This window comes from Phalacrocorax aristotelis, chromosome W (genome assembly GCF_949628215.1).
Source record: "Phalacrocorax aristotelis chromosome W, bGulAri2.1, whole genome shotgun sequence".
In the NCBI taxonomy this organism is placed as follows: domain Eukaryota; kingdom Metazoa; phylum Chordata; class Aves; order Suliformes; family Phalacrocoracidae; genus Phalacrocorax; species Phalacrocorax aristotelis.
In genome coordinates, this window is record NC_134310.1 from 7198357 (window position 1) to 7268183 (window position 69827).

Here is a 69827-nt window from a genome sequence, read left to right on the forward strand (position 1 = left end):
GGCACTGGTACCGGTACCCAGTGGTACCCGGTGGTGCCCAGCAGGGTGGTGAACTGCTGCCAGGAGGCATCTTGATCTGTGCCTCAGTTTCTGTGTCTTGTGCAGAGGCAGTAAGAGTGACCTGGAGGTGGAAGGAGGGTTGATTCCAGGGCACTCTTTGGGCTCCTGGTGCTGCCAGAGTGACAGGCAAAGGTCTTTCTTCCTGCAGCAATGTTCCTCATCCCAAGGAGAGGGAGCAGAAGAGCCCCAAGAATGGGCTGAAGCCCAGGGAAGGGCACAGGCCCCCTGGGAGGGGGTGACACTGTGGGGCAGGATGGCCCATAGCTTCAGTATGAGATGGGGAAGGAGGCCCGCGATGAAACTCATCCTTGATGCTTGACCCACCACCATGGGCAGCATGGAGATGGGGACATGGCTGTCAGAGCAGCGGGGGCTTGGGCAGGCAGGGTGGCCGTGCCAGGGCATCGTGGGCTGCCCAGGCGGCCGAGAACCGGAGCTGCCCATCTGTGCAGGCATGGGCTTTAGCCGATGTTGCTCTGTGCCCTGTGGCCACAAGGACCAGCCAAGGGCTCGCCACGCGTCCACCCTGAGCTCTCAGAACCACCTGTCACCAGACTGTCAGCACCTCCCATGCGGGCAGCCTGGTCCCCGGCTGCAGCACTGCAGTCTCCCCTGCCCAAACACCCTGCCCCGGCCATGCAGGCCTGCTGCCGATGAATCCCCGGGCTGTGCCGCACTCTCCAGCTCAAAGCTCGTCCTTCTGGGATGAGTCCCGGGGACCGGCAATGCCAAGCCTCTTCTGGGGTGTCACAAGCCCCCCGTTTTCCCTGGGGGTGGTGCACTTGCTGTCACTCCCGTACCACCTCCTGCCACTCTCTGCTGGTTGGGAAGCGTGTGACGGTGAGATGGTGGGTGGAAGAGAATGTCCTGGGGTGAGAGGTGGCCTGCTTGGCAGGGGAGCTGCCAACAGCCACGGTCCCTGAAGGGTGGTGGCACTTGGTGGCAGGGGACAACGAGGGCACACCTCACCTGAACTTGCAAAGGGTGGCAGGACACTACAGGGCCGAACTCCACCCCCCCCACAACCACGTTGCCTCTAGACTGGAAGTACCTGCTGCTGCCAACCAGCCTTTGCCCACGCGCGGGCACGGCCTGTCCCTGGCAGGCAGCAAGGGGCCGCGCAGGCAGCCCCGCTTCCCCCGCCCTTCGCTGGGGTCCCATTGCCGAGCCCGGCAGCTCCCCGGCCTGCCAGCCCAGCCCCGCAGCAACGCTCACGCCGGAGTCTCTGCAGGGATTTGCCCCCCGGGGAGGGGCGATGGAGCCAGCAGCGAGCCGAACGGGGCCGGGGGCGCCTTCTAACGGCAGCAGTCTGAGCTGCGCTTCGCTTTCCACCTGCAGCCGGGTACGCTCGGGGTCAGGAGGGGCTGCTCTGCTCCCCAGGGGGAAATAAGGCCCTCGTTCCCGCCCTGAGAGCTGGTATCCGAAGGAAGGTTCAGGCTGGTCCAGCCGTCCCCGCAAGATGGGATAATCCAGAGGGGGAGTGAAGCGAGCAAGGACACAGAGGGAGAGGTTGACGGTAAAGCTTCCCCTTCCCAAGGGGTGAGAGCAGGAATGACCTGTCAGCCGGCACACCCCTGTCTCGCTGCTCCCATCCTCCACACCTAGTCTGGAAGCATAATTAGAAAATGCTTCTTGTGGCCCTGTGCAGAGCAGCAGCCTGACCTTTCAGACGCTTCTCCCCTCCGTGAACTTTGGTGAAACGGGCATATTACCCCTTGTGCTGGTTTAGGCTGAGAAGGGGTTAATTCTCTCACTGTGGGGGGTCGGCTACCCTTCCAGCTTTCTGAGCTCTGCCTCATGGCGGGGGACTGGGAGGGGCAGGGCCATGGTGGGGGTGGCTGACCCCGACTGGCCAACGGCATGTTCATGCCATACCATGTGACACCAGGAGCAGTATATGAAGGGGGAGCAGTTGGCGGCTCAGGAGCGGCGCGGCGTTGGGTCGGTGGGCGGTGAGCAGCTGCGGCACGTGCGGTTCGTTTGAGCGGTTCGTTCCCCCTCTCCCCTCCCTTCCCCCCTCCCCCGGGGTGTTGCGCCTCTCGTTGTTCTCCTTTACATTGCATTTCTGTTCTTGTTTCTTTGAATTTTCATTATTAAACTGCTCTTATCCCAACCCACGAGTGTTACCCTTCTGATTCTCTCCCCCATCTACCGGTGGGGGAGTGAGCGAGCGACTGTGTGGGGTTGAGCTGCCGGCTAAACCACGACACCCCTGCAAACCGGCCGCTGTGCTGTGGTGAATCTGCCTCCCTGCAGACACCGGATCCCTGGCCAAAAGTGCTTTAACTGGACTGCAGTGGGCAGATCCTGCACCTCCCCCGGACACTGTGAGGCTGCAGCATCTGCCTGACACCTCCTTTCAATGACTAAAGAAGAAATGGGACCACAACAATTATTGTACAGGCCTGAGCATTTGATACGTGTTTATTGCTCTTCCCAGCTAAAGCTGGGAATTCTGTGCATGTCGGGTTTAGGTGGTTATCCAAGCTCCTTGCACGGTGCTGCAGAGCTCCATAGCATCTCGTTTGCCCGTCCGTGGTAAGCAGAAGGTCACCGGGTTCGGTCGGTAGCGGCTGCAAAGAAGAGCCAATGCGCCAGCTGAAGTTAAGATCACGCTCAGTGGGAGCAGGGGAGTTTAAGGCTTGATTGCTCCGTTGTTTTTTTAGACCATCTAATCTCAACGGCAGGATCTGAAGTGCAGACTCTGACCCAGGGTGTATTCCTAGTCGTTATTTACAGATAAAACCAGCTTTCTCACTTGTCTCCTGCTGCTTCGATATGAGACATTTACAGACAAACATCACCCCGACGGACAACAGCACGGGACAGTAAGGGGGAAAGATGTGCCACTACACACACCTTCTTTTCACTTTCCACTAGCAATATTTTTCCAAGTGTCACAGCTACCTTAGTACCATTTGGAACGAGTAAATAATATCTTTGGATAGAATATGCTCTGCTATGCAAATGTACACGAGGCCCCTGGAAAAGCTCACATCAAATACTTCATCATTAGAAACAATAATCATAATAATAATAATCATAATAATAAAAGCTATTTATGACACGGCCTTTATTCACAGAAAGATTTGTCGCAGGGCTTTGTTTTTGCAGTTTGGCTCGGTGACAGATACCCCCCCACCCCTCTGCCCTGTAGTCCGCATCAGCCCACACCCCCAGGGCACAGAAAGGGAGAATAAAGCCCTGCTGGGGCAGAAGCTCCACCAGCTCAGCCCCGTCGGAGCCGCCACCTCAACGACCCTGCAGGAGAAGGCGATGCAATACAGCAAGGGGAAACGCCACCGTAGTGTTGAGCATACCCGGGGCCCGCGAGAGCCCCTCGCTGCTACATGGGATGGGCTGGTTTATTTCATCCGAGTCTGCGCAACAGGCACGGCTGTGCCGGCTGGCCCCGAGCGGGGGGGAAGCGGGCACGCCGGCCCACCCTAAGGCACTGCAGTCGCACACCCTCACCCACCTCCGGGCGCAGCCCCGCAGGCCGCTGCACCCTACCTTTAGCAGGACATCAAGCAAGAATTTGACAAAACCCAGGACGCAGGACCAGTTCCCCTCTGCCTGGCTATCCTGGTGAGGGTGGGGGTTGCCCGGGCAATTGCCCAAGGGCATCAGAGCGCAGGGGTGCAACAAACACGCTTTGCGACCAGCCGCCGCTTCCTCGGAGCGCTTTGGTACCTTGTGTTGGCCTGACGGTGTCCCAGGAGCATTTGTGGTTCGGCAACAAAAAAACCCAGCGGGGGAGACACAGGAGCAGGTGGGAACACTGGTCCCGTAGTCCCAGAGCGAGCACGTGTCAGTCCCAGAGCACGTACGTGTCAGTCCCGAAGCGTGCGCGTGCACCACTGCGCTGGGACCAGAGGGATGTGCAGCCCGGAGCCCTCTCCCAGGCGGGTACAAGAGAGACCAACTGTCCCGTGCTCCCTGGCATGAGTGCTCTGGCAAAGTCAGAGCCAGGACAGCTTGTCTTGAAGGGCTGGAGGAGAAGGGTCAGGTATTTTTCCTTCTTCTTGGGCACTGATTGGTTCAAGTTTGTATCACAGTGAAGTCTGAGCAGTGGGGAAGAAACCCAAACCACCTTCCCTGAGAGAGAAAGCGTTGATTGCCCGCCTCGCTCAGGCTGGAGAGGACAGCCGCTCACAGCCAGGCACGTCCGATCCGCTGCTGACCACGGAGACGTCCATCGCTCGGTAGCAGACTCTGGACCTTTGCCGTCCAGCCAGCAGTCATGCCACAGGAAAGCAGGCGGACAAACCAGCCCCGTCCCACCGCCCGCCCGCGACACCACCAGAGCCCATCCCCAAACACAAGTAAACAGAAGGAGAAACTAAGAGGCACTAATAACGCAGATATGGGGAGACTCAGGCTTGCAACCATCAAGCCTGGCTCCAGACGACTTCGTCCAGCTGGAGAAAAGCCGAGTCCCTGTTTCAGATCTCCTGCAGCGAGTAGCCAGGGTCGCTGCGTTCCCGTTTCACCAGCGGCTCCCCCATGCTCCGGGATTCTGTGTCCACCTCGCTGCCCAGGTCACTCATGTCATCTGTAAGGGACAGGTCTCGGCATGAGAACGGCGACCGGAGGGGAAGAGGTCCTTTCTCCTAACAGAGCAGGGTGGAGGGGCCAGCACGAGGTTCCCCCTCCCACAGTGATTCAACCCTGACCCAGCAGGATTCCCCTTGAGGGAGAGGAGGTACCTTTGTCCAGCGGTGTTGGAGACAGAGGTGTGAGGTCACCAAACTGAAAGACAAAGGCATTACAAGGTGAGTGAGGCTTATGGAGACCAGACCTGAAGTTGGCATCTATTTCCAAGCAATTTTAACAAGCAGCCTAAGTGCTCCAGAGGAAGCACGAGCATCAGCAGTGCCGGCGGTGAAAAGCAGAAAGCAAAACCAACCACATATTTTGGGGAAAAGTCTGCCGCTGGCATTGAAGCCTCTGGGCAAACGCCACACGCAACAATCCAAGGCAGGATGGAGTTGTGGAACGAAGGGAGAAATGTTTCTGTCTGCCATGTCAGGGCCAAGTGCTGCCACAGACTGAAGGATGGTGCCTTTTCTCCAGCCCTCTGCATCTCTCGGGCAGCTGCTCAGGCATGCCAGCTATTCCCCTCTCCTGGGGCTCTACCATCGCTCCACCCTGCGCAACTCTGTGCAAAGCCTTCGCATTCGCGTCACGGAAGTGCTTTGCCTTGCAAGGCCGCCGTGTCAAGTGTAACCAGAGAGCTGGGGATATATTGGGTTCTGGAGACGTGTTGTCTCCCTCTATGACGAGGTCTGAAACACTAAATTGCTATAACAGTAGTGTTGAAAAGTCATGCAAAGTTGGGCAGCGGAAGGCACTGAGGAGAGCAGGAGTTTAAAAGTGAGCGATGGAAATGGAAGGACACGATTCATCCTCTCTTGCTGGGAAGATCCAGCCTCCTCCTGGAGAACAGAAATATTGCAAGAGTTGAAAGAAGGCAAAACCTGACGGATGAAAGCCTGCCACAGCTGGGTCTTGCTGGAAGCCACTCTCTGCCTTTCATGTTCCTTGAATACCAATAAAGACAGAGGTTTTGCAGGGAATAGCAGGAACTTACAGCGCTGCTGACTTGGGGCAACAGCATGGGCCTAAAGGGGGTGGGGGGGAAGGGACAGGCAGGCAGTTGATTTGCCTGGCTCCCCTACATGAGCTCTAGGGAAGGAAGAAAACAGGTATGAGCTTCAAGGAGCAAATGAGATCAGTTTCAAACTAACAGTAGTTGCTATATTGCTATCACAAGTTGATGAGGGCCTTTTAAATCTAGGCATTTTTCAGAGGGAAAGAGCAGAAGTGACCTCAGCTAGGCAGGACAGGACCTGCCTGCAAGCCAGGCACCGGATTTACTGGCTGATTGGTTAAAAGAAAACTCCAATCCCCACACACCCCCCAACACAAACAACCCACCGTTTCTCTTCTTCAAGTCAAAGACAGAGAGAGGGGCTGACTGTGCGTGTAACTGGAGCTTGCAGAGGCCTGAGCAAGTTCCGTGAACAGTACCACCGAAAGCTGCAGGGAAAGTACCTTTTGAACCTTTCTTTGCTTGGTTTAGTTTTTTTGATGGGTCTTTGCCCTGGCAGGAATCCCGCCATCAGGGTTGGTGCCCACAGGTAACGGAGAGAAGTAGGGAGATCCTTTTCCTCCCTCCTCCAGGCCGCCAAAGGCCAGCTGATGCTCAACTGCCCCCAAACCCACCAGCTCAGCTATTAGCAAGCCAGGATGGAAGGGGCTCAAGGAGCTGGATTCTTGTGACAGGCACTCAAAAAGCTCATACCTGCTTTGGCAATGATGGCTACAAAAACACATTCAGGGCACAGCGCTGTTTGTGAAACACACGAGTTCCAACCTCTTAAAGAGCTGCGTAGTATGGGTTTGTTTCTAGGGAATTAACAATTCTCACCTCTCCCATTACAGCAGTCGGCCTCTCCCCTGTTGCCTGGGCAACACGATGCTCTACCAGATAAAACATATATTCATCATAGAGCAGGCGAATCAGGTGGAAGGAACCAAAGCTGGCAGCACTGCGCAAGGTGAGGTCCCGGATAACCATGGAGCTGGAACACGGCCGGGAAACAAAATATTTGCATTGTGTTTTATACGTGCATCACGGCTGATGTGAATTCTGGACCCTGAAGGCACTGTGGGACACAGTGCTCTGTTCCTACCTCGAACCCAAGAGTATCAAAGCACTTTCAGAAATTAGTCCTATCCCCATCCTGAAAGGATGCAGGAGACACAACGCTCTGTTCAGATACCAGAGCAGAGCAATAATTAACCAGAGTTGCACGGGAATAAAGAACTTGTCCTTGGCTTTCCAAGGAGCTATTGACGTGCCCTGAGCCCGATGCAGAAATATCTCCAAAGTGAGAAAGAAAATGTACCTATAGAAAGACCATCTCAGCAAGACCTGTCTGGCTGCTTTGGGGAAGCTGGGAGTGCCCTCGTGATGCTTCAGGACTTGAGTAACAACATTATCCAGCCAGCTAGCCCACTGGTCCAGAGAACTCTGCTGCTGCAGAGTGAGCTTGAAATCCCGCTCCAGCTTCTGTACCATGCCTTCCTCGCACTGGCACACCCACGAGGCTTGCTCCTGCTCGGGAAGAAGGGCTGACAGTTACTCACGCCAAGCCTGCACGGTTGGTCCATCCCAACCTAGGAATTCAGCTGCATTTCTAGTAGACAAGGACCCCAGACCAGCTCTGAATCATGTCTCCTCCGAGCTGCCCTGACCACAATATTATTATGAGAACTATATTATTGTTGGTAGCACTGCTTCTTACAGAAGCTCCTTAGTACCTTCTCCACTACTCACAGTGAGATGGCAGACTTACCCGGGAAAGTAACACCCAAACCATTTAATTGTCCATTTAATTGCCTTTTAGTACTGGCAATAAGATGCTGGTTACCAGCAGACAACCTCATTAGAGACTCCCAGTTCTAGACAACACGACCGAGGAGCAGATACCGTAAGTTACCTGCACGTTGGTGAAGTCGACCCGATTGAGATCGCCGAGCATCTGGTTTATCTGGGAAGTGTTCTGCAGCACCGCACGGGCGGCCTGAGCCAGGCGGTTCAGCGATGCGTAGCTCCGTAACGTCTGCGCAAAGGCACTCACTACCCCCACCTGCAACACAGCAACGCAGGGCTCCGCGAGCAGGAGGCCACGGGGCTGGAAGGCAAACTCTTCTCAATGCTGAGCTCAAGCACACGGTGCGCATCAGCTGGGATCACCTGCACAGTCCCACCCACGCTGCTGCCCAAAGCATACCCGAGTGCTCCAGAGCACCACTTTTGCACCACCTATCGTGTCTCGCAAAGCAGCCTCTGCATTTCTTTTCTTTAAACTAAGAGGTTTCCTCACTCTGCCTCTAGCAGTGACCGGCAAGGTGAGAACCGGCTGCAAGAATCCATGGCTTCAGGAGAGGGGCAGTAGGAGCCTGAGGTCCAATCTCTGCAATGCCATTCAGTCCATGGGGTGTCCTGCAATTTTTAGTAGGACAGCTTCATGCCATGCAGAGATTTTCTTCCAGAAATCTTATCTGCAATCCCGGGACATGGGAACGGCTCAACGGACAGAGCACCATCAGCCTCTGGTACAAAGGGATTGCCCTGCCTGTCCTCCCACTCCTTGCCGATTTGCATGGATAATTATTCATTATATGGTGCTAGTCTGGAGTACATGTGGCCAAACCCCAGCAGTGATTTCCAGTCCCTGCGGAAAACTGCAACGCGCACACACTCAGTTCCTACCCCGGACCTGCCCCGTGCTCCCTCTGCTTACCTTGGCCCGGACAATCTCGGGGGGAAGTTCACTCATTGCGTTCATCAGCCACCCTTCCAAACTCTTGGCAAAATTACCAACTGCTTGTGTAAGCGTGCCTGCAAAGAAGTCTGCAGAGTTAGAAAAGCTGCTCCATGTCGTCTTGGGACACCACTTTCTAGCTGAGAGCTGCTGTGGAAAGCACAGCCGCTGATCTGGGTAGCTGTGAGCTCAACTTAGCGTCAGGGAAACCAGCTGCGTCCTGAGATGCACTCAAACTTTTCTTCTTATTCTCTAATGTTGTAACTCAAACTTTTCTTACCCTTACTCTTCTGCTCATTTTTATTCTTACTCTGACTCTCATTTTCTTAGTCATCTTCTTTCTTATCCTTTTCTTATCCATAGTCCTTCTGAGTGTTTTCCAAGGGTGAAATATGCTCTGTAAAGATACCCATGTCCCCCAGCATGGAGACTGACAGCAGCAGCCCAGAGGGACGTGGCTTTCCAGAGCTATTGTGGAGGCCTCGGGGAGGCTGACGCACGCGCTTTGCTGAGGAGGAGCCCAATCAGACAGAAAACCCTCAGTATCCCATCGCTAATCTCCCAAACAAAAGTTGACCCCAGATTTCCAGGAGGTGCAGTAGGGGACAGGATGGTTCTACACAAACAAAGGTACGATCTCCAAGGAAACACCTCGCAAGGATTAGCCGCGCTTCACTGTGCATTAAGCTTATGCCTTTACCTTGACTCCGAGCCAACGTCAGAAGTGATACGCAATCAACCAAACTTTAAAAAGCATGGAATTTCTAGGGGTCACAAAGTACCATCGACGTAGAGCAACGCGGCAGGAGAACTTCTGCTGTTGCCGTCATATTTTAGCCTGCATTCAAATCAAAACCCTCTACTTCAGCTTTTACAATGGAAACCCTCGTGGCAAGCGGTAGCCAGACCGAGTGAGTCACGGATCGCTGCTTCTCACACGCAACATCCCGTGACTCAGCCCAGCGAGGAGCAGGAGCCGAGCCGAGGTTGGGACCACCCGTGTCCTCCCAGCCACGCCGCAGGGTACTCACTGGGCACCGGCCTGAGCACGTCTGGGATGAGAATCTCCACCAGGGCCTGGTACAGGATGTGATCACAGTCTCTCATCCGTTTGAGGATGGGTTCGTATTTGCACAGAGTGATCAGCTGATCTCCTGGGAGGGTCCCTTTGTGTTCTTCGTCGCTGTGGGAGGATGAGGAGGGAGGCAGCGTTAGCAGCAGGTTTGCCTTCAGGGCATTCACCCTTCCTCTTGATTTCTAACCCTGGTTTTCAGCAGAAGAAAATCAGCTCGTCATGTTTCTTTCAAAAGGAAACGTTTGATCGCTTGTACAAGTCTCTGCCGACTCTGCAGCGCCTCTCTGTCCACGGGGTCAGAGCCCTGACCACAGCTTTCCCTCAAATCCCTAGCAACCAGTGCTTGGCCTTCGCTCCTTCCAGCTTTAGCTTGAGTTGCCTTTCACACACTCACGTTCATGTGCACCTGGGCATTGTACTTCACTAGAGTCGTTTCAGCAAGCAAAGGCTTAGCTGGTTCTTCCTCACGGACCCAGCTCTTTCCAAAACCTTCACACTCTCTCCTCTGCCCTCAACCTCCTCACCTGTAGCAGCGGGGACAAAATGTGTGCGGCGAATGGTTTTTGAGCAGATTAGCCGGTGTTGACAGATCCTACAAATAGCTTTGAGGTGTTTAACACCTTCAAATGCTGAATGTTTTCAGAAGGAAAAAGGTTTTGTGTTTTGATGAGAACAACGCATATTGTCTCTTAACCGAATGAGGTCAAACAAGCTGGTGTTATTTTCACTTTATAGGGGTACGGAAACTTATTCTGCATGATTAAGGCATAAGCTATTTGGTTAAACTGCAAGCAGAGAAAATTTAAGGCTTAAGCACTGCCAGAGCATCAAAGCAGGATTTTCACATCATTCGGGGTGACCCCTTCTTGTAAGAGGATGTTACCTAGATTAGGGGCCGGGAACTCAGGAAAGACATGGGTTACATCCAGGGGATAAAAAGGGTGGGGAAAGACGGTGAGAGTTAGGCAGGACTCAGTGACACTGGACTACTGATGAGGGCAAGGTGCTGCTGTCTTTCATGTTTCAGCTGGGGATGAAACAGGAGAAAAGAAGCCAATAATCTAGTGCTGTCCCCATTCACGCTGCTATACTGGGCAAAAAGCAAACAATCGCAGCCTGCTTTATTCAGTGTGGAAAGGAAAATGTTTTCTTTCCCTTTGTAATAAAAGGAACAAGAATACGTTGTCCTCATCTACTGCGCCTCCCATTACATTTTCTCTGGAGCTTGAGAAATGTCTCTGTGGTAATTTGAGGGTACAATGGAAAATATAATTGGACAAAGACGTACCAGCAGCAGTTGTACTTCAGAGGAGGCTCGGAGATGGCCAGGGTTTGTGTCGTGGCTTAGCCGGCAGCTCAACCCCACCCAGTCGCTCGCTCACTCCCCCACCGGTAGATGGGGGAGAGAATCAGAAGGGTAACGCTCGTGGGTTGGGATAAGAGCAGTTTAATAATGAAAATTCAAAGAAACAACAACAGAAATGCAATGTAAAGGAGAGGTGCAACGAGAGGTGCAACACCCCGGGGTAGGGGGGAAGGGAGGGGAGAGGGGGAACGATCCGCTCAAACGAACCGCACGTGACGCAGCCGCTCACCTGCCGCTGACCCAACGCCGCGCCGCTCCTGAGCCGCCAACTGCTCCCCCTTCATATACTGCTCCTGGTGTCACATGGTATGGCATGAACACGCCGTTGGCCAGTTGGGGTCACCCGCCCCCACCATGGCCCTGCCCCTCCCAGCCCCCCGCCCTGCGGCAGAGCATGGGAAGCTGGAAAGGCAGCCGCCCCCCCACAGTGAGGAGAATTAACCCCTTCTCAGCCAAAACCAGCACATTCTCCACCCCTTATTCCATACCATTTACACCATGCCCAGGTCCCATACGATGCAATACAACCGTACCAACCACCACCCTTCTCCTACCCATCCTTTAACATAATACACCGACATCATTCCCTTACTTCATGGACCTTCCCTGTAAGATGTCCATTAAAATGTCCATGGAGTTCACCCAGTCCATGACTCTGGGCTCCATCTGCCGTATCAGTCTTTGGGGGTGGGAGAGGTGGTGTGTGTGGCGTTGGGTTGCTGCATACCGAGTCGGTCATCCTTCCATCACTGCTGCAAGGCTTGTTTCACAGTTGATCTTCCATGGGTTGGGAGGCTCGTACTCTGATGTCATTGATACAACACGGAGGTGACACACAATATTATATAGCAGTTCACATTGTGGCATTCAGTTCATAGCCCGTTATCGCCCAAAATCAAATCCCCTTGAGGCACCCATCGGATTTCTCCATCCTCCCGCATCACCCACCAAGTGCACCCAGGTCCTCGAGCAAAAGCAATCCCACGCGTGGGTTTGCCTTTGCCTGAGGCAGGAAGGACCCAGACTCTTTTGCCCAGCATACTTTTTGCGTGCACTGCAGGGACTCTGTCCCCTTCCACAGTATGTAGGATTTCTGACTGGGCAGGGCCAGCTCGGTTGGCAGATCCCCTCGTGTTGACTAACCACGTGGCTTTTGCTGAATGTGTATCCCAGTGCTTGAATGTCCCACCCCCGCATTGCTCTCAGTGTCGTTTTTAAGAGTCCATTGTACCGTTCAATTTTCCCAGAGGCTGGTGTGTGACAGGGGATGTGACACACCCACTCAATGCCGTGCTCTTTGGCCCAGGTGTCTATGAGACTATTCTGGAAATGAGTCCCCTTGTCTGACTCAGTTCTGTCTGGGGTGCCATGTCGCCACAGGACTTGTTGTTTGAGAGCCAGGAGAGTGTTCCGGGCAGTGGTGTGGGGGACAGGAGATGTTTCCAGCCAGCCCGTGGTTGCTTCTACCATGGTGAGCGCATGGCGCTTGCCTTGGCGGGTTTGTGGGAGTGTGATATAGTCAATCTGCCAGGCCTCCCCGTATTTATACTTCAGCCATCGTCTCCCATACCACAGAGGCTTTACCCGCTTCGCTTGCTTGATTGCAGCGCACGTGTCACATTCGTGGATAACCTGCGCAATAGCGTCCATGGCCAAGTCCACCCCTCGATCACAAGCCCACCTGTATGTTGCATCTCTCCCTTGATGTCCTGACGTGTCATGGGCCCACCGAGCTAGAAATAGTTCACCCTTATGTTGCCAGTCCAGATCCACCTCAGCCACTTCAATCTTGGCAGCCTGATCTACCTGCTGGTTGTTCCGATGTTCTTCAGTGGCCCGACTCTTGGGGACGTGAGCATCCACATGCCGTACCTTTACAACCAGGTTCTCTACCCGGGCAGCAATATCTTGCCACATTGTGACGGCCCAGATGGCTTTGCCTCTGCGCTGCCAGTTGCTTTGATTCCACTGCTGCAGCCAGCCCCACAGGGCATTTGCCACCATCCAGGAGACAGTATAAAGATAGAGCACTGGCCACTTTTCCCATTCAGTAATGTCCAAGGCCAGCTGGATGGCCTTTACCTCTGCAAAGTGGCTCGATTCACCTTCTCCTTCAGCAGTTTCTGCTACTTGTCGTGTAGGACTCCATACAGCAGCCTTCCATCTCCGGTGCTTTCCCACAAGGTGACAGGACCCATCGGTGTACAGGGCATACTGCTTCTCCTCATCTGGCAGTTTGTTAGAGAGTGGGGCTTCTTCAGCACGTGTCACCTCCTCCTCTGGTGATATTCCAAAGTCTTTGCCTTCTGGCCAGTCCATAATCACTTCCAAGATTCCTGGGCGACCGGGGTTTCCTACTCGAGCCCGCTGGGTGATCAGCGCGACCCATTTACTCCGCGTAGCATCAGTTGCATGGTGTGTAGAGGGGAGGTTCCCTCTGAACATCCAGCCCAGCACTGGCAGTCGGGGTGCCAGGAGCAGCTGGGCCTCAGTACCAACCACTTCTGAAGCAGCTCGGACCCCTTCATATGCTGCCAATATCTCTTTTTCAGTTGGAGTATAGCGGGCTTCGGACCCTCTGTATCCCCGACTCCAAAACCCTAGGGGTCGACCCCGGGTCTCCCCATGTGCTTTCTGCCAGAGGCTCCAGGTAGGGCCATTCTCCCCGGCTGCAGTGTAGAGCACATTTTTTACATCTTGTCCTGCCCAGACTGGCCCAGGGGCTACTGCATGAACTATTTCTCGTTTAATCTGTTCAAAGGCTTGTCGTTGCTCAGGGCCCCATTTGAAATCATTCTTCTTCCGGGTCACTTGATAGAGAGGGCTTACGATCAGACTGTAATTTGGAATATGCATTCTCCAAAAACCCACAACGCCCAAGAAAGCTTCCGTCTCCTTTTTGCTAGTTGGTGGAGACATGGCTGCTATTTTCTTGATCACGTCCATTGGAATCTGACGACGACCATCTTGCCATTTGATTCCTAAGAACTGGATTTCTCGTGCGGGTCCCTTTCACCTTACTTTGTATTATGGCAAAACCAGCTTTCAGAAGGATTTGGACTATTTTCTCTCCTTTCTCAAAAACTTCTTCCGCTGTGTTGCCCCACACAATGATGTCATCAATGTATTGAAGGTGTTCTGGAGCTTCTCCCTGTTCCAGTACAGTCTGAATCAGTCCATGGCAAATGGTAGGACTGTGTTTCCACCCCTGGGGCAGTCGATTCCAGGTGTACTGGACGCCCGCCCATGTGAAAGCAAACTGTGGCCTGCACTCTGCTGCCAGAGGGATTGAGAAGAATGCGTTAGCAACATTGGTTGTGGCATACCACTTGGCCGCCTTGGACTCCAGTTCGTATTGAAGTTCTAGCATGTCTGGCACAGCAGCACTCAACGCTGGAGTGACTTTATTCAGGCCACGATAGTCTACTGTTAACCTCCACTCTCCATTAGACTTCCGCACTGGCCACATGGGACTGTTAAAGGGTGAGTGGGTCTTACTGATGACTCCTTGGCTCCTCAGTTGGTGAATGAGTTCATGGATGGGGATGAGAGAGTCTTTGTTGGTGCGATATTGCCACCGGTGTACAGCTGTGGTGGCAATTGGCACCTGTTGTTCTTTAACCTTCAGCAACCCCACAACAGAAGGGTCCTTCGAGAGGCCAGGCAAGGTAGACAGCTGTTTAGTTTCCTTCGTCTCCAAGGCAGCTACACCAAAAGCCCACCTGTACCCTTTTGGGTCCTTGACATACCCTCTCCTGAGATGGTCTATGCCAAGGATGCACGGAGCCTCGGGGCCAGTCACAATGGGGTGCTTCTGCCACTCATTGCCAGTTAGGCTCACTTTGGCCTCCAATACAGTTAGCTCTTGGGATCCCCCTGTCACTCCAGCAATGCTGATGGGTTCTGCCCCTTTCTAGTTTGATGGCATTAAGGTGCACTGTGTGCCGGTGTCCACTAAAGCTTTATGCTCCTGTGGGTCGGACGTGCCAGGCCATCGCATCCACACAGTCCAGTAAGCCCGGTTATCCCTTTCCTCCACCCGGCTGGAGGCAGGGCCCCTCTAGTCCTGATCGTGGCAGTCACAACTCACCTCTTGCAAATGTGAATCAGGAGTCCCTCTATTACGCTTAGAAATAAAACCAGCGCTTCTACTCCTCTGTCTGGGGACTTGCTCAATGGAAACTGGAGCAGCAGCTTTCCTGGAAGAGCCTCCCTGAGTGCCTGTTCTTCCTTGCAGTTCACGCACTCGTGCCTGTAGGGCCGAGGTAAGCTTGCCATCCCACCTCATCATGTCCTCTCCGTGGTCACGCAGGTAGAACCATAGGGTGGCCCGTGGTGTGTATCCCCTCCTTTGAGCCAAAGGACGCTTATTCCTAACAGCTGAGACACTACCCTGTCGAGGTGGGGAGTAGGACAGATCTTCTTTGAGTTGCTGGACCTCTTGGGATAGTTTCTCCACAGCAGAGACGAGCGAGGAAGAGAGATTTGTTTCATAATCCCGGAGTCTATCAATCACCTCCGCCACCGTTGGTGTCTCGTCACCTTTCCAGGACATCACTGCCAATGACTTTGCATGCGAAGATGGTGCGCTCCGTACAAACTTGCGCCACGTGGGTCGTGTGCACTCGGCTTCATCTGGATCTTTGGAGGACCATTGATCGTCCAGGTCACCATAAATCACCTCAAACACAGCTAATTCCCTTAGATACTGGATGCCTTTCTCCACAGTTGTCCATTTTCCTGGGCAATATGTAACATCTTCTTTAAAGGGATACCTTTCCTTCACTCCGGGCAGGAGTCGCCTCCAGAGGCTGAGGGCTTGTGGTTTTTTCCCAGTTGCTTTGTCAACGCCCCCTTCCCCAGAAAGGGATCCCAGTTGTCTGGCTTCTTTTGCCTCTAGTTCCAGGCTACTGGCCCCATTATGCCAGCATCGGAGCAGCCAGGTGACAATGTGCTCACCTCAACGATGGCTATAATCTTTTTGCATATCTCGCAACTGGCTGAAGGACAGGGATCGGGTGGTCTCTATTTCATTTATGACTTCTTCCTCCTCTCCCCGTGACGGCCCTGGTTCTTCATCATCCCGTTTTAAATGAGTTGATGTCCGCCTCCAATATTTCATCTTGTGTATGGGGGCAACTGATACTGGTACGGGTTGATTCTCTGAGCCAGCTCCGGTACTTGTCGTGGGGGTTTGAGTGGCTGCAGTGCCTGTCCTCAGGGCTGGAGTGACTACAGTGCCAGTCACTTTGCATTTCAACCCAGAGACATTCTCTTCCCCCTGGGGGCACTGACTACTGTTGGGCAGGGCTCGGTATGCATGGGCCAGGCCCCAGCACCTTGCAGTTAGCTGTGTCTCTCTGGAGTTCCCAGCGTAACAACATACTTTCTCCAAATATTCTACTAGTTGTTTAGGATTCTGCACTTGCTCGGGGGTGAAACTCCAAAACACTGGGGGTGCCCACTGCCCTAGGTATTTGCCCATGCCCATGCTATCCCACATGCCCTGCCACTCGTAACTATCAAGCCTTGGGGCAGATTTCTGGGTGATATTCTTCAGTTGCTTAGTCCAAACCAAAACAACATGCCCAAAAACTAACAATAAGTGCACCTTAACCACCCAAGGATGGTCAAGATACAAAAAGGTTGTTGTAACAAAGGCACAGACATCATAGCACAAAGTTGCAAAGGTGCGGCTCTGTATTTCCTCCATATAAAGTCTCTCCGAGGAGGAGGTATAGTTGCTAAGTGCCTCAACAAGGTGGTATCCCAAGTACAGTAACCGTTTCAGCAAAAAACACCCAAATACCCGATAAAGCTGAAAATGAATGTTTGTGTAAGAAATCTCATAGGAAAAATGTTACTAATCACAGCAGAACACAGCAGACTAAACAAACCCACACCGATCTTTAACACCAACTGCAAAAAGAACAACATGGTGCTGTGACCAGCAGCTGTTATTATCTCCAACCCTTGAGCCCCACGTTGGGCGCCAAAAAGACTGTCGTGGTTTAGCCGGCAGCTCAGCCCCACCCAGTCGCTCGCTCACTCCCCCAGCGGTAGATGGGGGAGAGAATCAGAAGGGTAACGCTCGTGGGTTGGGATAAGAGCAGTTTAATAATGAAAATTCAAAGAAACAACAACAGAAATGCAATGTAAAGGAGAACAACGAGAGGCACAACACCCCGGGGTAGGGGGGAAGGGAGGGGAGAGGGGGAACGAACCGCTCAAACGAACCGCACGTGCCGCAGCCGCTCACCGCCCACCAACCCAACGCCGCGCCGCTCCTGAGCCGCCAACTGCTCCCCCTTCATATACTGCTCCTGGTGTCACATGGTATGGCGTGAACATGCCATTGACCAGTTGGGGTCAGCCACCCCCGCCATGGCCCTGCCCCTCCCAGTCCCCCGCCACGAGGCAGAGCTCAGAAAGCTGGAAGGGTAGCCGACCCTCCACAGTGAGAGAATTAACCCCTTCTCAGCCAAAACCAGCACAGATTGGTACCTCTGCTGGAGAGGATGGAGACACATAGATCCATGACCAGCAAAGCCAGAGAGCCTGTCTCCTAAGGAGAAGATCCTTATGGGTCATCTGCATCGGATACATATTGCAGCCTTTGCAATGAAGAGACTCGCTCTTCTCCCTCCGGCTGCCTGCCTTAGCAAGGCTCTTCAGGACCTCCACGCCTTCCATCCAACTGGGACAAAACCTGATGGATTTTAATTTTAAACATACTTAGAGGGAACCAACAGGCCTGAGGGCACAAGGGAAAAGTCTTCCTGTGGGTGTGGGAGTCAGTAAATAAACTTAGCAAGTGTGATGTTACAAGAGCTTATTTCAATATATCCTATATAGTATCTATATCATATACAATACTGTAGACTTATTAGCCAAGCAAACAAATGCAGAACAGCTGGAGCTTGCTGGGCAAGACCTTCCTTCCTCTTAAAGTTATAAGCCTAGACGTGAGGTATCTAACACATGAAAGCAGCCTCCTCACCTATGAATTGCTGTTGATGTTGACTTTGAGCAGCAACCGATTGCTCCGACGTAGTGCGCGGGTTACTATTGGACCCACTCTCTGCTGTACCACCCGTCTTCTGCACTGGTCTATACCTCAATTTAGAGCGTGGCTTGGGATTTACAGAGGCACAAGCAAACACGTAGACATTATTTGCAACACAGTCATGCAGACTTTTGTGTTTCTCATGTCATACAGGAGGTTAACATTAAAGGGCAGCATTTTGAGGGTTGACACTTTATAGCATCTAGTCAAGTGGAGGGGCAAAATGAGAAACTCCTTTTGAAAAGCACTCCTCAAGACAGAATGAAAGGGGTTCGGAAGTTTGCCCAACTTCGGGGTGGGTTGGTTGGGGCAGAAGGGGATGTCGTAGGTTTGCTGGTATCTGTTGTGTTGGTTTCTGTTTCCATGAAAAGCTGTTCCTGCAAATGGCTGTGTGCCTGCGTGGGAGGGGGAGGGAGCACAGGGGCCACCGGGAAAGGGCACCCAAGGGGTACAGAATCCCTGCTGAGCCCCAAATCACAGCCAGCGAGCCCCAAAGGGCACCAAGACACAGCCAGGACCGACTCACTGCCCACAGGGCAGGCAATGGCAGGGGGGACAGCACGGACACAGGCTTCCCCGGGCAAAGCAGCCCTTTGGTGGGGGAGCCACGACAGACAGCTCCTTGCAGGACTCACGGACACAGCCCCACGCAGAAAGCAGCACGGGGCCCCTGGGACAGGGACACAGCTCGGGGGCTGGGGAGGGCACAGACACGCCCCCACAAGGCCTGCAAGGCCTCCGTCTTGAGCACGACCAGCGTCCCCTCCAGCAGGGACAGGGCTCGCTGCAAAGGCCCTCAAAGCCAATCAAGGCAATCACACCCTTCCTCACTCCCACCTCACTCAGCTCCAGAGACTGGCTTTGCCTCCCTCACCCACCAAAATAACCCAAATCACCCCCAGAATGGGGAGGGAGGGAGCTGCAGGCCAGCCAGGGAAACCCCTCCCCTTCTCTGCCTCCACCGTGGGCAGCTGCAACACCAAATAGGATTGGGGGAGGTTTGGGGGTGAGAGGGTTTGGGAATAATAAAAAAACTCACTGCAGCAGCCAGAAAGTGCCTGGAAGATTCATCCCTCTTTATTGCCTATTTCCCATCCGAGAGCCACAACGTGGGCTAGTGCAGCCAACGACGACTTCGGGGAGCCACCTCGGCTTTGCGGGTAGGGCTTGCAGAAGGTGCAGGGTGAGGTCCCGTCAGAGCAGCCCCAGCACCGGTGGTCGTAGGGGATAAGCCCCTTCCTTCGGGCATTGCCGTGATGCCACTGGGGTGCTGGGAGCCCCTCTGGAGCCTGCACAGGCGCGCTCTCGGTGACACCAGCATGGTATGGTGCAGCTCCTGGGGTTGCTGCTGCTCAGCATCTCATCTCACATACTGACCTGCTCCGAGCATCGTCATCAACCGATAACTACCGTCCCCTGCACCAGCTGCACCACCACTGCCCGCAGCTCTCAGGGCCCACACAGAGTTATTCTGATCGAGTGAAGTGGAAACGAAAAGAAAGAAAAATCCCCAAACGCAAAGGTAAATGAGCCTCAGTGCCGGAGGGTGAGCTTTCCTCTCCCCGTGCTGCTGCTGAAGCCCTTGGTGCCATCAGGGCCATTGGGAGGCGAAGCACCCCACCCCGCAGGCCAAGGGGCTCAGGCACCCGATTTCCTGCCAGGGAATTTCTGGGAGGAGGTGTGGCATGCAGAGCAGGCCTGCTGCCCCTGGGTGCCCACGTATCCACCCCGCTCCCCCAGCCGCAGCCATGGGGCCACTCCCTCCTGGAGCGGAAGCCATGGCAGCCACCGGTGCCCAAGCCCATCCCGAGTGGGGGGAAGACTTTCCTGGTAAGGAGCGATCTTGTAAAGGTGTTGCTGAAGTCCCTGGGCTGGAAGGTGCTGCATGGGCAGGTGGGTGCCGAGGGTTCCGTGTTCAGGAGCAGGGACGGTGACACTGGAGCATTGCCTGACTCCGGAGAGCGGTAGAGCAGGGAGCCCCCAATGCCATAGGGGAAGATCGTGGCCGCCGCCTGCACCTTCCAATCGCACTGGTGAACCAGCTTCTTCGCCACCTCCCTCTTGTTCTGAGGTTCCTTCTTGGAGACCTTCCAGCAGAGCCAGACCACCCTGATGCTCTCACCGCACCGGTGGCTTCGGCGGCCGAGGTGCTCAAAGGCCCTGCGGGCGCTCCCCAGCCTATCGTACTCCACCAGGGCACAGCGCTTTCTCAGCAGCTCGGGGAAGAGCGACGTGTATTTCCGCACATCCGAGGGCAGCTTGCGGCCCGGCCGCAGGATGCGGATGGATACAATGGCACCAAAGGGGCTGAACATACTCACGATGGTCTCGATGAAGTTATTCTGGATCGGCGGCAGCAGCTCCCAGGCCAGCAGCAGTTTGCTGGGGGAGAAGCTCCGCAGGCACTCGGGCAGGGGGACCCGCCGCCTCACTTTGGTGCCCTCCTTGTTCACTTCCAGCAGCTCCGAGAACTGCAGGGCGTAGAGTGTGAGCCGCCAGTCACGCGTCAGGTATTTCATCTGTGGGAGAAAGGGAGCCACTGTGTCCCCATGAGTGTCCCCAGGCAGGGACCACCCTCAATCCATCATACAGGCACGCTGAAGTCACGGCAAGGCACCATCCCCCTTTCACATGAGCAGATGCGGGTCTGCAGCAGGTGGTCTCCAGTGCCCCCTGGATTGCAGCAACAAGCTGCCGCTTCCCAGTACCTCACACCACCAGCACTTCACTGCGCTTCTTTGGTTAAGGGATGGTCTCTCCCAAAGCAGCGCGGGGGGACAACGGGCAGAAGAGGCAAATCCAGCACTGAGGACTGTTCACTGCTTCCCCAGCCACCCTCCCTGGTTGCAGAACTGCTGCAGCACATCGAGGGCAGGGAGCAGAGCCCAGCTCTGCACCACCAGCACTTCCCTGGGACACAGACAGCCTGAGGGGAGCCTGGACCTCCCCACACACCCCTCCAGAGACAGACAGAGCACACCCAGACACCCTCCACCCAAAGGCCCTTTCCCACCCCGGCTGGCAGGTGCCATGGACTGCCTACCTTCTTGAAGGATGTCAGCAGTTTGATGCTGACGAAGCCCATCTTCTTCTTTTGGACATGTTTCAGAAGGAAAGCATCCTTGGCCAGGTTCTCATCAGAAAGGTAGAACTCCACCTGGGACACAATCCTGCGGACCAGCTGCGGGTCGGGGGTGGAGGAGCTGCAGTCCAACAGATCAGCCCCCCAAACATCACTTACATCAGAGAAGCTCCTGGCAGAGCAGCAGAGACAGGGGTGTGAGCTGGTGGCCTTTGGGACGCACAGCACTGCCTGGTCTCAGCTACAACAGTGCAGATGGCAGAGACACCGCAGAGACCCAGGGCCATCAGCTACAGGGGAGCAACGCCAGCCTGCACCCCGCGTGCCTCCCGATGCTGGGAGCACCAGTGCCAGACCGTGAACCCCAATCCATCCCAGACAAGGGACACATTCCCCTGGGGACAAACACGAGGCAAGAGCAGGGCTCAGCCCCCCCACTCATCCCAGCGGCCACGTACCCGTTGAAGCTTCTTAAGAAGTCCTCCTGGCTGAGCAGGGCGAGCGAGCGGCTCTGCGGTGGAAGGAGATGCCGCGCCGGGAAGGAACTCCTTTGTTCCAGCTGAGGGGTGCTGCAGCTGGGCTGGGAAGCGAGCCCTGAGGCCACCCCAGAACTACCTGATGACATTGCCCTTCACCTGGGATATTACAAAGGAGAAGCACAGTGCTAGGAGGCTTCCCAACTGCAGCCAGCCCCAGGGCAGAGCCCTGCTCTGGGCTGCAGACCCCAGCCCAGGGATGGGGGAGCAGACGCAGCTCATTGCTGTGCCCTTACCTGCTTAGCAGTGCTGAGAAAGGCAGAAAGAGCTGGCTTTACCTCCTAGAGACCTGCAAGCAGCAGGCCCCAAACCTCCCCTCCTCCAAACTAAGGCTCCTAAAAGACAAAGTGAAATGAAGAGAGGTAAAACCCTTAGAGCACCCAAGCTGCTGGCTTATAAAGGCAGCCACTCAGAATGAGCTGCAGCAGGCAGTTATGGGCCTGCCCCCTCTGAGACCCAGCAGGCTCCAGGTGAAACCTGTCTGCTGGTTAAACAGCCCCAGCTCAGCCCCGGGAGCAGCCATGATTGCTAAGCCAGGCCAGGTGGGCAGGGGAGGGGCAGAGCCACTGGCACTGGTACCGGTACCCAGTGGTGCCCGGTGGTGCCCAGCAGGGTGGTGAACTGCTGCCATGAGGCATCTTGATCTGTGCCTCAGTTTCTGTGTCTTGTGCAGAGGCAGTAAGAGTGACCTGGAGGTGGAAGGAGGGTTGATTCCAGGGCACTCTTTGGGCTCCTGGTGCTGCCAGAGTGACAGGCAAAGGTCTTTCTTCCTGCAGCAATGTTCCTCATCCCAAGGAGAGGGAGCAGAAGAGCCCCAAGAATGGGCTGAAGCCCAGGGAAGGGCACAGGCCCCCTGGGAGGGGGTGACACTGTGGGGCAGGATGGCCCATAGCTTCAGTATGAGATGGGGAAGGAGGCCCGCGATGAAACTCATCCTTGATGCTTGACCCACCACCATGGGCAGCGTGGAGATGGGGACATGGCTGTCAGAGCAGCGGGGGCTTGGGCAGGCAGGGTGGCCGTGCCAGGGCATGGTGGGCTGCCCAGGCGGCCGAGAACCGGAGCTGCCCATCTGTGCAGGCATGGGCTTTAGCCGATGTTGCTCTGTGCCCTGTGGCCACAAGGACCAGCCAAGGGCTCGACACGCGTCCACCCTGAGCTCTCAGAACAACCTGTCACCAGACTGGCAGCACCTTCCATGCGGGCAGCCTGGTCCCCGGCTGCAGCACTGCAGTCTCCCCTGCCCAAACACCCTGCCCCAGCCATGCAGGGCTGCTGCCGATGAATCCCCGGGCTGTGCCGCACTCTCCAGCTCAAAGCTCGTCCTTCTGGGATGAGTCCCGGGGACCAGCAATGCCGAACCTCTTCTGGGGTGTCACAAGCCCCCCGTTTTCCCTGGGGGCGGTGCACTTGCTGTCACTCCCGTACCACCTCCTGCCGCTCTCTGCTGGTTGGGAAGCGTGTGTCGGTGAGATGGTGGGTGGAAGAGAATGTCCTGGGGTGAGAGGTGGCCTGCCTGGCAGGGGAGCTGCCAACAGCCACGGTCCCTGAAGGGTGGTGGCACTTGGTGGCAGGGGACAACGAGGGCACACCTCACCTGAACTTGCAAAGGGTGGCAGGACACTACAGGGCCGAACTCCACCCCCCCCCCCCCCATCTACGTTGCCTCTAGACTGGAAGTACCTGCTGCTGCCAACCAGCCTTTGCCCACGCGCGGGCACGGCCTGTCCCTGGCAGGCAGCAAGGGGCCGCGCAGGCAGCCCCGCTTCCCCCGCCCTTCGCTGGGGTCCCATTGCCGAGCCCGGCAGCTCCCCGGCCTGCCAGCCCAGCCCCGCAGCAACGCTCGCGCCGGAGTCTCTGCAGGGATTTGCCCCCCGGGGAGGGGCGATGGAGCCAGCAGCGAGCCGAACGGGGCCGGGGGCGCCTTCTAACGGCAGCATTCTGAGCTGCGCTTCGCTTTCCACCTGCAGCCGGGTACGCTCGGGGTCAGGAGGGGCTGCTCTGCTCCCCAGGGGGAAATAAGGCCCTCGTTCCCGCCCTGAGAGCTGGTATCCGAAGGAAGGTTCAGGCTGGTCCAGCCGTCCCCGCAAGACGGGATAATCCAGAGGGGGAGTGAAGCGAGCAAGGACACAGAGGGAGAGGCTGACGGTAAAGCTTCCCATTCCCAAGGGGTGAGAGCAGGAATGACCTGTCAGCCGGCACATCCCTGTCTCGCTGCTCCCATCCTCCACACCTAGTCTGGAAGCATAATTAGAAAATGCTTCTTGTGGCCCCGTGCAGAGCTGCAGCCTGACCTTTCAGACGCTTCTCCCCTCCGTGAACTTTGGTGTAACGGGCATATTACCCCTTGTGCTGGTTTAGGCTGAGAAGGGGTTAATTCTCTCACTGTGGGGGGTTGGCTACTCTTCCAGCTTTCTGAGCTCTGCCTCGTGGCGGGGGACTGGGAGGGGCAGGGCCATGGTGGGGGTGGCTGACCCCAACTGGCCAACGGCACGTTCATGCCATACCATGTGACACCAGGAGCAGTATATGAAGGGGGAGCAGTTGGCGGCTCAGGAGCGGCGTGGCGTTGGGTCGGTGGGCAGTGAGCGGCTGCGGCACGTGCGGTTCGTTTGAGCGGTTCGTTCCCCCTCTCCCCTCCCTTCCCCCCTCCCCCGGGGCTTTGCGCCTCTCGTTGTTCTCCTTTACATTGCATTTCTGTTGTTTCTTTGAATTTTCATTATTAAACTGCTCTTATCCCAACCCACGAGCGTTACCCTTCTGATTCTCTCCCCCATCTACCGGTGGGGGAGTGAGCGAGCGACTGGGTGGGGTTGAGCTGCCGGCTAAACCACGACAGTCTTTTTGTGCCCAACGTGGGGCTCAAGGGTTAGAGATAATAACAGCTGCTGGTCACAGCACCATGTTGTTCTTTTTGCAGTTGGTGTTAAAGATCGGTGTGGGTTTGTTTAGTCTGCTGTGTTCTGCTGTGATTAGTAACATTTTTCCTATGAGATTTCTTACACAAACATTCATTTTCAGCTTTATCGGGTATTTGGGTGTTTTTTGCTGAAACGGTTACTGTATTTGGGATACCACCTTGTTGAGGCACTTAGCAACTATACCTCCTCCTCGGAGAGATTTTATATGGAGGAAATACAGAGCCGCACCTTTGCAACTTTGTGCTATGATGTCTGTGCCTTTGTTACAACAACCTTTTTGTATCTTGACCATCCTTGGGTGGTTAAGGTGCACTTATTGTTAGTTTTTGGGCACGTTGTTTTGGTTTGGACTAAGCAACTGAAGAATATCACCCAGAAATCTGCCCCAAGGCTTGATAGTTACGAGTGGCAGGGCATGTGGGATAGCATGGGCATGGGCAAATACCGAGGGCAGTGGGCACCCCCAGTGTTTTGGAGTTTCACCCCCGAGCAAGTGCAGAATCCTAAACAACTAGTAGAATATTTGGAGAAAGTATGTTGTTACGCTGGGAACTCCAGAGAGACACAGCTAACTGCAAGGTGCTGGGGCCTGGCCCATGCATACCGAGCCCTGCCCAACAGTAGTCAGTGCCCCCAGGGGGAAGAGAATGTCTCTAGGTTGAAATGCAAAGTGACTGGCACTGTAGTCACTCCAGCCCTGAGGACAGGCACTGCAGCCACTCAAACCCCCACGACAAGTACCGGAGCTGGCTCAGAGAATCAACCCGTACCAGTATCAGTTGCCCCCATACACAAGATGAAATATTGGAGGCGGACATCAACTTGTTTAAAACGGGATGATGAAGAACCAGGGCCGTCACGGGGAGAGGAGGAAGAAGTCATAAATGAAATAGAGACCACCCGATCCCTGTCCTTCAGCCAGTTGCGAGATATGCAAAAAGATTATAGCCATCGTTGAGGTGAGCACATTGTCACCTGGCTGCTCCGATGCTGGCATAATGGGGCCAGTAGCCTGGAACTAGAGGCAAAAGAAGCCAGACAACTGGGATCCCTTTCTGGGGAAGGGGGCGTTGACAAAGCAACTGGGAAAAAACCACAAGCCCTCAGCCTCTGGAGGCGACTCCTGCCCGGAGTGAAGGAAAGGTATCCCTTTAAAGAAGATGTTACATATCGCCCAGGAAAATGGACAACTGTGGAGAAAGGCATCCAGCATCTAAGGGAATTAGCTGTGTTTGAGGTGATTTATGGTGACCTGGACGATCAACGGTCCTCCAAAGATCCAGATGAAGCCGAGTGCACACGACCCACGTGGCGCAAGTTTGTACGGAGCGCACCATCTTCGCATGCAAAGTCATTGGCAGTGATGTCCTGGAAAGGTGACGAGACACCAACGGTGGCGGAGGTGATCGATAGACTCCGGGATTATGAAACAAATCTCTCTTCCTCGCTCGTCTCTGCTGTGGAGAAACTATCCCAAGAGGTCCAGCAACTCAAAGAAGATCTGTCCTACTCCCCACCTCGACAGGGTAGTGTCTCAGCTGTTAGGAATAAGCGTCCTTTGGCTCAAAGGAGGGGATACACACCACGGGCCACCCTATGGTTCTACCTGCGTGACCACGGAGAGGACATGATGAGGTGGGATGGCAAGCCTACCTCGACCCTACAGGCACGAGTGCGTGAACTGCAAGGAAGAACAGGCACTCAGGGAGGCTCTTCCAGGAAAGCTGCTGCTCCAGTTTCCATTGAGCAAGTCCCCAGACAGAGGAGTAGAAGCGCTGGTTTTATTTCTAAGCGTAATAGAGGGACTCCTGATTCACATTTGCAGGAGGTGAGTTGTGACTGCCACGATCAGGACCAGAGGGGCCCTGCCTCCAGCCGGGTGGAGGAAAGGGATAACTGGGCTTACTGGACTGTGTGGATGCGATGGCCTGGCACGTCCGACCCACAGGAGCATAAAGCTTTAGTGGACACCGGCGCACAGTGCACCTTAATGCCATCAAACTAGAAAGGGGCAGAACCCATCAGCATTGCTGGAGTGACAGGGGGATCCCAAGAGCTAACTGTATTGGAGGCCAAAGTGAGCCTAACTGGCAATGAGTGGCAGAAGCACCCCATTGTGACTGGCCCCGAGGCTCCGTGCATCCTTGGCATAGACCATCTCAGGAGAGGGTATGTCAAGGACCCAAAAGGGTACAGGTGGGCTTTTGGTGTAGCTGCCTTGGAGACGAAGGAAACTAAACAGCTGTCTACCTTGCCTGGCCTCTCGAAGGACCCTTCTGTTGTGGGGTTGCTGAAGGTTAAAGAACAACAGGTGCCAATCGCCACCACAGCAGTGCACCGGTGGCAATATCGCACCAACAGAGACTGTCTCATCCCCATCCATGAACTCATGCACCAACTGAGGAGCCAAGGAGTCATCAGTAAGATCCACTCACCCTTTAACAGTCCCATGTGGCCAGTGCGGAAGTCTAATGGAGAGTGGAGGTTAACAGTAGACTATCGTGTCCTGAATGAAGTCACTCCAGCGTTGAGTGCTGCTGTGCCAGACATGCTAGAACTTCAATACGAACTGGAGTCCAAGGCGGCCAAGTGGTATGCCACAACCGATGTTGCTAACGCATTCTTCTCAATCCCTCTGGCAGCAGAGTGCAGGCCACAGTTTGCTTTCACATGGGCGGGCGTCCAGTACACCTGGAATCGACTGCCCCAGGGGTGGAAACACAGTCCTACCATTTGCCATGGACTGATTCAGACTGTACTGGAACAGGGAGAAGCTCCAGAACACCTTCAATACATTGATGACATCATTGTGTGGGGCAACACAGCGGAGTTTTCTCTCCTTTTTGAGAAAGGAGAGAAAATAGTCCAAATCCTTCTGAAAGCTGGTTTTGCCATAAAACAAAGTAAGGTGAAAGGGACCCGCACGAGAAATCCAGTTCTTAGGAATCAAATGGCAAGATGGTCGTCGTCAGATTCCAATGGATGTGATCAAGAAAATAGCAGCCATGTCTCCACCAACTAGCAAAAAGGAGACGGAAGCTTTCTTGGGCGTTGTGGGTTTTTGGAGAATGCATATTCCACACTACAGTCTGATCGTAAGCCCTCTCTATCAAGTGACCCGGAAGAAGAATGATTTCAAATGGGGCCCTGAGCAACGACAAGCCTTTGAACAGATTAAACGAGAAATAGTTCATGCAGTAGCTCTTGGGCCAGTCTGGGCAGGACAAGATGTAAAAAATGTGCTCTACACTGCAGCCGGGGAGAATGGCCCTACCTGGAGCCTCTGGCAGAAAGCACCAGGGGAGACCCGGGGTCGACCCCTAGGGTTTTGGAGTCGGGGATACAGAGGGTCCGAAGCCCGCTATACTCCAACTGAAAAAGAGATATTGGCAGCATATGAAGGGGTCCGAGCTGCTTCAGAAGTGGTTGGTACTGAGGCACAGCTGCTCCTGGCACCCCGACTGCCAGTGCTGGGCTGGATGTTCAGAGGGAACCTCCCCTCTACACACCATGCAACTGATGCTACGCGGAGTAAATGGGTCGCGCTGATCACCCAGCGGGCTCGAGTAGGAAACCCCGGTCGCCCAGGAATCTTGGAAGTGATTATGGACTGGCCAGAAGGCAAAGACTTTGGAATATCACCAGAGGAGGAGGTGACACGTGCTGAAGAAGCCCCACTCTCTAACAAACTGCCAGATGAGGAGAAGCAGTATGCCCTGTTCACCGATGGGTCCTGTCACCATGTGGGAAAGCACCGGAGATGGAAGGCTGCTGTATGGAGTCCTACACGACAAGTAGCAGAAACTGCTGAAGGAGAAGGTGAATCGAGCCACTTTGCAGAGGTAAAGGCCATCCAGCTGGCCTTGGACATTGCTGAATGGGAAAAGTGGCCAGTGCTCTATCTTTATACTGTCTCCTGGATGGTGGCAAATGCCCTGTGGGGCTGGCTGCAGCAGTGGAATCAAAGCAACTGGCAGCGCAGAGGCAAAGCCATCTGGGCCGTCACAATGTGGCAAGATATTGCTGCCCGGGTAGAGAACCTGGTTGTAAAGGTACGGCATGTGGATGCTCACGTCCCCAAGAGTCGGGCCACTGAAGAACATCGGAACAACCAGCAGGTAGATCAGGCTGCCAAGATTGAAGTGGCTGAGGTGGATCTGGACTGGCAACATAAGGGTGAACTATTTCTAGCTCGGTGGGCCCATGACACGTCAGGACATCAAGGGAGAGATGCAACATACAGGTGGGCTTGTGATCGAGGGGTGGACTTGGCCATGGACGCTATTGCGCAGGTTATCCACGAATGTGACACGTGTGCTGCAATCAAGCAAGCGAAGCGGGTAAAGCCTCTGTGGTATGGGAGACGATGGCTGAAGTATAAATACGGGGAGGCCTGGCAGATTGACTATATCACACTCCCACAAACCCGCCAAGGCAAGCGCCATGCGCTCACCATGGTAGAAGCAACCACGGGCTGGCTGGAAACATCTCCTGTCCCCCACACCACTGCCCGGAACACTCTCCTGGCTCTCAGACAACAAGTCCTGTGGCGACATGGCACCCCAGAGAGAACTGAGTCAGACAAGGGGACTCATTTCCAGAATAGCCTCATAGACACCTGGGCCAAAGAGCACGGCATTGAGTGGGTGTGTCACATCCCCTGTCACACACCAGCCTCTGGGAAAATTGAACGGTACAATGGACTCTTAAAAACGACACAGAGAGCAATGCGGGGGTGGGACATTCAAGCACTGGGATACACATTCAGCAAAAGCCACGTGGTTAGTCAACACGAGGGGATCTGCCAACCGAGCTGGCCCTGCCCAGTCAGAAATCCTACATACTGTGGAAGGGGACAGAGTCCCTGCAGTGCACGCAAAAAGTATGCTGGGCAAAAGAGTCTGGGTCCTTCCTGCCTCAGGCAAAGGCAAACCCACGCGTGGGATTGCTTTTGCTCGAGGACCTGGGTGCACTTGGTGGGTGATGCGGGAGGATGGAGAAATCCGATGGGTGCCTCAAGGGGGTTTGATTTTGGGCAAAAACAGGCAATGAACTGAATGCCACAATGTGAACTGCTATATAATATTGTGTGTCACCTCCGTGTTGTATCAATGACATCAGAGTACGAGCCTCCCAACCCATGGAAGATCAACTATGAAACAAGCCGTGCAGCAGTGATGGAAGGATGACCGACTCGGTATGCAGCAACCCAACGCCACACACACCACCTCTCCCACCCCCAAAGACTGATACGGCAGATGGAGCCCAGAGTCATGGACTGGGTGAACTCAATGGACATTTTAAGGGATATCTTACAGGGAAGGTCAATGAAGTAAGGGAATGATGTCGGTGTATTATGTTAAAGGATGGGTAGGGGAGGGGTGGTGGTTGGTACGGTTGTATTGCATCGTATGGGACCTGGGCATGGTGTAAATGGTATGGAATAAGGGGTGGAGAATGTGCTGGTTTTGGCTGAGAAGGGGTTAATTCTCCTCACTGTGGGGGGGCGGCTGCCTTTCCAGCTTCCCATGCTCTGCCGCAGGGCGGGGGGCTGGGAGGGGCAGGGCCATGGTGGGGGCGGGTGACCCCGACTGGCCAATGGCATGTTCATGCCATACCATGTGACACCAGGAGCAGTATATGAAGGGGGAGCAGTTGGCGGCTCGGGAACGGTGCGGCATTGGGTCGGTGGGCAGTGAGCGGCTGCGGCACGTGCGGTTCGTTTGAGCGGTTCGTTCCCCCTCTCCCCTCCCTTCCCCCCTACCCCGGGGTTTTGCGCCTCTCGTTGTTCTCCTTTACATTGCATTTCTGTTGTTGTTTCTTTGAATTTTCATTATTAAACTGCTCTTATCCCAACCCACGAGCGTTACCCTTCTGATTCTCTCCCCCATCTACCGGTGGGGGAGTGAGCGAGCGACTGGGTGGGGTTGAGCTGCCGGCTAAGCCACGACACAAACCCTGGCCATCTCCGAGCCTCCTCTGAAGTACAACTGCTGCTGGTATGTCTTTGTCCAATTATATTTTCCATTGTACCCTCAAATTACCACAGAGACATTTCTCAAGCTCCAGAGAAAATATAATGGGAGGCGCAGTAGATGAGGACAACGTATTCTTGTTCCTTTTATTACAAAGGGAAAGAAAACATTTTCCTTTCCACACTGAATAAAGCAGGCTGCGATTGTTTGCTTTTTTCCCGGTATAGCAGCATGAATGGGGAAAGCACCAGATTATCGGCTTCTTTTCTCCTGTTTCATCCCCAGCTGAAACATGAAAGACAGCAGTACCTTGCCCTCATCAGTAGTCCAGCGTCACTGAGTCCTGCCTAACTCTCACCGTCTTTCCCCACCCTTTTTATCCCCTGGATGTAACCCATGTCTTCCTGAGTTCCCGGCCCCTAATCTAGGTAACATCCTCTTACAAGAAGGGGTCACCCCGAATGATGTGAAAATCCTGCTTTGATGCTCTGGCAGTGCTTAAGCCTTAAATTTTCTCTGCTTGCAGTTTAACCAAATAGCTTATGCCTTAATCATGCAGAATAAGTTTCCGTACCCCTATAAAGTGAAAATAACACCAGCTTGTTTGACCTCATTCGGTTAAGAGACAATATGCGTTGTTCTCATCAAAACACAAAACCTTTTTCCTTCTGAAAACATTCAGCATTTGAAGGTGTTAAACACCTCAAAGCTATTTGTAGGATCTGTCAACACCGGCTAATCTGCTCAAAAACCATTCGCCGCACACATTTTGTCCCCGCTGCTACAGGTGAGGAGGTTGAGGGCAGAGGAGAGAGTGTGAAGGTTTTGGAAAGAGCTGGGTCCGTGAGGAAGAACCAGCTAAGCCTTTGCTTGCTGAAACGACTCTAGTGAAGTACAATGCCCAGGTGCACATGAACGTGAGTGTGTGAAAGGCAACTCAAGCTAAAGCTGGGAGAAGCGAAGGCCAAGCACTGGTTGCTAGGGATTTGAGGGAAAGCTGTGGTCAGGGCTCTGACCCCGTGGACAGAGAGGCGCTGCAGAGTCAGCAGAGACTTGTACAAGCGATCAAACGTTTCCTTTTGAAAGAAACATGACGAGCTGATTTTCTTCTGCTGAAAACCAGGGTTAGAAATCAAGAGGAAGGGTGAATGCCCTGAAGGCAAACCTGCTGCTAACGCTGCCTCCCTCCTCATCCTCCCACAGCGACGAAGAACACAAAGGGACCCTCCCAAGAGATCAGCTGATCACTCTGTGCAAATACGAACCCATCCTCAAACGGATGAGAGACTGTGATCACATCCTGTACCAGGCCCTGGTGGAGATTCTCATCCCAGACGTGCTCAGGCTGGTGCCCAGTGAGTATCCTGCGGCGTGGCTGGGAGGACACGGGTGGTCCCAACCTCTGCTCGGCTCCTGCTCCTCGCTGGGCTGAGTCACGGGATGTTGCGTGTGAGAAGCAGCGATCCGTGACTCACTCGGTCTGGCTACCGCTTGCCACAAGGGTTTCCATTGTAAAAGCTGAAGTAGAGGGTTTTGATTTGAATGCAGGCTAAAATATGATGGCAACAGCAGAAGTTCTCCTGCCGCGTTGCTCTACGTCGATGGTACTTTGTGACCCCTAGAAATTCCATGATCTTTAAAGTTTGGTTGATTGCGTATCACTTCTGACGTTGGCTCGGAGTCAAGGTAAAGGCATAAGCTTAATGCACAGTGAAGCGCGGCTAATCCTTGCGAGGTGTTTCCTTGGAGATCGTACCTTTGTTTGTGTAGAACCATCCTGTCCCCTACTGCACCTCCTGGAAATCTGGGGTCAACTTTTGTTTGGGAGATTAGCGATGGGATACTGAGGGTTTTCTGTCTGATTGGGCTCCTCCTCAGCAAAGCGCGTGCGTCAGCCTCCCCGAGACCTCCACGACAGCTCTGGAAAGCCACGTCCCTCTGGGCTGCTGCTGTCAGTCTCCATGCTGGGGCACATGGGTGTCTTTACAGAGCATATTTCACCCTTTGGAAAACACTCAGAAGGACGATGGATAAGAAAAGGATAAGAAAGAAGAAGACTAAGAAAATGAGAGTCAGAGTAAGAATAAAAATGAGCAGAAGAGTAAGGGTAAGAAAAGTTTGAGTTACAACATTAGAGAATAAGAAGAAAAGTTTGAGTGCATCTCAGGACGCAGCTGGTTTCCCTGACGCTAAGTTGAGCTCACAGCTACCCAGATCAGCGGCTGTGCTTTCCACAGCAGCTCTCAGCTAGAAAGTGGTGTCCCAAGACGACATGGAGCAGCTTTTCTAACTCTGCAGACTTCTTTGCAGGCACGCTTACACAAGCAGTTGGTAATTTTGCCAAGAGTTTGGAAGGGTGGCTGATGAACGCAATGAGTGAACTTCCCCCCGAGATTGTCCGGGCCAAGGTAAGCAGAGGGAGCACGGGGCAGGTCCGGGGTAGGAACTGAGTGTGTGCGCGTTGCAGTTTTCCGCAGGGACTGGAAATCACTGCTGGGGTTTGGCCACATGTACTCCAGACTAGCACCATATAATGAATAATTATCCACGCAAATCGGCAAGGAGTGGGAGGACAGGCAGGGCAATCCCTTTGTACCAGAGGCTGATGGTGCTCTGTCCGTTGAGCCGTTCCCAAGTCCCGGGATTGCAGATAAGCTTTCTGGAAGAAAATCTCTGCATGGCATGAAGCTGTCCTACTAAAAATTGCAGGACACCCCCTGGACTGAATGGCATTGCAGAGATTGGACCTCAGGCTCCTACTGCCCCTCTCCTGAAGCCATGGGTTCTTGCAGCCGCTTCTCACCTTGTCGGTCACTGCTAGAGGCAGAGTGGGGAAACCTCTTAGTTTAAAGAAAAGAAATGCAGAGGCTGCTTTGCGAGACACGATAGGTGGTGCAAAAGCGGTGCTCTGGAGCACTCGGGTATGCTTTGGGCAGCAGCGTGGGTGGGACTGTGCAGGTGATCCCAGCTGATGCGCACGGTGTGCTTGAGCTCAGCATTGAGAAGAGTTTGCCTTCCAGCCCCGTGGCCTCCTGCTCGCGGAGCCCTGCGTTGCTGTGTTGCAGGTGGGGGTAGTGAGTGCCTTTGCGCAGACGTTACGGAGCTACGCATCGCTGAACCGCCTGGCTCAGGCCGCCCGTGCGGTGCTGCAGAACACTTCCCAGATAAACCAGATGCTCGGCGATCTCAATCGGGTCGACTTCACCAACGTGCAGGTAACTTACGGTATCTGCTCCTCGGTCGTGTTGTCTAGAACTGGGAGTCTCTAATGAGGTTGTCTGCTGGTAACCAGCATCTTATTGCCAGAACTAAAAGGCAGTTAAATGGGCAATTGAACAGTTTGGGTGTTACTTTCCCGGGTAAGTCTGCCATCTCACTGTGAGTAGTGGAGAAGGTACTAAGGAGCTTCTGTAAGAAGCAGTGCTACCAACAAAAATATAGTTCTCATAATAATATTGTGGTCAGGGCAGCTCGGAGGAGACATGATTCAGAGCTGGTCTGGGGTCCTTGTCTACTAGAAATGCAGCTGAATTCCTAGGTTGGGATGGACCAACCGTGCAGGCTTGGCGTGAGTAACTGTCAGCCCTTCTTCCCGAGCAGGAGCAAGCCTCGTGGGTGTGCCAGTGCGAGGAAGGCATGGTACAGAAGCTGGAGCGGGATTTCAAGCTCACTCTGCAGCAGCAGAGTTCTCTGCACCAGTGGGCTAGCTGCTAGCTGGATAATGTTGTTACTCAAGTCCTGAAGCATCACGAGGGCACTCCCAGCTTCCCCAAGGCAGCCAGACAGGTCTTGCTGAGATGGTCTTTCTATAGGTACATTTTCTTTCTCACTTTGGAGATATTTCTGCATCAGGCTCAGGGCACGTCAATAGCTCCTTGGAAAGCCAAGGCCAAGTTCTTTATTCCCGTGCAACTCTGGTTAATTATTGCTCTGCTCTGGTGTCTGAACAGAGCGTTGTGTCTCCTGCATCCTTTCAGGATGGGGATAGGACTAATTTCTGAAAGTGCTTTGATACTCTTGGGTTCGAGGTAGGAACAGAGCACTGTGTCCCACAGTGCCTTCAGGGTCCAGAATTCACATCAGCCGTGATGCACGTATAAAACACAACCCAAATATTTTGTTTCCCGGCCGTGTTCCAGCTCCATGGTTATCCATGACCTCACTTTGCGCAGTGCTGCCAGCTTTGGTTCCTTCCACCTGATTCGCCTGCTCTATGATGAATATATGTTTTATCTGGTAGAACATCGTGTTGCGCAGGCAACAGGGGAGAGGCCGACTGCTGTAACGGGAGAGGTGAGAATTGTTAATTCCCTAGAAACAAACCCACACTACGCAGCTCTTTAAGAGGTTGGAACACGTGTGTTTCACAAACAGCGCTGTGCCCTGAACGTGTTTTTGTAGCCATCATTGCCGAAGCAGGTACTGAGCTTTTTGAGTGCCTGGCACAAGAATCCAGCTCCTTGAGCCCCTTCCATCCTGGCTTGCTAATAGCTGAGCTGGTGGGTTTGGGGGCAGTTGAGCATCAGCTGGCCTTTGGCGGCCTGGAGGAGGGAGGAAAAGGATCTCCCTACTTCTCTCCATTACCTGTGGGCACCAACCCTGATGGCGGGATTCCTGCCAGGGCAAAGACCCATCAAAAAAACTAAACCAAGCAAAGAAAGGTCCAAAAGGTACTTTCCCTGCAGCTTTCGGTGGTACTGTTCACGGAACTTGCTCAGGCCTCTGCAAGCTCCAGTTTCACGCACAGTCAGCCCCTCTCTCTGTCTTTGACTTGAAGAAGAGAAACGGTGGGTTGTTTGTGTTGGGGGGTGTGTGGGGATTGGAGTTTTCTTTTAACCAATCAGCCAGTAAATCCGGTGCCTGGCTTGCAGGCAGGTCCTGTCCTGCCTAGCTGAGGTCACTTCTACTCTTTCCCTCTGAAAAATGCCTAGATTTAAAAGGCCCTCATCAACTTGTGATAGCAATATAGCAACTACTGTTAGTTTGAAACTGATCTCATTTGCTCCTTGAAGCTCATACCTGTTTTCTTCCTTCCCTGGAGCTCATGTAGGGGAGCCAGGCAAATCAACTGCCTGCCTGTCCCTTCCCCCCCACCCCCTTTAGGCCCATGCTGTTGCCCCAGGTCAGCAGCGCTGTAAGTTCCCGCTATTCCCTGCAAAACCTCTGTCTTTATTGATATTCAAGGAACATGAAAGGCAGAGAGTGGCTTCCAGCAAGACCCAGCTGTGGCAGGCTTTCATCCGTCAGGTTTTGCCTTCTTTCAACTCTTGCAATATTTCTGTTCTCCAGGAGGAGGCTGGATCTTCCCAGCAAGAGAGGATGAATCGTGTCCTTCCATTTCCATCGCTCACTTTTAAACTCCTGCTCTCCTCAGTGCCTTCCGCTGCCCAACTTTGCATGACTTTTCAACACTACTGTTATAGCAATTTAGTGTTTCAGACCTTGTCATAGAGGTCTCCAGAACCCAATATATCCCCAGCTCTCTGGTTACACTTGACACGGCGGCCTTGCAAGGCAAAGCACTTCCGTGACGCGAATGCGAAGGCTTTGCACAGAGTTGCGCAGGGTGGAGCGATGGTAGAGCCCCAGGAGAGGGGAATAGCTGGCATGCCTGAGCAGCTGCCCGAGAGATGCAGAGGGCTGGAGAAAAGGCACCATCCTTCAGTCTGTGGCAGCACTTGGCCCTGACATGGCAGACAGAAAAATTTCTCCCTTCGTTCCACAGCTCCATCCTGCCTTGGATTGTTGCGTGTGGTGTTTGCCCAGAGGCTTCAATGCCAGCGGCAGACTTTTCCCCAAAATATGTGGTTGGTTTTGCTTTCTGCTTTTCACCGCCAGCACTGCTGATGCCCGTGCTTCCTCTGGAGCACTTAGGCTGCTTGTTAAAATTGCTTGGAAATAGATGCCAACTTCAGGTCTGGTCTCCATAAGCCTCACTCACCTTGTAATGCCTTTGTCTTTCAGTTTGGTGACCTCACACCTCTGTCTCCAACACCGCTGGACAAAGGTACCTCCTCTCCCTCAAGGGGAATCCTGCTGGGAAAGGGTTGAATCACTGTGGGAGGGGGAACCTCGTGCTGGCCCCTCCACCCTGCTCTGTTAGGAGAAAGGACCTCCTCCCCTCCGGTCGCCGTTCTCATGCCAAGACCTGTCCTTTACAGATGACATGAGTGACCTGGGCAGCGAGGTGGACACAGAATCCCGGAGCATGGGGGAGCCGCTGGTGAAACGGGAACGCAGCGACCCTGGCTACTCGCTGCAGGAGATCTGAAACGGGGACTTGGCTTTTCTCCAGCTGGACGAAGTCGTCTGGAGCCAGGCTTGATGGTCGCAAGCCTGAGTCTCCCCATATCTGCGTTATTAGTGCCTCTTAGTTTCTCCTTCTGTTTACTTGTGTTTGGGGATGGGCTCTGGTGGTGTCGCGGGCGGGCGGTGGGACGGGGCTGGTTTGTCCGCCTGCTTTCCTGTGGCATGACTGCTGGCTGGACGGCAAAGGTCCAGAGTCTGCTACCGAGCGATGGACACCTCCGTGGTCAGCAGCGGATCGGACGTGCCTGGCTGTGAGCGGCTGTCCTCTCCAGCCTGAGCGAGGCGGGCAATCAACGCTTTCTCTCTCAGGGAAGGTGGTTTGGGTTTCTTCCCCACTGCTCAGACTTCACTGTGATACAAACTTGAACCAATCAGTGCCCAAGAAGAAGGAAAAATACCTGACCCTTCTCCTCCAGCCTTTCAAGACAAGCTGTCCTGGCTCTGACTTTGCCAGAGCACTCATGCCAGGGAGCACGGGACAGTTGGTCTCTCTTGTACCCGCCTGGGAGAGGGCTCCGGGCTGCACATCCCTCTGGTCCCAGCGCAGCGGTGCACGCGCACGCTTCGGGACTGACACGTACGTGCTCTGGGACTGACACGTGCTCGCTCTGGGACTACGGGACCTGTGTTCCCACCTGCTCCCGTGTCTCCCCCGCTGGGTTTTTTCGTTGCCGAACCACAAATGCTCCTGGGACACCGTCAGGCCAACACAAGGTACCAAAGCGCTCCGAGGAAGCGGCGGCTGGTCGCAAAGCGTGTTCGTTGCACCCCTGCGCTCTGATGCCCTTGGGCAATTGCCCGGGCAACCCCTACCCTCACCAGGATAGCCAGGCAGAGGGGAACTGGTCCTGCGTCCTGGGTTTTGTCAAATTCTTGCTTGATGTCCTGCTAAAGGTAGGGTGCAGCGGCCTGCGGGGCTGCGGCCGGAGGTGGGTGAGGGTGTGCGACTGCAGTGCCTTAGGGTGGGCCGGCGTGCCCGCTTCCCCCCCGCTCGGGGCCAGCCGGCACAGCCGTGCCTGTTGCGCAGACTCGGATGAAATAAACCAGCCCATCCCATGTAGCAGCGAGGGGCTCTCGCGGGCCCCGGGTATGCTCAACACTACGGTGGCGTTTCCCCTTGTTGTATTGCATCGCCTTCTCCTGCAGGGTCATTGAGGTGGCGGCTCCAACGGGGCTGAGCTGGTGGAGCTTCTGCCCCAGCAGGGCTTTATTCTCCCTTTCTGTGCCCTGGGGGTGTGGGCTGATGCGGACTACAGGGCAGAGGGGTGGGGGGGTATCTGTCACCGAGCCAAACTGCAAAAACAAAGCCCTGCGACAAATCTTTCTGTGAATAAAGGCCGTGTCATAAATAGCTTTTATTATTATGATTATTATTATTATGATTATTGTTTCTAATGATGAAGTATTTGATGTGAGCTTTTCCAGGGGCCTCGTGTACATTTGCATAGCAGAGCATATTCTATCCAAAGATATTATTTACTCGTTCCAAATGGTACTAAGGTAGCTGTGACACTTGGAAAAATATTGCTAGTGGAAAGTGAAAAGAAGGTGTGTGTAGTGGCACATCTTTCCCTCTTACTGTCCCGTGCTGTTGTCTGTCGGGGTGATGTTTGTCTGTAAATGTCTCATATCGAAGTAGCAGGAGACAAGTGAGAAAGCTGGTTTTATCTGTAAATAACGACTAGGAATACACCCTGGGTCAGAGTCTGCACTTCAGATCCTGCCGTTGAGATTAGATGGTCTAAAAAAACAACGGAGCAATCAAGCCTTAAACTCCCCTGCTCCCACTGAGCGTGATCTTAACTTCAGCTGGCGCATTGGCTCTTCTTTGCAGCCGCTACCGACCGAACCCGGTGACCTTCTGCTTACCACGGACGGGCAAACGAGATGCTCTGGAGCTCTGCAGCACCGTGCAAGGAGCTTGGATAACCACCTAAACCCGACATGCACAGAATTCCCAGCTTTAGCTGGGAAGAGCAATAAACACGTATCAAATGCTCAGGCCTGTACAATAATTGTTGTGGTCCCATTTCTTCTTTAGTCATTGAAAGGAGGTGTCAGGCAGATGCTGCAGCCTCACAGTGTCCGGGGGAGGTGCAGGATCTGCCCACTGCAGTCCAGTTAAAGCACTTTTGGCCAGGGATCCGGTGTCTGCAGGGAGGCAGATTCACCACAGCAGAGCGGCCGGTTTGCAGGGGTGTCGTGGTTTAGCCGGCAGCTCAACCCCACCCAGTCGCTCGCTCACTCTCCTACCGGTAGATGGGGGAGAGAATCAGAAGGGTAACGCTCGTGGGTTGGGATAAGAGCAGTTTAATAATGAAAATTCAAAGAAACAACAACAGAAATGCAATGTAAAGGAGAACAACGAGAGGCACAAAACCCTGGGGGAGGGGGGAAGGGAGGGGAGAGGGGGAACGAACCGCTCAAACGAACCGCACGTGACGCAGCCGCTCACCGCCCACCGACCCAACGCCGCGCCGCTCCTGAGCCGCCAACTGCTCCCCCTTCATATACTGCTCCTGGTGTCACATGGTATGGCATGAACATGCCGTTGGCCAGTCGGGGTCACCCGCCCCCACTATGGCCCTGCCCCTCCCAGCCCCCCGCCCTGCGGCAGAGCGTGGGAAGCTGGAAAGGCAGCCGCCCCCCCACAGTGAGGAGAATTAACCCCTTCTCAGCCAAAACCAGCACATTCTTCACCCCTTACTCCATACCATTTACACCATGCCCAGGTCCCATACGATGCAATACAACCGTACCAACCACCACCCTTCCCCTACCCATCCTTTAACATAATACACCGACATCATTCCCTTACTTCATGGACCTTCCCTGTAAGATGTCCATTTAAACGTCCATGGAGTTCACCCAGTCCATGACTCTGGGCTCCATCCGCCGTATCAGTCTTTGGGGGTGGGAGAGGTGGTGTGTGTGGCGTTGGGTTGCTGCATACCGAGTCGGTCATCCTTCCATCACTGCTGCACGGCTTGTTTCACAGTTGATCTTCCATGGGTTGGGAGGCTCGTACTCTGATGTCATTGATACAACACGGAGGTGACACACAATATTATATAGCAGTTCACATTGTGGCATTCAGTTCATTGCCTGTTTTTGCCCAAAATCAAATCCCCTTGAGGCACCCATCGGATTTCTCCATCCTCCCGCATCACCCACCAAGTGCACCCAGGTCCTCGAGCAAAAGCAATCCCACGCGTGGGTTTGCCTTTGCCTGAGGCAGGAAGGACCCAGACTCTTTTGCCCAGCATACTTTTTGCGTGCACTGCAGGGACTCTGTCCCCTTCCACAGTATGTAGGATTTCTGACTGGGCAGGGCCAGCTCGGTTGGCAGATCCCCTCGTGTTGACTAACCACGTGGCTTTTGCTGAATGTGTATCCCAGTGCTTGAATGTCCCACCCCCGCATTGCTCTCAGTGTCGTTTTTAAGAGTCCATTGTACCGTTCAATTTTCCCAGAGGCTGGTGTGTGACAGGGGATGTGACACACCCACTCAATGCCGTGCTCTTTGGCCCAGGTGTCTATGAGGCTATTCTGGAAATGAGTCCCCTTGTCTGACTCAGTTCTCTCTGGGGTGCCATGTCGCCACAGGACTTGTTGTTTGAGAGCCAGGAGAGTGTTCCGGGCAGTGGTGTGGGGGACAGGAGATGTTTCCAGCCAGCCCGTGGTTGCTTCTACCATGGTGAGCGCATGGCGCTTGCCTTGGCGGGTTTGTGGGAGTGTGATATAGTCAATCTGCCAGGCCTCCCCGTATTTATACTTCAGCCATCGTCTCCCATACCACAGAGGCTTTACCCGCTTCGCTTGCTTGATTGCAGCGCACGTGTCACATTCGTGGATAACCTGCGCAATAGCGTCCATGGCCAAGTCCACCCCTCGATCACAAGCCCACCTGTATGTTGCATCTCTCCCTTGATGTCCTGACGTGTCATGGGCCCACCGAGCTAGAAATAGTTCACCCTTATGTTGCCAGTCCAGATCCACCTCAGCCACTTCAATCTTGGCAGCCTGATCTACCTGCTGGTCGTTCCGATGTTCTTCAGTGGCCCGACTCTTGGGGACGTGAGCATCCACATGCCGTACCTTTACAACCAGGTTCTCTACCCGGGCAGCAATATCTTGCCACATTGTGACGGCCCAGATGGCTTTGCCTCTGTGCTGCCAGTTGCTTTGATTCCACTGCTGCAGCCAGCCCCACAGGGCATTTGCCACCATCCAGGAGACAGTATAAAGATAGAGCACTGGCCACTTTTCCCATTCAGCAATGTCCAAGGCCAGCTGGATGGCCTTTACCTCTGCAAAGTGGCTCGATTCACCTTCTCCTTCAGCAGTTTCTGCTACTTGTCGTGTAGGACTCCATACAGCAGCCTTCCATCTCCGGTGCTTTCCCACAAGGCGACAGGACCCATCGGTGAACAGGGCATACTGCCTCTCCTCATCTGGCAGTTTGTTAGAGAGTGGGGCTTCTTCAGCACGTGTCACCTCCTCCTCTGGTGATATTCCAAAGTCTTTGCCTTCTGGCCAGTCCATAATCACTTCCAAGATTCCTGGGCGACCGGGGTTTCCTACTCGAGCCCGCTGGGTGATCAGCGTGACCCATTTACTCCGCGTAGCATCAGTTGCATGGTGTGTAGAGGGGAGGTTCCCTCTGAACATCCAGCCCAGCACTGGCAGTCGGGGTGCCAGGAGCAGCTGGGCCTCAGTACCAACCACTTCTGAAGCAGCTCGGACCCCTTCATATGCTGCCAATATCTCTTTTTCAGTTGGAGTATAGCGGGCTTCGGACCCTCTGTATCCCCGACTCCAAAACCCTAGGGGTCGACCCCAGGTCTCCCCTGGTGCTTTCTGCCAGAGGCTCCAGGTAGGGCCATTCTCCCCGGCTGCAGTGTAGAGCACATTTTTTACATCTTGTCCTGCCCAGACTGGCCCAAGAGCTACTGCATGAACTATTTCTTGTTTAATCTGTTCAAAGGCTTGTCGTTGCTCAGGGCCCCATTTGAAATCATTCTTCTTCTGGGTCACTTGATAGAGAGGGCTTACGATCAGACTGTAATTTGGAATATGCATTCTCCAAAAACCCACAACGCCCAAGAAAGCTTCCGTCTCCTTTTTGCTAGTTGGTGGAGACATGGCTGCTATTTTCTTGATCACATCCATTGGAATCTGACGACGACCATCTTGCCATTTGATTCCTAAGAACTGGATTTCTCGTGCGGGTCCCTTTCACCTTACTTTGTTTTATGGCAAAACCAGCTTTCAGAAGGATTTGGACTATTTTCTCTCCTTTCTCAAAAACTTCTTCCGCTGTGTTGCCCCACACAATGATGTCATCAATGTATTGAAGGTGTTCTGGAGCTTCTCCCTGTTTCAGTACAGTCTGAATCAGTCCATGGCAAATGGTAGGACTGTGTTTCCACCCCTGGGGCAGTCGATTCCAGGTGTACTGGACGCCCGCCCATGTGAAAGCAAACTGTGGCCTGCACTCTGCTGCCAGAGGGATTGAGAAGAATGCGTTAGCAACATTGGTTGTGGCATACCACTTGGCCGCCTTGGACTCCAGTTTGTATTGAAGTTCTAGCATGTCTGGCACAGCAGCACTCAACGCTGGAGTGACTTCATTCAGGCCACGATAGTCTACTGTTAACCTCCACTCTCCATTAGACTTCCGCACTGGCCACATGGGACTGTTAAAGGGTGAGTGGATCTTACTGATGACTCCTTGGCTCCTCAGTTGGTGAATGAGTTCATGGATGGGGATGAGACAGTCTCTGTTGGTGCGATATTGCCACCGGTGCACTGCTGTGGTGGCGATTGGCACCTGTTGTTCTTTAACCTTCAGCAACCCCACAACAGAAGGGTCCTTCGAGAGGCCAGGCAAGGTAGACAGCTGTTTAGTTTCCTTCATCTCCAAGGCAGCTACACCAAAAGCCCACCTGTACCCTTTTGGGTCCTTGACATACCCTCTCCTGAGATGGTCTATGCCAAGGATGCACGGAGCCTCGGGGCCAGTCACAATGGGGTGCTTCTGCCACTCATTACCAGTTAGGCTCACTTTGGCCTCCAATACAGTTAGCTCTTGGGATCCCCCTGTCACTCCAGCAATGCTGATGGGTTCTGCCCCTGTATAGTTGGATGGCATTAAGGTGCACTGTGCGCCGGTGTCCACTAAAGCTTTATGCTCCTGTGGGTCAGACGTGCCAGGCCATCGCACATACACAGTCCAGTAAGCCCGGTTATCCCTTTCCTCCACCCGGCTGGAGGCAGGGCCCCTCTAGTCCTGATCGTGGCAGTCACAACTCACCTCTTGCAAATGTGAATCAGGAGTCCCTCTATTACGCTTAGAAATAAAACCAGCGCTTCTACTCCTCTGTCTGGGGACTTGCTCAATGGAAACTGGAGCAGCAGCTTTCCTGGAAGAGCCTCCCTGAGTGCCTGTTCTTCCTTGTAGTTCACGCACTCGTGCCTGTAGGGTCGAGGTAAGCTTGCCATCCCACCTCATCATGTCCTCTCCGTGGTCACGCAGGTAGAACCATAGGGTGGCCCGTGGTGTGTATCCCCTCCTTTGAGCCAAAGGACGCTTATTCCTAACAGCTGAGACACTACCCTGTCGAGGTGGGGAGTAGGACAGATCTTCTTTGAGTTGCTGGACCTCTTGGGATAGTTTCTCCACAGCAGAGACGAGTGAGGAAGAGAGATTTGTTTCATAATCCCGGAGTCTATCAATCACCTCCGCCACCGTTGGTGTCTCGTCACCTTTCCAGGACATCACTGCCAATGACTTTGCATGCGAAGATGGTGCGCTCCGTACAAACTTGCGCCACGTGGGTCGTGTGCACTCGGCTTCATCTGGATCTTTGGAGGACCGTTGATCGTCCAGGTCACCATAAATCACCTCAAACACAGCTAATTCCCTTAGATACTGGATGCCTTTCTCCACAGTTGTCCATTTTCCTGGGCGATATGTAACATCTTCTTTAAAGGGATACCTTTCCTTCACTCCGGGCAGGAGTCGCCTCCAGAGGCTGAGGGCTTGTGGTTTTTTCCCAGTTGCTTTGTCAACGCCCCCTTCCCCAGAAAGGGATCCCAGTTGTCTGGCTTCTTTTGCCTCTAGTTCCAGGCTACTGGCCCCATTATGCCAGCATCGGAGCAGCCAGGTGACAATGTGCTCACCTCAACGATGGCTATAATCTTTTTGCATATCTCGCAACTGGCTGAAGGACAGGGATCGGGTGGTCTCTATTTCATTTATGACTTCTTCCTCCTCTCCCCGTGACGGCCCTGGTTCTTCATCATCCCGTTTTAAACGAGTTGATGTCCGCCTCCAATATTTCATCTTGTGTATGGGGGCAACTGATACTGGTACGGGTTGATTCTCTGAGCCAGCTCCGGTACTTGTCGTGGGGGTTTGAGTGGCTGCAGTGCCTGTCCTCAGGGCTGGAGTGACTACAGTGCCAGTCACTTTGCATTTCAACCCAGAGACATTCTCTTCCCCCTGGGGGCACTGACTACTGTTGGGCAGGGCTCGGTATGCATGGGCCAGGCCCCAGCACCTTGCAGTTATCTGTGTCTCTCTGGAGTTCCCAGCGTAACAACGTACTTTCTCCAAATATTCTACTAGTTGTTTAGGATTCTGCACTTGCTCGGGGGTGAAACTCCAAAACACTGGGGGTGCCCACTGCCCTAGGTATTTGCCCATGCGCATGCTATCCCACATGCCCTGCCACTCATAACTATCAAGCCTTGGGGCAGATTTCTGGGTGATATTCTTCAGTTGCTTAGTCCAAACCAAAACAACGTGCCCAAAAACTAACAATAAGTGCACCTTAACCACCCAAGGATGGTCAAGATACAAAAAGGTTGTTGTAACAAAGGCACAGACATCATAGCACAAAGTTGCAAAGGTGCAGTTCTGTATTTCCTCCATATAAAGTCTCTCCGAGGAGGAGGTATAGTTGCTAAGTGCCTCAACAAGATGGTATCCCAAGTACAGTAACCGTTTCAGCAAAAAACACCCAAATACCCGATAAAGCTGAAAATGAATGTTTGTGTAAGAAATCTCATAGGAAAAATGTTACTAATCACAGCAGAACACAGCAGACTAAACAAACCAACACCGATATTTAACACCAACTGCAAAAAGAACAACATGGTGCTGTGACCAGCAGCTGTTATTATCTCCAACCCTTGAGCCCCACGTTGGGCACCAAAAAGACTGTTGTGGTTTAGCCGGCAGCTCAGCCCCACCCAGTCGCTCGCTCACTCCCCCACCGGTAGATGGGGGAGAGAATCAGAAGGGTAACGCTCGTGGGTTGGGATAAGAACAGTTTAATAATGAAAATTCAAAGAAATGCAAAGAAGAACAACGAGAGGCGCAAAACCCCGGGGGAGGGGGGAAGGGAGGGGAGAGGGGGAACGAACCACTCAAACGAACCGCACGTGCTGCAGCCGCTCACCGCCCACCGACCCAACGCCGCACCACTCCTGAGCCGCCAACTGCTCCCCCTTCATATACTGCTCCTGGTGTCACATGGTATGGCATGAACATGCCGTTGGCCAGTTGGGGTCAGCCACCCCCGCCATGGCCCTGCCCCTCCCAGTCCCCCGCCACGAGGCAGAGCTCAGAAAGCTGGAAGGGTAGCCGACCCCCCACAGTGAGAGAATTAACCCCTTCTCAGCCAAAACCAGCACAAGGGGTAATATGCCCGTTACACCAAAGTTCACGGAGGGGAGAAGCGTCTGAAAGGTCAGGCTGCAGCTCTGCACGGGGCCACAAGAAGCATTTTCTAATTATGCTTCCAGACTAGGTGTGGAGGATGGGAGCAGCGAGACAGGGATGTGCCGGCTGACAGGTCATTCCTGCTCTCACCCCGTGGGAAGGGGAAGCTTTACCGTCAACCTCTCCCTCTGTGTCCTTGCTCGCTTCACTCCCCCTCTGGATTATCCCGTCTTGTGGGGACGGCTGGACCAGCCTGAACCTTCCTTCGGATACCAGCTCTCAGGGTGGGAACGAGGGCCTTATTTCCCCCTGGGGAGCAGAGCAGCCCCTCCTGACCCCGAGCGTACCCGGCTGCAGGTGGAAAGCGAAGCGCAGCTCAGAATGCTGCCGTTAGAAGGCGCCCACGGCCCCGTTCGGCTCGCTGCTGGCTCCATCGCCCCTCCCCGGGGGGCAAATCCCTGCAGAGACTCCGGCGCGAGCGTTGCTGCGGGGCTGGGCTGGCAGGCCGGGGAGCTGCCGGGCTCGGCAATGGGACCCCAGCGAAGGGCGGGGGAAGCGGGGCTGCCTGCGCGGCCCCTTGCTGCCTGCCAGGGACAGGCCGTGCCCGCGCGTGGGCAAAGGCTGGTTGGCAGCAGCAGGTACTTCCAGTCTAGAGGCAACGTGGTTGTGGGGGGGGTGGAGTTCGGCCCTGTAGTGTCCTGCCACCCTTTGCAAGTTCAGGTGAGGTGTGCCCTCGTTGTCCCCTGCCACCAAGTGCCACCACCCTTCAGGGACCGTGGCTGTTGGCAGCTCCCCTGCCAGGCAGGCCACCTCTCACCCCAGGACATTCTCTTCCACCCACCATCTCACCGACACACGCTTCCCAACCAGCAGAGAGTGGCAGGAGGTGGTACGGGGGTGACAGCAAGTGCACCGCCCCCAGGGAAAACGGGGGGCTTGTGACACCCCAGAAGATGTTCGGCATTGCCGGTCCCCGGGACTCATCCCAGAAGGACGAGCTTTGAGCTGGAGAGTGCGGCACAGCCCGGGGATTCATCGGCAGCAGGCCTGCATGGCTGGGGCAGGGTGTTTGGGCAGGGGAGACTGCAGTGCTGCAGCCGAGGACCAGGCTGCCCGCATGGGAGGTGCTGCCAGTCTGGTGACAGGTTGTTCTGAGAGCTCAGGGTGGACGCGTGGCGAGCCCTTGGCTGGTCCTTGTGGCCACAGGGCACAGAGCAACATCGGCTAAACCCCATGCCTGCACAGATGGGCAGCTCCGGTTTTCGGCCGCCTGGGCAGCCCACCATGCCCTGGCACGGCCGCCCTGCCTGCCCAAGCCCCCGCTGCTCTGACAGCCATGTCCCCATCTCCATGCTGCCCATGGTGGTGGGTCAAGCATCAAGGATGAGTTTCATCGCGGGCCTCCTTCCCCATCTCATACTGAAGCTATGGGCCATCCTGCCCCACAGTGTCACCCCCTCCCAGGGGGCCTGTGCCCTTCCCTGGGCTTCAGCCCATTCTTGGGGCTCTTCTGCTCCCTCTCCTTGGGATGAGGAACATTGCTGCAGGAAGAAAGACCTTTGCCTGTCACTCTGGCAGCACCAGGAGCCCAAAGAGTGCCCTGGAATCAACCCTCCTTCCACCTCCAGGTCACTCTTACTGCCTCTGCACAAGACACAGAAACTGAGGCACAGATCAAGATGCCTCATGGCAGCAGTTCACCACCCTGCTGGGCACCACCGGGCACCACTGGGTACCGGTACCAGTGCCAGTGGCTCTGCCCCTCCCCTGCCCACCTGGCCTGGCTTAGCAATCATGGCTGCTCCCGGGGCTGAGCTGGGGCTGTTTAACCAGCAGACAGGTTTCACCTGGAGCCTGCTGGGTCTCAGAGGGGGCAGGCCCATAACTGCCTGCTGCAGCTCATTCTGAGTGGCTGCCTTTATAAGCCAGCAGCTTGGGTGCTCTAAGGGTTTTACCTCTCTTCATTTCACTTTGTCTTTTAGGAGCCTTAGTTTGGAGGAGGGGAGGTTTGGGGCCTGCTGCTTGCAGGTCTCTAGGAGGTAAAGCCGGCTCTTTCTGCCTTTCTCAGCACTGCTAAGCAGGTAAGGGCACAGCAACGAGCTGCGTCTGCTCCCCCATCCCTGGGCTGGGGTCTGCAGCCCAGAGCAGGGCTCTGCCCTGGGGCTGGCTGCAGTTGGGAAGCCTCCTAGCACTGTGCTTCTCCTTTGTAATATCCCAGGTGAAGGGCAATGTCATCAGGTAGTTCTGGGGTGGCCTCAGGGCTCGCTTCCCAGCCCAGCTGCAGCACCCCTCAGCTGGAACAAAGGAGTTCCTTCCCGGCGCGGCATCTCCTTCCACCGCAGAGCCGCTCGCTCACCCTGCTCAGCCAGGAGGACTTCTTAAGAAGCTTCAACGGGTATGTGGCCGCTGGGATGAGTGGGGGGGCTGAGCCCTGCTCTTGCCTCGTGTTTGTCCCCAGGGGAATGTGTCCCTTGTCTGGGATGGATTGGGGTTCACGGTCTGGCACTGGTGCTCCCAGCATCGGGAGGCACGCGGGGTGCAGGCTGGCGTTGCTCCCCTGTAGCTGATGGCCCTGGGTCTCTGCGGTGTCTCTGCCATCTGCACTGTTGTAGCTGAGACCAGGCAGTGCTGTGCGTCCCAAAGGCCACCAGCTCACACCCCTGTCTCTGCTGCTCTGCCAGGAGCTTCTCTGATGTAAGTGATGTTTGGGGGGCTGATCTGTTGGACTGCAGCTCCTCCACCCCCGACCCGCAGCTGGTCCGCAGGATTGTGTCCCAGGTGGAGTTCTACCTTTCTGATGAGAACCTGGCCAAGGATGCTTTCCTTCTGAAACATGTCCAAAAGAAGAAGATGGGCTTCGTCAGCATCAAACTGCTGACATCCTTCAAGAAGGTAGGCAGTCCATGGCACCTGCCAGCCGGGGTGGGAAAGGGCCTTTGTGTGGAGGGTGTCTGGGTGTGCTCTGTCTGTCTCTGGAGGGGTGTGTGGGGAGGTCCAGGCTCCCCTCAGGCTGTCTGTGTCCCAGGGAAGTGCTGGTGGTGCAGAGCTGGGCTCTGCTCCCTGCCCTCGATGTGCTGCAGCAGTTCTGCAACCAGGGAGGGTGGCTGGGGAAGCAGTGAACAGTCCTCAGTGCTGGATTTGCCTCTTCTGCCCGTTGTCCCCCCGCGCTGCTTTGGGAGAGACCATCCCTTAACCAAAGAAGCGCAGTGAAGTGCTGGTGGTGTGAGGTACTGGGAAGCGGCAGCTTGTTGCTGCAATCCAGGGGCACTGGAGACCACCTGCTGCAGACCCACATCTGCTCCTGTGAAAGGGGGATGGTGCCTTGCCGTGACTTCAGCGTGCCTGGATGATGGATTGAGGGTGGTCCCTGCCTGGGGACACTCATGGGGACGCAGTGGCTCCCTTTCTCCCACAGATGAAATACCTGACGCGTGACTGGCGGCTCACACTCTACGCCCTGCAGTTCTCGGAGCTGCTGGAAGTGAACAAGGAGGGCACCAAAGTGAGGCGGCGGGTCCCCCTGCCCGAGTGCCTGCGGAGCTTCTCCCCCAGCAAACTGCTGCTGGCCTGGGAGCTGCTGCCGCCGATCCAGAATAACTTCATGGGGACCATCGTGAGTATGTTCAGCCCCTATGGTGCCATTGTATCCATCCGCATCCTGCGGCCGGGCCGCAAGCTGCCCTCGGATGTGCGGAAATACACGTCGCTCTTCCCCGAGCTGCTGAGAAAGCGCTGTGCCCTGGTGGAGTACGATAGGCTGGGGAGCGCCCGCAGGGCCTTTGAGCACCTCGGCCGCCGAAGCCACCGGTGCGGTGAGAGCATCAGGGTGGTCTGGCTCTGCTGGAAGGTCTCCAAGAAGGAACCTCAGAACAAGAGGGAGGTGGCGAAGAAGCTGGTTCACCAGTGCGATTGGAAGGTGCAGGCGGCAGCCACGACCTTCCCCGATGACATTGGGGGCTCCCTGCTCTACCGCTCTCCGGAGTCAGGCAATGCTCCAGTGTCACCGTCCCTGCTCCTGAACACGGAACCCTCGGCGCCCACCTGCCCATGCAGCACCTTCCAGCCCAGGGACTTCAGCAACACCTTTACAAGATCGCTCCTTACCAGGAAAGTCTTCCCCCCACTCGGGATGGGCTTGGGCACCGGTGGCTGCCACGGCTTCCGCTCCAGGAGGGAGTGGCCCCATGGCTGCGGCTGGGGGAGCGGGGTGGATACGTGGGCACCCAGGGGCAGCAGGCCTGCTCTGCATGCCACACCTCCTCCCAGAAATTCCCTGGCAGGAAATCGGGTGCCTGAGCCCCTTGGCCTGCGGGGTGGGGTGCTTCGCCTCCCAATGGCCCTGATGGCACCAAGGGCTTCAGCAGCAGCACGGGGAGAGGAAAGCTCACCCTCCGGCACTGAGGCTCATTTACCTTTGCGTTTGGGGATTTTTCTTTCTTTTCGTTTCCACTTCACTCGATCAGAATAACTCTGTGTGGGCCCTGAGAGCTGCGGGCAGTGGTGGTGCAGCTGGTGCAGGGGATGGCAGTTATCGGTTGATGACGATGCTCGGAGCAGGTCAGCATGTGAGACGAGATGCTGAGCAGCAGTGACCCCGGGAGCTGCACCATACCATGCTGGTGTCACCGAGAGCGCGCCTGTGCAGGCTCCAGAGGGGCTCCCAGCACCCCAGTGGCATCACGGCAATGCCCGAAGGAAGGGGCTTATCCCCTACGACCACCGGTGCTGGGGCTGCTCTGACGGGACCTCACCCCGCACCTTCTGCAAGCCCTACCCGCAAAGCTGAGGTGGCTCCCCGAAGTCGTCGTTGGCTGCACTGGCCCACGTTGTGGCTCTCGGATGGGAAATAGGCAATAAAGAGGGATGAATCTTCCAGGCACTTTCTGGCTGCTGCAGTGAGTTTTTTTATTATTCCCAAACCCTCTCACCCCCAAACCTCCCCCAATCCTATTTGGTGTTGCAGCTGCCCACGGTGGAGGCAGAGAAGGGGAGGGGGTTCCCTGGCTGGCCTGCAGCTCCCTCCCTCCCCATTCTGGGGGTGATTTGGGTTATTTTGGTGGGTGAGGGAGGCAAAGCCAGTCTCTGGAGCCGAGTGAGGTGGGAGTGAGGAAGGGTGTGATTGCCTTGATTGGCTTTGAGGGCCTTTGCAGCGAGCCCTGTCCCTGCTGGAGGGGACACTGGTCGTGCTCAAGACGGAGGCCTTGCAGGCCTTGTTGGGGCGTGTCTGTGCCCTCCCCAGCCCCCGAGCTGTGTCCCTGTCCCAGGGGCCCCGTGCTGCTTTCTGCGTGGGGCTGTGTCCGTGAGTCCTGCAAGGAGCTGTCTGTCGTGGCTCCCCCACCAAAGGGCTGCTTTGCCCGGGGAAGCCTGTGTCCGTGCTGTCCCCCCTGCCATTGCCTGCCCTGTGGGCAGTGAGTCGGTCCTGGCTGTGTCTTGGTGCCCTTTGGGGCTCGCTGGCTGTGATTTGGGGCTCAGCAGGGCTTCTGTACCCCTTGGGTGCCCTTTCCCGGTGGCCCCTGTGCTCCCTCCCCCTCCCACGCAGGCACACAGCCATTTGCAGGAACAGCTTTTCATGGAAACAGAAACCAACACAACAGATACCAGCAAACCTACGACATCCCCTTCTGCCCCAACCAACCCCGAAAGCACACCACCCCTACTCAACCACCACCCACTCCCCCCATCTCCTCCACATCCCTGCCATACCCCCACTGCCACCCACCAACACCGCCCTGCCACTCCCCCAATACCTCGTCTCCCCTCCCTCCCACCTGATCGGGTGGAAGGTGTCCCTGCTCATGGCAGGGGGGGTTGGACTAGGTGGCCTCTAAAAGTCCTTTCCAAGCCAAACTATTCTATGATTCTATGAAACAGCGTTTATCTGCCTGTTCTGTTTGCCAGCGGCTCGATCCAGCCCGCTGCTAGAGAGAATGCCACCGTATGTGCCGCTTTTCACTGCCTCCCTCTGACCAAACTGTCCTAGGACCTCAGCTATGGACTTGTTCTGCCAAATCAGTGTAAAGAACTTGGGGGCTTGTGTTGTGCTTGGGTGGCTTTGGGGTTTTGTCTGGGGTTTTTGGTGGTTTTTTTTTTTTTTTTGGTGCCACAGTGCAAGTTAAGTAGTGCTGTGGTTTGTCTTACGTCTGAGTAATTCTGAATATAAAAACACAACGTGCAAAGGAATTTGGAATTGTCTCCTGGAAGCACAGACACTTCTGGTTCTTGCTGGAGTGAAGAAGGAGCAGAAGAACTTATTTCTTCAGCTCCCAACCAGAGAGTAAATGCAAAAGTCGGCTCCCGAGATGGAGAGCCTGCGCTCCGGCACCCACTCCAGCTCTGCTTCTCAGTTTCTCCTTTTTTTGGTGTCACGTTGGGCAAACTTCCGAACCCCTTTCATTCTGTCTTGAGGAGTGCTTTTCAAAAGGAGTTTCTCATTTTGCCCCTCCACTTGACTAGATGCTATAAAGTGTCAACCCTCAAAATGCTGCCCTTTAATGTTAACCTCCTGTATGACATGAGAAACACAAAAGTCTGCATGACTGTGTTGCAAATAATGTCTACGTGTTTGCTTGTGCCTCTGTAAATCCCAAGCCACACTCTAAATTGAGGTATAGACCAGTGCAGAAGACGGGTGGCACAGCAGAGAGTGGGTCCAATAGTAACCCGCGCACTACGTCGGAGCAATCGGTTGCTGCTCAAAGTCAACATCATCAGCAATTCATAGGTGAGGAGGCTGCTTTCATGTGTTAGATACCTCACATCTAGGCTTATAACTTTAAGAGGAAGGAAGGTCTTGCCCAGCAAGCTCCAGCTGTTCTGCATTTGTTTGCTTGGCTAATAAGTCTACAGTATTGTATATGATATAGATACTATATAGGATATATTGAAATAAGCTCTTGTAACATCACACTTGCTAAGTTTATTTACTGACTCCCACACCCACAGGAAGACTTTTCCCTTGTGCCCTCAGGCCTGTTGGTTCCCTCTAAGTATGTTTAAAATTAAAATCCATCAGGTTTTGTCCCAGTTGGATGGAAGGCGTGGAGGTCCTGAAGAGCCTTGCTAAGGCAGGCAGCCGGAGGGAGAAGAGCGAGTCTATTCATTGCAAAGGCTGCAATATGTATCCGATGCAGATGACCCATAAGGATCTTCTCCTTAGGAGACAGGCTCTCTGGCTTTGCTGGTCATGGATCTATGTGTCTCCATCCTCTCCAGCAGAGGTACCAATCTGTGCTGGTTTTGGCTGAGAAGGGGTTAATTCTCTCACTGTGGAGGGTCGGCTACCCTTCCAGCTTTCTGAGCTCTGCCTCGTGGCGGGGGACTGGGAGGGGCAGGGCCATGGCGGGGGTGGCTGACCCCAACTGGTCAATGGCATGTTCACGCCATACCATGTGACACCAGGAGCAGTATATGAAGGGGGAGCAGTTGGCGGCTCAGGAGCGGCGTGGCGTTGGGTTGGTGGGCGGTGAGCGGCTGCGGCACGTGCGGTTCGTTTGAGCGGTTCGTTCCCCCTCTCCCCTCCCTTCCCCCCTACCCCGGGGTGTTGTGCCTCTCGTTGTTCTCCTTTACATTGCATTTCTGTTGTTGTTTCTTTGAATTTTCATTATTAAACTGCTCTTATCCCAACCCACGAGCGTTACCCTTCTGATTCTCTCCCCCATCTACCGGTGGGGGAGTGAGCGAGCGACTGGGTGGGGCTGAGCTGCCGGCTAAACCACAACAGTCTTTTTGGTGCCCAACGTGGGGCTCAAGGGTTGGAGATAATAACAGCTGCTGGTCACAGCACCATGTTGTTCTTTTTGCAGTTGGTGTTAAAGATCGGTGTGGGTTTGTTTAGTCTGCTGTGTTCTGCTGTGATTAGTAACATTTTTCCTATGAGATTTCTTACACAAACATTCATTTTCAGCTTTATCGGGTATTTGGGTGTTTTTTGCTGAAACGGTTACTGTACTTGGGATACCACCTTGTTGAGGCACTTAGCAACTATACCTCCTCCTCAGAGAGACTTTATATGGAGGAAATACAGAGCCGCACCTTTGCAACTTTGTGCTATGATGTCTGTGCCTTTGTTACAACAACCTTTTTGTATCTTGACCATCCTTGGGTGGTTAAGGTGCACTTATTGTTAGTTTTTGGGCACGTTGTTTTGGTTTGGACTAAGCAACTGAAGAATATCACCCAGAAATCTGCCCCAAGGCTTGATAGTTACGAGTGGCAGGGCATGTGGGATAGCATGCGCATGGGCAAATACCTAGGGCAGTGGGCACCCCCAGTGTTTTGGAGTTTCACCCCCGAGCAAGTGCAGAATCCTAAACAACTAGTAGAATATTTGGAGAAAGTATGTTGTTACGCTGGGAACTCCAGAGAGACACAGCTAACTGCAAGGTGCTGGGGCCTGGCCCATGCATACCGAGCCCTGCCCAACAGTAGTCAGTGCCCCCAGGGGGAAGAGAATGTCTCTGGGTTGAAATGCAAAGTGACTGGCACTGTAGTCACTCCAGCCCTGAGGACAGGCACTGCAGCCACTCAAACCCCCACGACAAGTACCGGAGCTGGCTCAGAGAATCAACCCGTACCAGTATCAGTTGCCCCCATACACAAGATGAAATATTGGAGGCGGACATCAACTCGTTTAAAACGGGATGATGAAGAACCAGGGCCGTCACGGGGAGAGGAGGAAGAAGTCATAAATGAAATAGAGACCACCCGATCCCTGTCCTTCAGCCAGTTGCGAGATATGCAAAAAGATTATAGCCATCGTTGAGGTGAGCACATTGTCACCTGGCTGCTCCGATGCTGGCATAATGGGGCCAGTAGCCTGGAACTAGAGGCAAAAGAAGCCAGACAACTGGGATCCCTTTCTGGGGAAGGGGGCGTTGACAAAGCAACTGGGAAAAAACCACAAGCCCTCAGCCTCTGGAGGCGACTCCTGCCCGGAGTGAAGGAAAGGTATCCCTTTAAAGAAGATGTTACATATCGCCCAGGAAAATGGACAACTGTGGAGAAAGGCATCCAGTATCTAAGGGAATTAGCTGTGTTTGAGGTGATTTATGGTGACCTGGACGATCAACGGTCCTCCAAAGATCCAGATGAAGCCGAGTGCACACGACCCACGTGGCGCAAGTTTGTACGGAGCGCACCATCTTCGCATGCAAAGTCATTGGCAGTGATGTCCTGGAAAGGTGACGAGACACCAACGGTGGCGGAGGTGATCGATAGACTCCGGGATTATGAAACAAATCTCTCTTCCTCGCTCGTCTCTGCTGTGGAGAAACTATCCCAAGAGGTCCAGCAACTCAAAGAAGATCTGTCCTACTCCCCACCTCGACAGGGTAGTGTCTCAGCTGTTAGGAATAAGCGTCCTTTGGCTCAAAGGAGGGGATACACACCACGGGCCACCCTATGGTTCTACCTGCGTGACCACGGAGAGGACATGATGAGGTGGGATGGCAAGCTTACCTCGGCCCTACAGGCACGAGTGCGTGAACTGCAAGGAAGAACAGGCACTCAGGGAGGCTCTTCCAGGAAAGCTGCTGCTCCAGTTTCCATTGAGCAAGTCCCCAGACAGAGGAGTAGAAGCGCTGGTTTTACTACTAAGCGTAATAGAGGGACTCCTGATTCACATTTGCAGGAGGTGAGTTGTGACTGCCACGATCAGGACCAGAGGGGCCCTGCCTCCAGCCGGGTGGAGGAAAGGGATAACTGGGCTTACTGGACTGTGTATGTGCGATGGCCTGGCACGTCCGACCCACAGGAGCATAAAGATTTAGTGGACACCGGCACACAGTGCACCTTAAAGCCATCCAACTATACAGGGGCAGAACCCATCAGCATTGCTGGAGTGACAGGGAGATCCCAAGAGCTAACTGTATTGGAGGCCAAAGTGAGCCTAACTGGTAATGAGTGGCAGAAGCACCCCATTGTGACTGGCCCCGAGGCTCCGTGCATCCTTGGCATAGACCATCTCAGGAGAGGGTATGTCAAGGACCCAAAAGGGTACAGGTGGGCTTTTGGTGTAGCTGCCTTGGAGACGAAGGAAACTAAACAGCTGTCTACCTTGCCTGGCCTCTCAAAGGACCCTTCTGTTGTGGGGTTGCTGAAGGTTAAAGAACAACAGGTGCCAATCACCACCACAGCAGTGCACCGGTGGCAATATCGCACCAACAGAGACTCTCTCATCCCCATCCATGAACTCATTCACCAACTGAGGAGCCAAGGAGTCATCAGTAAGACCCACTCACCCTTTAACAGTCCCATGTGGCCAGTGCGGAAGTCTAATGGAGAGTGGAGGTTAACAGTAGACTATCGTGGCCTGAATGAAGTCACTCCAGCGTTGAGTGCTGCTGTGCCAGACATGCTAGAACTTCAATACAAACTGGAGTCCAAGGCGGCCAAGTGGTATGCCACAACCGATATTGCTAACGCATTCTTCTCAATCCCTCTGGCAGCAGAGTGCAGGCCACAGTTTGCTTTCACATGGGCGGGCGTCCAGTACACCTGGAATCGACTGCCCCAGGGGTGGAAACACAGTCCTACCATTTGCCATGGACTGATTCAGACTGTACTGGAACAGGGAGAAGCTCCAGAACACCTTCAATACATTGATGACATCATTGTGTGGGGCAACACAGCGGAAGAAGTTTTTGAGAAAGGAGAGAAAATAGTCCAAATCCTTCTGAAAGCTGGTTTTGCCATAAAACAAAGTAAGGTGAAAGGGACCCGCACGAGAAATCCAGTTCTTAGGAATCAAATGGCAAGATGGTCGTCGTCAGATTCCAATGGATGTGATCAAGAAAATAGCAGCCATGTCTCCACCAACTAGCAAAAAGGAGACGGAAGCTTTCTTGGGCGTTGTGGGTTTTTGGAGAATGCATATTCCACACTACAGTCTGATCGTAAGCCCTCTCTATCAAGTGACCCAGAAGAAGAATGATTTCAAATGGGGCCCTGAGCAACGACAAGCCTTTGAACAGATTAAACGAGAAATAGTTCATGCAGTAGCTCTTGGGCCAGTCTGGGCAGGACAAGATGTAAAAAATGTGCTCTACACTGCAGCCGGGGAGAATGGCCCTACCTGGAGCCTCTGGCAGAAAGCACCAGGGGAGACCTGGGGTTGACCCCTAGGGTTTTGGAGTCGGGGATACAGAGGGTCCGAAGCCCGCTATACTCCAACTGAAAAAGAGATATTGGCAGCATATGAAGGGGTCCGAGCTGCTTCAGAAGTGGTTGGTACTGAGGCACAGCTGCTCCTGGCACCCCGACTGCCAGTGCTGGGCTGGATGTTCAGAGGGAACCTCCCCTCTACACACCATGCAACTGATGCTACGCGGAGTAAATGGGTCACGCTGATCACCCAGCGGGCTCGAGTAGGAAACCCCGGTCGCCCAGGAATCTTGGAAGTGATTATGGACTGGCCAGAAGGCAAAGACTTTGGAATATCACCAGAGGAGGAGGTGACACGTGCTGAAGAAGCCCCACTCTCTAACAAACTGCCAGATGAGGAGAAGCAGTATGCCCTGTTCACCGATGGGTCCTGTCGCCTTGTGGGAAAGCACCGGAGATGGAAGGCTGCTGTATGGAGTCCTACACGACAAGTAGCAGAAACTGCTGAAGGAGAAGGTGAATCGAGCCACTTTGCAGAGGTAAAGGCCATCCAGCTGGCCTTGGACATTGCTGAATGGGAAAAGTGGCCAGTGCTCTATCTTTATACTGTCTCCTGGATGGTGGCAAATGCCCTGTGGGGCTGGCTGCAGCAGTGGAATCAAAGCAACTGGCAGCGCAGAGGCAAAGCCATCTGGGCCGTCACAATGTGGCAAGATATTGCTGCCCGGGTAGAGAACCTGGTTGTAAAGGTACGGCATGTGGATGCTCACGTCCCCAAGAGTCGGGCCACTGAAGAACATCGGAACGACCAGCAGGTAGATCAGGCTGCCAAGATTGAAGTGGCTGAGGTGGATCTGGACTGGTAACATAAGGGTGAACTATTTCTAGCTCGGTGGGCCCATGACACGTCAGGACATCAAGGGAGAGATGCAACATACAGGTGGGCTTGTGATCGAGGGGTGGACTTGGCCATGGACGCTATTGCGCAGGTTATCCACGAATGTGACACGTGCGCTGTAATCAAGCAAGCGAAGCGGGTAAAGCCTCTGTGGTATGGGAGACGATGGCTGAAGTATAAATACGGGGAGGCCTGGCAGATTGACTATATCACACTCCCACAAACCCGCCAAGGCAAGCGCCATGCGCTCACCATGGTAGAAGCAACCACGGGCTGGCTGGAAACATCTCCTGTCCCCCACACCACTGCCCGGAACACTCTCCTGGCTCTCAAACAACAAGTCCTGTGGCAACATGGCACCCCAGAGAGAACTGAGTCAGACAAGGGGACTCATTTCCAGAATAGCCTCATAGACACCTGGGCCAAAGAGCACGGCATTGAGTGGGTGTGTCACATCCCCTGTCACACACCAGCCTCTGGGAAAATTGAACGGTACAATGGACTCTTAAAAACGACACTGAGAGCAATGCGGGGGTGGGACATTCAAGCACTGGGATACACATTCAGCAAAAGCCACGTGGTTAGTCAACACGAGGGGATCTGCCAACCGAGCTGGCCCTGCCCAGTCAGAAATCCTACATACTGTGGAAGGGGACAGAGTCCCTGCAGTGCACGCAAAAAGTATGCTGGGCAAAAGAGTCTGGGTCTTTCCTGCCTCAGGCAAAGGCAAACCCACGCGTGGGATTGCTTTTGCTCGAGGACCTGGGTGCACTTGGTGGGTGATGCGGGAGGATGGAGAAATCCGATGGATTTACCACGGACGGGCAAACGAGATGCTCTGGAGCTCTGCAGCACCGTGCAAGGAGCTTGGATAACCACCTAAACCCGACATGCACAGAATTCCCAGCTTTAGCTGGGAAGAGCAATAAACACGTATCAAATGCTCAGGCCTGTACAATAATTGTTGTGGTCCCATTTCTTCTTTAGTCACTGAAAGGAGGTGTCAGGCAGATGCTGCAGCCTCACAGTGTCCGGGGGAGGTGCAGGATCTGCCCACTGCAGTCCAGTTAAAGCACTTTTGGCCAGGGATCCGGTGTCTGCAGGGAGGCAGATTCACCACAGCACAGCGGCCGGTTTGCAGGGGTGTCGTGGTTTAGCCGGCAGCTCAGCCCCACACAGTCCATGGTAAGCAGAAGGTCACCGGGTTCGGTCGGTAGCGGCTGCAAAGAAGAGCCAATGCGCCAGCTGAAGTTAAGATCACGCTCAGTGGGAGCAGGGGAGTTTAAGGCTTGATTGCTCCGTTGTTTTTTTAGACCATCTAATCTCAACGGCAGGATCTGAAGTGCAGACTCTGACCCAGGGTGTATTCCTAGTCGTTATTTACAGATAAAACCAGCTTTCTCACTTGTCTCCTGCTACTTCGATATGAGACATTTACAGACAAACATCACCCCGACAGACAACAGCACGGGACAGTAAGAGGGAAAGATGTGCCACTACACACACCTTCTTTTCACTTTCCACTAGCAATATTTTTCCAAGTGTCACAGCTACCTTAGTACCATTTGGAACGAGTAAATAATATCTTTGGATAGAATATGCTCTGCTATGCAAATGTACACGAGGCCCCTGGAAAAGCTCACATCAAATACTTCATCATTAGAAACAATAATCATAATAACAATAATCATAATAATAAAAGCTATTTATGACACGGCCTTTATTCCCAGAAAGATTTGTCGCAGGGCTTTGTTTTTGCAGTTTGGCTCGGTGACAGATACCCCCCCACCCCTCTGCCCTGTAGTCCGCATCAGCCCACACCCCCAGGGCACAGAAAGGGAGAATAAAGCCCTGCTGGGGCAGAAGCTCCACCAGCTCAGCCCCGTCGGAGCCGCCACCTCAACGACCCTGCAGGAGAAGGCGATGCAATACAGCAAGGGGAAACGCCACCGTAGTGTTGAGCATACCCGGGGCCCGCGAGAGCCCCTCGCTGCTACATGGGATGGGCTGGTTTATTTCATCCGAGTCTGCGCAACAGGCACGGCTGTGCCGGCTGGCCCCGAGCGGGGGGGAAGCGGGCACGCCGGCCCACCCTAAGGCACTGCAGCCACACACCCTCACCCACCTCCGGGCGCAGCCCCGCAGGCCGCTGCACCCTACCTTTAGCAGGACATCAAGCAAGAATTTGACAAAACCCAGGACGCAGGACCAGTTCCCCTCTGCCTGGCTATCCTGGTGAGGGTGGGGGTTGCCCGGGCAATTGCCCAAGGGCATCAGAGCGCAGGGGTGCAACGAACACGCTTTGCGACCAGCCGCCGCTTCCTCGGAGTGCTTTGGTACCTTGTGTTGGCCTGACGGTGTCCCAGGAGCATTTGTGGTTCGGCAACGAAAAAACCCAGCGTGGGAGACACAGGAGCAGGTGGGAACACAGGTCCCGTAGTCCCAGAGCGAGCACGTGTCAGTCCCAGAGCACGTACGTGTCAGTCCCGAAGCGTGCGCGTGCACCGCTGCGCTGGGACCAGAGGGATGTGCAGCCCGGAGCCCTCTCCCAGGCGGGTACAAGAGAGACCAACTGTCCCGTGCTCCCTGGCATGAGTGCTCTGGCAAAGTCAGAGCCAGGACAGCTTGTCTTGAAAGGCTGGAGGAGAAGGGTCAGGTATTTTTCCTTCTTCTTGGGCACTGATTGGTTCAAATTTGCATCACAGTGAAGTCTGAGCAGTGGGGAAGAAACCCAAACCACCTTCCCTGAGAGAGAAAGCGTTGATTGCCCGCCTCGCTCAGGCTGGAGAGGACAGCCGCTCACAGCCAGGCACGTCCAATCCGCTGCTGACCACGGAGACGTCCATCGCTCGGTAGCAGACTCTGGACCTTTGCCGTCCAGCCAGCAGTCATGCCACAGGAAAGCAGGCGGACAAACCAGCCCCGTCCCACCGCCCGCCCGCGACACCACCAGAGCCCATCCCCAAACACAAGTAAACAGAAGGAGAAACTAAGAGGCACTAATAACGCAGATATGGGGAGACTCAGGCTTGCGACCATCAAGCCTGGCTCCAGACGACTTCGTCCAGCTGGAGAAAAGCCGAGTCCCCGTTTCAGATCTCCTGCAGCGAGTAGCCAGGGTCGCTGCGTTCCCGTTTCACCAGCGGCTCCCCCATGCTCCGGGATTCTGTGTCCACCTCGCTGCCCAGGTCACTCATGTCATCTGTAAAGCACAGGTCTCGGCATGAGAACGGCAACCGGAGGGGAAGAGCTCCTTTCTCCTAACAGAGCAGGGTGGAGGGGCCAGCACGAGGTTCCCCCTCCCACAGTGATTCAACCCTGACCCAGCAGGATTCCCCTTGAGGGAGAGGAGGTACCTTTGTCCAGCGGTGTTGGAGACAGAGGTGTGAGGTCACCAAACTGAAAGACAAAGGCATTACAAGGTGAGTGAGGCTTATGGAGACCAGACCTGAAGTTGGCATCTATTTCCAAGCAATTTTAACAAGCAGCCTAAGTGCTCCAGAGGAAGCACGAGCATCAGCAGTGCCGGCGGTGAAAAGCAGAAAGCAAAACCAACCACATATTTTGGGGAAAAGTCTGCCGCTGGCATTGAAGCCTCTGGGCAAACGCCACACGCAACAATCCAAGGCAGGATGGAGTTGTGGAACGAAGGGAGAAATGTTTCTGTCTGCCATGTCAGGGCCAAGTGCTGCCACAGACTGAAGGATGGTGCCTTTTCTCCAGCCCTCTGCATCTCTCGGGCAGCTGCTCAGGCATGCCAGCTATTCCCCTCTCCTGGGGCTCTACCATCGCTCCACCCTGCGCAACTCTGTGCAAAGCCTTCGCATTCGCGTCACGGAAGTGCTTTGCCTTGCAAGGCCGCCGTGTCAAGTGTAACCAGAGAGCTGGGGATATATTGGGTTCTGGAGACGTGTTGTCTCCCTCTATGACGAGGTCTGAAACACTAAATTGCTATAACAGTAGTGTTGAAAAGTCATGCAAAGTTGGGCAGCGGAAGGCACTGAGGAGAGCAGGAGTTTAAAAGTGAGCGATGGAAATGGAAGGACACGATTCATCCTCTCTTGCTGGGAAGATCCAGCCTCCTCCTGGAGAACAGAAATATTGCAAGAGTTGAAAGAAGGCAAAACCTGACGGATGAAAGCCTGCCACAGCTGGGTCTTGCTGGAAGCCACTCTCTGCCTTTCATGTTCCTTGAATACCAATAAAGACAGAGGTTTTGCAGGGAATAGCAGGAACTTACAGCGCTGCTGACTTGGGGCAACAGCATGGGCCTAAAGGGGGTGGGGGGGAAGGGACAGGCAGGCAGTTGATTTGCCTGGCTCCCCTACATGAGCTCCAGGGAAGGAAGAAAACAGGTATGAGCTTCAAGGAGCAAATGAGATCAGTTTCAAACTAACAGTAGTTTCCATATTGCTCTCACAAGTTGATGAGGGCCTTTTAAATCTAGGCATTTTTCAGAGGGAAAGAGTAGAAGTGACCTCAGCTAGGCAGGACAGGACCTGCCTGCAAGCCAGGCACCGGATTTACTGGCTGATTGGTTAAAAGAAAACTCCAATCCCCACACACCCCCCAACACAAACAACCCACCGTTTCTCTTCTTCAAGTCAAAGACAGAGAGAGGGGCTGACTGTGCGTGTAACTGGAGCTTGCAGAGGCCTGAGCAAGTTCCGTGAACAGTACCACCAAAAGCTGCAGGGAAAGTACCTTTTGGACCTTTCTTTGCTTGGTTTAGTTTTTTTGATGGGTCTTTGCCCTGGCAGGAATCCCGCCATCAGGGTTGGTGCCCACAGGTAACGGAGAGAAGTAGGGAGATCCTTTTCCTCCCTCCTCCAGGCCGCCAAAGGCCAGCTGATGCTCAACTGCCCCCAAACCCACCAGCTCAGCTATTAGCAAGCCAGGATGGAAGGGGCTCAAGGAGCTGGATTCTTGTGACAGGCACTCAAAAAGCTCATACCTGCTTTGGCAATGATGGCTACAAAAACACATTCAGGGCACAGCGCTGTTTGTGAAACACACGAGTTCCAACCTCTTAAAGAGCTGCGTAGTATGGGTTTGTTTCTAGGGAATTAACAATTCTCACCTCTCCCATTACAGCAGTCGGCCTCTCCCCTGTTGCCTGGGCAACACGATGCTCTACCAGATAAAACATATATTCATCATAGAGCAGGCGAATCAGGTGGAAGGAACCAAAGCTGGCAGCACTGCGCAAGGTGAGGTCCCGGATAACCATGGAGCTGGAACACGGCCGGGAAACAAAATATTTGGGTTGTGTTTTATACGTGCATCACGGCTGATGTGAATTCTGGACCCTGAAGGCACTGTGGGACACAGTGCTCTGTTCCTACCTCGAACCCAAGAGTATCAAAGCACTTTCAGAAATTAGTCCTATCCCCATCCTGAAAGGATGCAGGAGACACAACGCTCTGTTCAGATACCAGAGCAGAGCAATAATTAACCAGAGTTGCACAGGAGTAAAGAACTTGGCCTTGGCTTTCCAAGGAGCTATTGACGTGCCCTGAGCCCGATGCAGAAATATCTCCAAAGTGAGAAAGAACATGTACCTATAGAAAGACCATCTCAGCAAGACCTGTCTGGCTGCCTTGGGGAAGCTGGGAGTGCCTTCGTGATGCTTCAGGACTTGAGTAACAACATTATCCAGCCAGCTAGCCCACTGGTCCAGAGAACTCTGCTGCTGCAGAGTGAGCTTGAAATCCCGCTCCAGCTTCTGTACCATGCCTTCCTCGCACTGGCACACCCACGAGGCTTGCTCCTGCTCGGGAAGAAGGGCTGACAGTTACTCACGCCAAGCCTGCATGGTTGGTCCATCCCAACCTAGGAATTCAGCTGCATTTCTAGTAGACAAGGACCCCAGACCAGCTCTGAATCATGTCTCCTCCGAGCTGCCCTGACCACAATATTATTATGAGAACTATATTATTGTTGGTAGCACTGCTTCTTACAGAAGCTCCTTAGTACCTTCTCCACTACTCACAGTGAGATGGCAGACTTACCCGGGAAAGTAACACCCAAACTGTGCAATTGCCCATTTAACTGCCTTTTAGGGCTGGCAATAAGATGCTGGTTACCAGCAGACAACCTCATTAGAGACTCCCAGTTCTAGACAACACGACCGAGGAGCAGATACCGTAAGTTACCTGCACGTTGGTGAAGTCGACCCGATTGAGATCGCCGAGCATCTGGTTTATCTGGGAAGTGTTCTGCAGCACCGCACGGGCGGCCTGAGCCAGGCGGTTCAGCGATGCGTAGCTCTGTAACGTCTGCGCAAAGGCACTCACTACCCCCACCTGCAACACAGCAACGCAGGGCTCCGCGAGCAGGAGGCCACGGGGCTGGAAGGCAAACTCTTCTCAATGCTGAGCTCAAGCACACGGTGCGCATCAGCTGGGATCACCTGCACAGTCCCACCCACGCTGCTGCCCAAAGCATACCCGAGTGCTCCAGAGCACCACTTTTGCACCACCTATCGTGTCTCGCAAAGCAGCCTCTGCATTTCTTTTCTTTAAACTAAGAGGTTTCCCCACTCTGCCTCTAGCAGTGACCGGCAAGGTGAGAACCGGCTGCAAGAATCCATGGCTTCAGGAGAGGGGCAGTAGGAGCCTGAGGTCCAATCTCTGCAATGCCATTCAGTCCAGGGGGTGTCCTGCAATTTTTAGTAGGACAGCTTCATGCCATGCAGAGATTTTCTTCCAGAAAGCTTATCTGCAATCCCGGGACATGGGAACGGCTCAACGGACAGAGCACCATCAGCCTCTGGTACAAAGGGATTGCCCTGCCTGTCCTCCCACTCCTTGCCGATTTGCGTGGATAATTATTCATTATATGGTGCTAGTCTGGAGTACATGTGGCCAAACCCCAGCAGTGATTTCCAGTCCCTGCGGAAAACTGTAACGCGCACACACTCAGTTCCTACCCCGGACCTGCCCCATGCTCCCTCTGCTTACCTTGGCCCGGACAATCTCGGGGGGAAGTTCACTCATTGCGTTCATCAGCCACCCTTCCAAACTCTTGGCAAAATTACCAACTGCTTGTGTAAGCGTGCCTGCAAAGAAGTCTGCAGAGTTAGAAAAGCTGCTCCATGTCGTCTTGGGACACCACTTTCTAGCTGAGAGCTGCTGTGGAAAGCACAGCCGCTGATCTGGGTAGCTGTGAGCTCAACTTAGCGTCAGGGAAACCAGCTGCGTCCTGAGATGCACTCAAACTTTTCTTCTTATTCTCTAATGTTGTAACTCAAACTTTTCTTACCCTTACTCTTCTGCTCATTTTTATTCTTACTCTGACTCTCATTTTCTTAGTCTTCTTCTTTCTTATCCTTTTCTTATCCATATTGCTCTCAGCGTTTTCCAAAGCACTCCTCAAGACAGAATGAAAGGGGTTCGGAAGTTTGCCCAACGTGACACCAAAAAAAGAAGAAACTGAGAAGCAGAGCTGGAGTGGGTGCCGGAGCGCAGGCTCTCCATCTCGGGAGCTGACTTTTGCATTTACTCTCTGGTTGGGAGCTGAAGAAATAAGTTCTTCTGCTCCTTCTTCACTCCAGCAAGAACCAGAAGTGTCTGTGCTTCCAGGAGACAATTCCAAATTCCTTTGCACGTTGTGTTTTTATATTCAGAATTACTCAGACGTAAGACAAACCACAGCACTACTTAACTTACACTGTGGCACCAAAAAAAAAAAAAAACCACCAAAAACCCCAGACAAAACCCCAAAGCCACCCAAGCACAACACAAGCCCCCAAGTTCTTTACACTGATTTGGCAGAACAAGTCCATAGCTGAGGTCCTAGGACAGTTTGGTCAGAGGGAGGCAGTGAAAAGCACCACATACGGTGGCATTCTCTCTAGCAGCGGGCTGGATCGAGCCGCTGGCAAACAGAACAGGCAGATAAACGCTGTTTCATAGAATCATAGAATAGTTTGGCTTGGAAAGGACTTTTAGAGGCCACCTAGTCCAACCCCCCCTGCCATGAGCAGGGACACCTTCCACCCGATCAGGTGGGAGGGAGGGGAGACGAGGTATTGGGGGAGTGGCAGGGCGGTGTTGGTGGGTGGCAGTGGGGGTATGGCAGGGATGTGGAGGAGATGGGGGGAGTGGGTGGTGGTTGAGTAGGGGTGGTGTGCTTTCGGGGTTGGTTGGGGCAGAAGGGGATGTCGTAGGTTTGCTGGTATCTGTTGTGTTGGTTTCTGTTTCCATGAAAAGCTGTTCCTGCAAATGGCTGTGTGCCTGCGTGGGAGGGGGAGGGAGCACAGGGGCCACCGGGAAAGGGCACCCAAGGGGTACAGAAGCCCTGCTGAGCCCCAAATCACAGCCAGCGAGCCCCAAAGGGCACCAAGACACAGCCAGGGCCGACTCACTGCCCACAGGGCAGGCAATGGCAGGGGGGACAGCACGGACACAGGCTTCCCCGGGCAAAGCAGCCCTTTGGTGGGGGAGCCACGACAGACAGCTCCTTGCAGGACTCACGGACACAGCCCCACGCAGAAAGCAGCACGGGGCCCCTGGGACAGGGACACAGCTCGGGGGCTGGGGAGGGCACAGACACGCCCCAACAAGGCCTGCAAGGCCTCCGTCTTGAGCACGACCAGCATCCCCTCCAGCAGGGACAGGGCTCGCTGCAAAGGCCCTCAAAGCCAATCAAGGCAATCACACCCTTCCTCACTCCCACCTCACTCAGCTCCAGAGACTGGCTTTGCCTCCCTCACCCACCAAAATAACCCAAATCACCCCCAGAATGGGGAGGGAGGGAGCTGCAGGCCAGCCAGGGAACCCCCTCCCCTTCTCTGCCTCCACTGTGGGCAGCCGCAACACCAAATAGGATTGGGGGAGGTTTGGGGGTGAGAGGGTTTGGGAATAATAAAAAAACTCACTGCAGCAGCCAGAAAGTGCCTGGAAGATTTGTCCCTCTTTATTGCCTATTTCCCATCCGAGAGCCACAACGTGGGCCAGTGCAGCCAACGACGACTTCGGGGAGCCACCTCGGCTTTGCGGGTAGGGCTTGCAGAAGGTGCGGGGTGAGGTCCCGTCAGAGCAGCCCCAGCACCGGTGGTCGTAGGGGATAAGCCCCTTCCTTCGGGCATTGCCGTGATGCCACTGGGGTGCTGGGAGCCCCTCTGGAGCCTGCACAGGCACGCTCTCGGTGACACCAGCATGGTATGGTGCAGCTCCCGGGGTCACGGCTGCTCAGCATCTCGTCTCACATGCTGACCTGCTCTGAGCATCGTCATCAACCGATAACTGCCGTCCCCTGCACCAGCTGCACCACCACTGCCCGCAGCTCTCAGGGCCCACACAGAGTTATTCTGATCGAGTGAAGTGGAAACGAAAAGAAAGAAAAATCCCCAAACGCAAAGGTAAATGAGCCTCAGTGCCAGAGGGTGAGCTTTCCTCTCCCCGTGCTGCTGCTGAAGCCCTTGGTGCCATCAGGGCCATTGGGAGGCGAAGCACCCCACCCCGCAGGCCAAGGGGCTCAGGCACCCGATTTCCTGCCAGGGAATTTCTGGGAGGAGGTGTGGCATGCAGAGCAGGCCTGCTGCCCCTGGGTGCCCACGTATCCACCCCGCTCCCCCAGCCGCAGCCATGGGGCCACTCCCTCCTGGAGCGGAAGCCGTGGCAGCCACCGGTGCCCAAGCCCATCCCGAGTGGGGGGAAGACTTTCCTGGTAAGGAGCGATCTTGTAAAGGTGTTGCTGAAGTCCCTGGGCTGGAAGGTGCTGCATGGGCAGGTGGGTGCCGAGGGTTCCGTGTTCAGGAGCAGGGACGGTGACACTGGAGCATTGCCTGACTCCGGAGAGCGGTAGAGCAGGGAGCCCCCAATGCCATAGGGGAAGATCGTGGCCGCCGCCTGCACCTTCCAATCGCACTGGTGAACCAGCTTCTTCGCCACCTCCCTCTTGTTCTGAGGTTCCTTCTTGGAGACCTTCCAGCAGAGCCAGACCACCCTGATGCTCTCACCGCACCGGTGGCTTCGGCGGCCGAGGTGCTCAAAGGCCCTGCGGGCGCTCCCCAGCCTATCGTACTCCACCAGGGCACAGCGCTTTCTCAGCAGCTCGGGGAAGAGCGACGTGTATTTCCGCACATCCGAGGGCAGCTTGCGGCCCGGCCGCAGGATGCGGATGGATACAATGGCACCATAGGGGCTGAACATACTCACGATGGTCTCGATGAAGTTATTCTGGATCGGCGGCAGCAGCTCCCAGGCCAGCAGCAGTTTGCTGGGGGAGAAGCTCCGCAGGCACTCGGGCAGGGGGACCCGCCGCCTCACTTTGGTGCCCTCCTTGTTCACTTCCAGCAGCTCCGAGAACTGCAGGGCGTAGAGTGTGAGCCGCCAGTCACGCGTCAGGTATTTCATCTGTGGGAGACAGGGAGCCACTGCGTCCCCATGAGTGTCCCCAGGCAGGGACCACCCTCAATCCATCATCCAGGCACGCTGAAGTCACGGCAAGGCACCATCCCCCTTTCACATGAGCAGATGTGGGTCTGCAGCAGGTGGTCTCCAGTGCCCCTGGATTGCAGCAACAAGCTGCCGCTTCCCAGTACCTCACACCACCAGCACTTCACTGCGCTTCTTTGGTTAAGGGATGGTCTCTCCCAAAGCAGCGCGGGGGGACAACGGGCAGAAGAGGCAAATCCAGCACTGAGGACTGTTCACTGCTTCCCCAGCCACCCTCCCTGGTTGCAGAACTGCTGCAGCACATCGAGGGCAGGGAGCAGAGCCCAGCTCTGCACCACCAGCACTTCCCTGGGACACAGACAGCCTGAGGGGAGCCTGGACCTCCCCACACACCCCTCCAGAGACAGACAGAGCACACCCAGACACCCTCCACACAAAGGCCCTTTCCCACCCCAGCTGGCAGGTGCCATGGACTGCCTACCTTCTTGAAGGATGTCAGCAGTTTGATGCTGACAAAGCCCATCTTCTTCTTTTGGACATGTTTCAGAAGGAAAGCATCCTTGGCCAGGTTCTCATCAGAAAGGTAGAACTCCACCTGGGACACAATCCTGCGGACCAGCTGCGGGTCGGGGGTGGAGGAGCTGCAGTCCAACAGATCAGCCCCCCAAACATCACTTACATCAGAGAAGCTCCTGGCAGAGCAGCAGAGACAGGGGTGTGAGCTGGTGGCCTTTGGGACGCACAGCACTGCCTGGTCTCAGCTACAACAGTGCAGATGGCAGAGACACCGCAGAGACCCAGGGCCATCAGCTACAGGGGAGCAACGCCAGCCTGCACCCCGCGTGCCTCCCGATGCTGGGAGCACCAGTGCCAGACCGTGAACCCCAATCCATCCCAGACAAGGGACACATTCCCCTGGGGACAAACACAAGGCAAGAGCAGGGCTCAGCCCCCCCACTCATCCCAGCGGCCACATACCCGTTGAAGCTTCTTAAGAAGTCCTCCTCTCTGATCAGGGTGAGCGAGCGGCTCTGCGGTGGAAGGAGATGCCGCGCCGGGAAGGAACTCCTTTGTTCCAGCTGAGGGGTGCTGCAGCTGGGCTGGGAAGCGAGCCCTGAGGCCACCCCAGAACTACCTGATGACATTGCCCTTCACCTGGGATATTACAAAGGAGAAGCACAGTGCTAGGAGGCTTCCCAACTGCAGCCAGCCCCAGGGCAGAGCCCTGCTCTGGGCTGCAGCCCCCAGCCCAGGGATGGGGGAGCAGACGCAGCTCATTGCTGTGCCCTTACCTGCTTAGCAGTGCTGAGAAAGGCAGAAAGAGCCGGCTTTACCTCCTAGAGACCTGCAAGCAGCAGGCCCCAAACCTCCCCTCCTCCAAACTAAGGCTCCTAAAAGACAAAGTGAAATGAAGAGAGGTAAAACCCTTAGAGCACCCAAGCTGCTGGCTTATAAAGGCAGCCACTCAGAATGAGCTGCAGCAGGCAGTTATGGGCCTGCCCCCTCTGAGACCCAGCAGGCTCCAGGTGAAACCTGTCTGCTGGTTAAACAGCCCCAGCTCAGCCCCGGGAGCAGCCATGATTGCTAAGCCAGGCCAGGTGGGCAGGGGAAGGGCAGAGCCACTGGCACTGGTACCGGTACCCAGTGGTACCCGGTGGTGCCCAGCAGGGTGGTGAACTGCTGCCATGAGGCATCTTGATCTGTGCCTCAGTTTCTGTGTCTTGTGCAGAGGCAGTAAGAGTGACCTGGAGGTGGAAGGAGGGTTGATTCCAGGGCACTCTTTGGGCTCCTGGTGCTGCCAGAGTGACAGGCAAAGGTCTTTCTTCCTGCAGCAATGTTCCTCATCCCAAGGAGAGGGAGCAGAAGAGCCCCAAGAATGGGCTGAAGCCCAGGGAAGGGCACAGGCCCCCTGGGAGGGGGTGACACTGTGGGGCAGGATGGCCCATAGCTTCAGTATGAGATGGGGAAG

The 69827-nt window shown here is 54.6% G+C and overlaps 4 protein-coding genes across 4 annotated transcripts; 2 read left to right on the forward strand and 2 right to left on the reverse strand.

Annotated features, from left to right (window-relative positions):
• Positions 1–4505: 4505 nt before the first annotated feature.
• LOC142049719 (DNA-binding protein RFX2-like) lies at positions 4506–19299 on the reverse strand. The gene is given in 11 exon segments (XM_075077651.1): positions 4506–4615; positions 4770–4812; positions 6494–6647; positions 6975–7183; positions 7569–7718; positions 8376–8473; positions 9428–9639; positions 9781–9785; positions 10200–10397; positions 17839–17970; positions 19273–19299. Coding segments are annotated over 11 exon segments (1338 nt in total).
• A 137-nt stretch (positions 19300–19436) lies between these two features.
• On the reverse strand, positions 19437–21610 carry LOC142049720 (la-related protein 6-like). The gene is given in 4 exon segments (XM_075077652.1): positions 19437–19504; positions 19507–20422; positions 20947–21157; positions 21444–21610. Coding segments are annotated over 4 exon segments (1362 nt in total).
• An 8472-nt stretch (positions 21611–30082) lies between these two features.
• Positions 30083–37520, forward strand: LOC142049721 (DNA-binding protein RFX2-like). Its single transcript, XM_075077654.1, is given in 8 exon segments — positions 30083–30159; positions 31621–31772; positions 32728–32825; positions 33483–33632; positions 34018–34229; positions 34557–34710; positions 36382–36424; positions 36579–37520. Coding segments are annotated over 8 exon segments (996 nt in total). The 3' UTR covers positions 36689–37520.
• A 10165-nt stretch (positions 37521–47685) lies between these two features.
• LOC142049722 (la-related protein 6-like) lies at positions 47686–58796 on the forward strand. The gene is made up of 4 exons (XM_075077655.1): positions 47686–47852; positions 48139–48349; positions 48873–49672; positions 58769–58796. Exons 1-4 carry the CDS (start codon positions 47686–47688, stop codon positions 58794–58796), a joined length of 1206 nt encoding a protein of 401 aa, XP_074933756.1.
• The last annotated feature ends 11031 nt before the right edge of the window (positions 58797–69827 follow it).

Excerpts from the sequence above, each read along its gene's own strand:
- LOC142049722 (XM_075077655.1), top strand. The coding sequence starts at position 47,686 with ATGTCATCAGGTAGTTCTGGGGTGGCCTCAGGGCTCGCTTCCCAGCCC. Across the intron at positions 47,853-48,138 it reads TTCTTAAGAAGCTTCAACGG|GAGCTTCTCTGATGTAAGTG; the intron begins GTATGTGGCCGC and ends CTGCTCTGCCAG. Across the intron at positions 49,673-58,768 it reads TGGGGGAGCGGGGTGGATAC|ACCATCTAATCTCAACGGCA; the intron begins GTGGGCACCCAG and ends TTGTTTTTTTAG.